Raw genomic sequence first — 71,114 nt, 5'->3', positions numbered from 1 at the left:
GCGGTTGTTAATCCGATAAAGCTTTGGATATGGCCCTGTGTGACTAGCTATGGTTTCGAGTTGGTAGAACCGAAGGAGTAAACCCTGGAAGCATCTAATCTGGCTGGAACAAGGCAATGACATGAAATCCTCCAACTTGGTCGAGGTATTTAGGGGTTGACATTCCCCTTGGACGGTACATTCGCGCACTCTTTCTCTCTTCGCTTTTGTTCTTAATGCTATGAAGGCATAGCATCGCTTTAAGTTGGGGGAGGGGTTAGCTTATGTGCTATTTGTTTGATTTTGCGAAAACTTGAAAATTTCAAAAACATTTGAAAATTGAAAATCCAAAAAAAAATGAGAAAATTCAGAAAATTTCAAAAATAAATAAAAGGGTTTTTACTTGCAATCCTTCCTTTTTTCATAGTTTTTGTTCTTTTTCATGACTTGTTGCATGCTCAATAATTGTTAGTTGGCAAGAGTTTGTAGCAGTCCTAAGAAATTTTGTGTTTCTCAATTTGCATGCTTAGTTGACAATTGAACAGTTTTAGGTGTTGAGTTAAGTTTTTGAGCAAGTTTTGGCCCATATCGCCATCTTTCAATAAAAATGCTTGTAGTTAGGAGAATAATCGCATGTCCATCTCTAATTGTGTTTGAATGTCGATTTTCAATCATTTTGAAATCCAAAGCGCACTTAGGAAAGGATACAAGGCATTCTTTGCATGATCATACCACATATGTATCACCTCGTCCTACTTTACATCCTGTTTTTTTTCCGTTCTTTGCTTTAACCTAGGTAACTGGATGTTTGAAGGGTTGCGTGAAAATGATTTTCAATGATTCAAGGAGATTTGGGGGTGGTGTGAATGTGATAAAAGTGATTGGAATGCGAAAAGGCACAGAATTGATACATGATTCCCTATCTTTCCTATCTCACTACAAAAATTAAAGCTCCAAATTTTCATCTCCCTCTCCAAAAAGTCCCAAAATTGGCTCTTCAATCTCTCTCACTACAAATTTCACCTCAAATGACCCTATTCCTCAAAGAAAGGAGATCAAAGAAATGTTATGAAAGAGCAAAAGTGAATTCGAAAGAGGGTTGAATATTTTGATAAAAGAATTGGTTGACTTATGGGCTAGCATTCATTCTGGATGAGGAAGAGTTTGATGGAAAGGGGGAGCTCGAGGCTTAATATCATGAGAAGCCGGATGAGGATAGCGACTAGGTGTGATGGAGTCGGTGGTAGTAGTTTTAGTAGGCCTTTTCTCATAGTAGTTTTCTTTATTTTTTCTTCGTAACTTTGTTTGGTGTTTGGCCTGCGTGTGGTCATGTCTTGGGTAGTTTAGGGTCGGTAGTGGCCAAAGGTAGATGAACCATGCTAGCATATGGCCACTACACTATTTTGTAGTCCCTTCCCTTTGTAACCAAGGTCATTACAAGCTTAAAAAGACCTTAATTGATCCTATCCGCGCATGGATTCCATTTTGATTGATTGTTTGATAGTTGCATAATTAGTTGCATGGCATGCTTTCCTTTCGTTATCCAAATATCATCTGCTAGTTTTCAATTCTGTTGAATAAGTGCTTTCGTTGTTTGAGGCATAGTATTTCTTGTTCACTGTTGCCTGTTTGTCAAGCACTTGTTCGGTGGATATGGTTTAGTTTGAATTCACAAGTTTTGTGTCCCGTATCCTCCCATTGTAGTTGAATCGCCAAACAGGGGAGTTTTCGAGGCTTAAGGCATGTCATGACCTGAAAATGGCCCAATTGCCCGAGCAGAAGCAGATTTGCCCGAGCAGAAGCAGAATTGCCCGAGCAAGAGGCAGGCAGCCAAGGCAGAAGATGACGGCCAAACATCGAGCTACTGAGCTCGGCATCGATGTCAAGGGAGAAGGTCCATCGATGCCGAGCCCCTTAGTGGTCCAGTCCCTTAACCATCTCGGCATCGATGGGATGTATTTTGTTACATCGATGCCGAGCCCCATAGTAGAGCACTTTAAGGCCGTTGCCATCGATGCCGAGGGGCTTATAGGTGGATTTTCTGAGCATCTTGGGAATATTCCAGGCGCGGATCCCCGGAGTATAAAAGCTTGTGACATCATTTTGTACAAACAAGTAGATAGATTCAAGTAGTGCAATTTCTAGATCTAGATTAGATTTCATTGCAATTTAAATTGTTCTTGAGTGTTCTTCATTTTCAGTTTTAAAAATATTTTAATTTCTGTCTTTATTTGTTAGTTTTTGATATTGTCGCCTTAATTAAAGTTGTTGCTTTACTCCCGATCTATCTTAATCTCTAGTTTATTTCAAGTCTTGTTATTTCATTATGTTAAGTAGATTTTTGCTTGCTCTTATCTCTCTAGATATGGGTAAGTAGTTTTAAGGGTTAGGTCATGGGGTAATTAGCACCTCATGGCTCGGGCAAAAATTGCATTTTGCACCCAATAGAGCTTTAAACTTTGATTTGAAAATTGATGTGGGGTTCGGGTTTGTTTGACGAATTACCGAGGTGTTAACCTCTTTGATCATGTGTAGGTGGGAGCATCGCCTACCCACCACACATGATGTTTAGAGCTCTGTCGCTCGAGGTATTTGCCAAATGAATTCTAGAGCTAGCTTGGTTCTCAAATCATTTCATCTTCCAATTTGAGAACTTTAATCAAGTATCTTAAATTGTGTAATTTGGTGAAGAGTGTGATTTAGCTTGAGTCTTGAGTGTTAATAATTCCTAAACCTAGCCTATCTTTTCTCTAGTTAATTCGTTTTTAATTTAGCCTTTTATTTCCACCGTTTAAAGTAAAACAAAGTTGGCTGTCTAAAGGTTGAAAACCCGAGCTTACTTGCATCTACAAATCCTACCAAGCCATATAATTATTCCCTTGGGTACGATCCCGGTCTTCCGGATTATTATGCTTCAACAGACATATTAAACCCTACGCTTGGGGTATTATTCCACATTATCTTGGAGAACGAAGCAACTTACACGACTCACGACCTCCCCCTTCACAAGAGAGATCGACTCGGTTACCCCTCCCAAGGGATTCACCCAACCCAAGTTTGCCAAATACGACGGCAAGACCGAGGCATACACTCATTTGGTTCAGTACAAGCTCGTCATGTCTCTGTTCCTTCGGAACGAACCCTCGAACGACGCCTTCTTGTGCAAAGTGTTTTCTGCAAGCCTCGGCAACCTGGGCCTCACCTGGTTCAATCAACTCCCGGCTCGATCAATTTCCTCATTCGATTCCCTCTGCGATGCCTTCACGGCCCGGTTCGTAACTAGCAATAAGCACGAGAAGGAGATCGACTCCCTTTTGGCCCTCCGTAAGAAAAACGACGAAACGCTCCGGCAGTACGCCGGACGTTACTGGGAACTGTTCAATGAGATAGAGGGTTGCGATGGCGTCATCTCAGCCCGAGGATTCAAGCTCGGTCTCACCTCCCAGGACGAGCAAGTCTATGACGACCTCGCTCGCCATAAGCCAAATTCTATGAAGGACCTTATGACTCGTATTGAGGGTTGGTGTCAGCTCATCGAGTCCAAGGCGGAAAGAGGCATCGGGAAGCCTACGAGTTCGAAGACACTAAACACCTCAGTATCCACACCGATTCCCGCACCTGTCCCAACACTAAAGAAACAGGTCAACACCATCAAGCAGTCGCAGAGGAGGGGACCGAAGCCAAATGATTTCAACGCCGAGAAAACCATCTTCACCATTCCTATCTACCGGATCATCGATCAAGTGAAGGATCAGCCTTTTTTCTCCTTCCCAAATCAAAAGCTAGGAACCGAAAATGGGAAAATCAAGAATCCCATCGTCCGATGCAGTTACCACAACGAGTAAGGTCACTTCACCACAGCCTGCAAGCCCTTCAAGGCCTACTTGGAGCAGCTTGTTGCGGGTGGCCACCTCGGCAACTTCATCGATCACGAGAAGACAACGGCTCGGGCACAACGTACTGAAACCAACACCGAGGAAGAGGTCCAGACGATCCATGTCATTCATGGCCCTCTAAACTTTGAGGCCGCTCGCATCATCCGGGACGAGCTGAACGAGGCCTCCTCCTCCAAGCAGGTCATGTTGGTCGGTCCCGAACCAAAACACCCCAGAACTGACGACGGTTCCAAATGGACGATAACATTCACCGAGAAGGATCTCGACCGCATCCAGCTTCCCCACAATGACGCCCTCGTAGTCACGCTACGCATCGAAACTTTCAACGTTCGTCGCGTCCTCGTGGACCAGGGCAGCTCGACCGAAGTCATGTACTACTCTCTGTTTAGGGATCTGAAGCTTCCAGACACCGACATCCGTCCCTCCGAAGTTCCTCTTATCGGCTTCAATGGAGCTCCGGTCTGGCCCATCGGCATGATCACTCTTCCAGTTCGTGCCGGCTCGGTGACTCTTGAAATGGAATTTATGGTAGTCGACGTCCCTAGCCCTTACAACGCAATTGTTGGGCGCACCTGGCTGCACAAGCTTAAGGCGATTGCCTCCACCTATCACCAAGTGGTTCGTTTCATTGGTATTCATGGGCACCAGGAAGACTTGTACGGAGATCAAACTGCAGCAAAGAAGTGCTACGTCAACGCCGTCCGAAATAATAAACAGACCTCCCGGATTAATCTTATTGAAGTCCCCGAGGCCCCAGTTTTGGAGGACGTCGGTAGACCCGCTGACGACAAGACCATAGAAGACGTGGCCACCATCCCAATAACCAAAGACGGTTCCCGCTTCTTCCATGTCAGTTCCTCACTTAGTGATACTGATCGGAATGAGACGGTTGCTTTTCTCAACCGGAACATCGAAGTGTTCGCTTGGACCCCATATGAGATGCCCGGGGTCGACCCCTCCTTCATTTGCCACGAACTCAACATCGACCGAGCCAAGCGCCCGGTCGTACAAAAGGCACGACGGTCCTCTTTTGTTCATTCCGAGGCCGTTATTGAAGAAGTCAACCGACTCTTGAACGCAGGGGCAATTAGAGAAGTTCAGTACCCTAGGTGGCTGGCCAACACTGTCGTAGTCAAGAAAAAGAATGGCAAATGGCGGGTCTGTGTCGATTACTCAAACCTCAACGACGCCTACCCAAAGGACTTCTTTCCCCTTCCTCGTATTGACCAGCTCGTCGACGCCACCTCCGGACACGAGCGACTCAGCTTCTTAGATGCCTATAGGGGCTATCACCAGATTGCCATGAGCGAAGGCGATGTCAAGAACACGGCCTTCATCACCCCCCACGGCATCTTCGGGTACCTTGTTATGCCCTTTGGTTTAAAGAATGCCGGGGCCACTTTTCAGCGAATGGTAACCAAGATGTTTGAACGGTTACTAGGCGACACTATGCTGGCTTACATCGACGACATGGTAGTCAAAAGCATGTGCGCCACCAATCATCTAGCTCACCTCGCCGAAGTCTTCGAGATACTCAAGAAACACAAGCTCCGCCTCAATGCCGAGAAGTGTGTCTTCGGTGTCAGCTCCGGCAAATTTCTTGGCCACCTCGTCTCTCGACGCAGTATTGAAGCCGATCCTTCCCAGATTCTTGCTATTGATCAACTCTCGGCTCCCCACAACAAGCACGACGTTCAGCGTTTGACTAGCATGGCCGCAGCCCTGAATCGGTTTATAAGCCGTTCTTTGGACAAATGCCAGCCATTCTTCGCACTTTTAAAGGGCAGTCGACGGAGCTTCAATTGGACAGAAGACTGTGACCGAGCCCTCCAGCGACTAAAGGAATATCTTTCCAAGGCTTCACTCCTTGTCACCCCTCGGGACCAGGAAGACTTGTTCCTCTACCTTGCTGTCTCTCCGCACGCTGTAAGCTCGGTGCTTGTCCGCCAGGAAGGTCGAGAGCACCAACCAATCTATTACTCCAGCAAAACTATGACCCCCGCCGAGACACGTTACCTCCCCCTGGAAAAGCTCGTGCTCGCCCTCATCTCAGCCTCCCGAAAACTTGCCCCGTACTTCTAGTCGCATCGCATCATCGTCTTAACCGAGTATCCTCTCAAATCTCTTCTCCGGAAGGCCGACCTCTCCAACCGAATCTCTCAGTGGACTGTCGAGCTTGCAAACTTTGAGACCCACTTCCAACCTCGGACAGCGATCAAAGCTCAAATCCTCGCCGACTTCATCGCCGAGCTCACTCCAACCGACGCTCTCACTTCGATCCCGTCCCCGCGCCCCGAAGCGGCCCTCCAGACAAATCCAAGCTCTGCTTGGAAGCTCTTCCACGGCGATATCTGGAAAATGTACGTCGATGGCCCCTCCAACAGCCGAGGCGCAGGAGCTGGGATCGTACTCCTCTCCCCCTCCGGCGTTTTGCACGAAAGCTCCCTTTCTATCACTTTCCCAGCCTCCAACAACGAGGTCGAGACAAAGCTTTGATCTCCGGGCTCAAGACCGCCCAAGCACTGGGCATCGAGGAACTTGTGGTCTATAGCAACTCCCAACTTATTGTCAACCAGCTGTCAGAAGAGTACGAAGCCCGAGACGACCGAATGCGAACCTACCTTAGTTCTGCCGTCCAGCTCATCAAAACTTTTAAGGCTATCCGCGTCGAGCATATCGCCTGAGAGCAGAATGCCCACGCCGAAGCACTCGCAAGGCTCGCCTCGGCCTGCTCCTCCTCAGAACATCGATCTATTTCCTTCAGCGCCATTGATAAGCCCAGTTTCGAGCTTGACATATTAAGCCACGAGGTCCTCAACATAGACCTCGGCCCAAGTTGGATGGATGAAATCATTGGTTACCTGCGCGATGACACCCTGCCTATCGACAAGAAAGACGCTCACCGACTCCGAAACAAAGCCTCTCTCTTCTGGCTCAACCCCAACGGCAAGCTTTACCGAAGATCATTTACCGGACCATACTTATTGGTTGTGCACCCACATCAAGTTCCGGGCATCATTGAAGAGGTTCATGCCGTCGACAGCGGTTGTCACTCCGGTGGACGGTCCCTCGCCCACCGAGCCATCACTCAGGGATATTGGTGGCCGACAATGAAGAAGGATTCTGAAGAGTTCGTCAAGCGTTGCAAGAGGTGTCAGATGTTCGCTCCCATTATCCATCAGCCAGCCCGGGACCTTAGCCCTCTCACCAGCCCTTGGCCCTTCTCCCAATGGGGCATGGATATCGTTGGTAAGCTCTCAGTCGCTCCGGGTGGATTCAAGTTTCTCTTAACCGCAATCGATTATTTCTCGAAATGGGTAGAGGCCGAGCCCCTGGTCACCATTGAAGAAACAGACATCATCCGCTTCGTTTGGCGAAACATCATCTCCCGCTTCGGTGTGCCGTTCGCCATAATTACAGACAATGGAAAGCTGTTTACAGGGCAGAAGTATCGGGCCCTGCTTGATGAATATGGTATCAAATGGGACACATCTACCCCGGCCTATCCCCAGGGCAATGGACAAGCCGAAGCTGCCAACAAGGCGATTTCGTCTGGACTCAAGCGCCGACTCGAATCTCGCCCGGGCAAATGGGCCGAAGAGTTACCCAGAGTGCTTTGGGGCTATCGCACCACACCTCGGCGATCTACCGGTCGCACTCCCTTCTCCTTGGCATTCAGCATGGAAGCCGTCATCCCCATCCAAGTCGGACTTCCTACCATCCGTACTGAAAACTTCGATGAATCGGTCAATAACGACAGCATTGCTGCAGACCTCGACCTGGCCGAAGAAGAACGTAAGAATGCAAGGATAAAGCTCGCATCATACCAGCAAGAAATTGCAAAGGGTTATAACCGAAGCGTTCGTCTTCGGTCATTTAAGCCTGATGACCTTGTCTGGAAGAAGGTTGTGGAGAAATCAAAGAAGCGAAAACTCATGCCCAATTGGGAGGGCCCTTACCGAGTCATCAAACACCTCGGGTCAGGAAATTACAAGTTGGATAAATTAGATGGTTCCCCCATTGCTAAAACATGGAACGCAAACAACCTGAAGAAGTTCTATGGATAAGCACTTGGCTACCAAGGCCCATTTTCACTCTTTTAATTGTATTTCCTTTCCTTTTAAGTTCTAAAGGCAACTTGCCTATGTAATGGCAGCACCCCAACAAGTATGAGTATTTTGTTTTCTCAGCACCGTGTGCTTGTTTTCGCTGTTTAAATTACTTACACTCCGTTCGTCCTCACCAGGACCGTTTTACGCCGACTTCAGGGATATTGTTCTATCATGGGTGAAACCCTTGGACAACATTCCCACTAAGTCGCCCAGACCTTTTCGGTCGCTTGGACCTTTGGTCACTCGCCTGAAGGATACTCGGCTTTCCCCCAAACCCCTTATAGCGACCCACCAAAGTCTCTCACTACTCGGACTCGCTGCGTCCCGAACCTATGGCCGAAGCCATACCCCTTCGTGACTGCAGCCCAAGTCCCCAAGTAGTACCACCGTCTCACAAACCTACGCCTCCGACTATTTTCGTTAGTAGCGCTAGCAGGACGCCTTAGTCCGAGGCAGGGGCATGGACAACTTAAAATCGCTCCTCACTTGCTTCGGACTAGGTCACCCGGTTCTCCTGGATTTTGCTTCGGATCGTGCTTCAGACTACTGTTCAGTATAAACTTTTTCCAGAAACACAACCGAAGCAGGGGCATCGATACACCCTAGCAACAGTCCAGCAAGTATAACGATTCAGAAAAGGAAAAGCATTCATTCATAGCACAATGAATAAAGTCAAAATCCTACCAAGAATCTGGCTTAGGCCAATTGTTCGGCGCCAATCCTACTTAACTATTACAACTTCGGAACGACAAGACTCCAAGTGTCTGGAGCCGTCCATGACAAAAAAATAAGGAAAACAAAACTACAAATTTCTTTGTTCTTCCAAACATAAAAAATATAATAACATAGAAGGGGGTGGAGCCATGCCCTTCCCGTCATCCTTCGGTTGGAGTCGCAGCGTCGAGACCGGTCTTGTTCTCAGGGGCTCGGAGCTCCTCAGGATTTGGCACAACCTCGTCTTCTTCCTCGGGCAAAAGGAGCTCTTCAGGAGGCACCTGGGGCACTGCTTGAAATTCTGAGTCTGCAGGGAGATCGAGCTTGCTTAACAGAGTTTCGTGGCCGAAGCGCACTCCATCCAAAAAGCAATCCCTGTGCAGTCGGCCTCGATCTCCCAAACCTGCTTTTTGTATTCCACCCCGGCCGCGTCCCAGCCCTCGTCGTAACCTTTGTTCCATGCGGCTTCAGCCTCGCGAGCTCGGGTGGCATGCAAAGTAGTGGCGTCCTCCTCGGCTTTGTCAGCTCGAGCTTCGGCAAGTACCCTCTCCTTGTCACATCTTTGGAAATCCGCAAGGTAAAGGTCACAAGCCTCCCGAGCAATCTTCAGATCCTCCTCCTTTTGCCCGAGGGCTCACTTCAGTTCCTCAATCTTTCTCTCCTGCGCCTGGCACCGGTCGTTGACCACCAGTGCTCCAGAGCCAGCCTGTGAACAAAAACCGGGGTGTTCACCGAGTTAAAATAAATAGATTGAAAGGAACAAGGTATAAGAGGTAATGATGATGGCAACTTACAGTGAAGAGGGCCTGCGCTATTTCGGCGGTTATGTCCTCGGTCAAGCCTGTGACAGCCCGTGCATCCCTGGGAAGAATGCTTCCCTTCAGCATCCCGAACGCCACCCCGAGGTTCTTAACACTGTCGGCATGGTGTATCTGCCGACCAGCGAAGTGGCGAAACTCCGGAGCCCAGGGAAGCTCCCTCAGGTTGACCCATTCGCCACCCTCTTCCCCAGGATTCCCTGGTCCGCCAGCCTGCTCCTCCTCCTCAGGGATCTCAATAGTCTCCTGGCCTTCTCCTCGGCCATCCCCTCCGTCCTCGAACCGTGGCCTCTTCTCCGGGGGCTCATGGGGGGAAGCGGGAGGTGCCCTTGATGTCCTTGCACCGGGCGTGCTGATAACGGAGCCGTGGCCTCACCCCCTCGGCCTTCGGCATCTCAAGTCCAACACCTCACGAGTACCTCAGCCCGACATTTCAGCGCTCAACCCGGTTCTCTCCGGCGTCTCTCGGTCAATCTCCTCGCGAATGACGCCCCGAGGTGCGGACGTGCTTCCCTCGGCTTCGAGTTCTCCGCCTGCTCTCCTTTCCCCTCTTCCCGCTCTTCCTTCACCTCTACCGGCTCTCCCTCTTCGGCCCCGTCCCCCGGCCTGCCCTTGGAACGCCTTGTTCCCTCGGCTTCTTCTTCAAAAAGCTGGTATAGGAGGCAACGTAACCGAGCAGGTCAGGAGCGTAGCGGCTTGTTATTGGGATTGCATAGGCGGCTGTGATTCGCGCCCGAACGGCTCTCTCCCAAAGCGCCTGCACGACGCCCTCAGCTGCATGAATAAAACGCCAGTCAGTACGTGCAAAATACTGCAAAGTATATGAAAAATGTACCGAAGATAAGTTTTTACCGACCAGGGGACCCGTTTTCGAACCGAACCGTGGTGGTAGTGTCCACTCTCTCCCCGGGTCCGAACATGAAGTTCCCGGTCACCGAGACGTATATACTCGCCCACTCCTCTGAGTCGGGTTGACGATCGATCAAGAACGTATCGTACCCTGTTCGGCAGGACAGGTAGTACCTCTCATGTTCACAGTTGACTCCTAGTAGGTAGACCCCAAAGAGCTCTTCCAACCCGAAGGTCAAATTATACTGCCTTCTCAGCTCTATGATGCTGGTTATGATTCGGTACAAATTTACCGTGAGCTAGGAGGAAGTAAGGTTGAGGGTTCGGAGAACTCGCTGGACGAATTGGTGGAGGGGAAATCTAACTCCCCCCTCAGTTATTGCCATCAAGGGAAAGATCAGCGCCCCTTCTCGATGTGGGAGATCTCTGGGGTCGTTGTTCGGAAGAAGGCGAACCTCAACGTCGGGAGGGACGCTATAGACCCGTTTGAATTCCGCATAGGCGGCCGGTGTGCCATCGAAATACTGATTCCGGTAGGGACAGGGCCTCATTGGCCTCCTTCGTCCCTGAACCTCTTCTAGGGCGTCGGCAAATGGCCCTGGCTCGCGGTCCGAAGTGCTGGGGGCCTCTGTCATACTCGGGTCAATGAAGTCGATCGGAGTTCGGTTTAAGGCTTGGGAGCGGATTTCCTCAAAGATTTCCTCGAAACTGGTGGAAGAAATCGAGCTACTGGAACTGTCCGAGGAGAGTTCAATGACCATTCGCTCCTACCTAGCAAAGAAAAGAATGTGTAAAAACCCGTTAGCTATGTGCTCAGGGAAAATCATTGACAAAGACGGTCATCTCTCCTCGGAGCTCGTTCTCTTCGCCTCTCACCAGGACTTTCTTCCTCGGTTAGGGCCCTAAAGGTTTGGAGCTATTCCTATAGTCTCGGGTTGAACATAGGCCTCGGGAAGAATTTAGGCCTCGGAAAGAATATGGACCTCGGGCGAAACAAGAACAGCGCTGGAGATTCCCCGCGCCGCCGCGGACCAGAGGCGGCGGGAAGTGGTCCGATGGTAATGCAAGATTAAAATGGCGAGAAACTTCTAAAAAATGATCAAAACATGAAGTTTCAGGAGAAAAGATCAACATACCACAATCTCGCGATGAAATCTGTGGCTAAACTGCTTGAAATCTCGATTGAAAGCTGGAAGCGGACGGCGACGGCGGTTCGTCTTCAGAAGCGGAGGAAAAGTAACCGCCCCACCTTTGTCTCTCCTATTTATAATGGGAGAAGTGGAAGGCAGCGCGGGAAACGAAGCGTCGTGCACTGAGCCGTCAGATCTTCGACGCGTGTCATCATCGGACGGCCAGTATCATGGGGCTCTGTACCGAGGTCAGGCGCCGGATATTCAAACCACAGGCGTGACGACGCGTGTCACCGAAGCGACGTTTCGTACCAATCAACTGACGGGGCACGTGCCGAGGCAGCTTTCCTCTTCTGAGACCTCGGCAACTGTTGACACGTGGTTCTCGCTGCTGGGACAGGTTGGACAGAATCTACCGAGGCAAATATACTCTACGGTAGCCCTCTGGAAAAAAGATCAAGGCATGATGTCTCACGTAGTGAGGTCGAGACCCTGAAGCAGGGACGTAAAGCTCCAGGGCCTTGAGGGGCTATTGTGGTGGCCTCGATTGTTGTGTCGGTAACGGGCCAAGGCTTGTCGAGTCTATGCCTTGTGAGTTTCGGTTGGCAGGTTGGTGAATGATTACGGACTGGACCTTGTGCTCGGTGTAACGCTCGGTGCATTGCTTGGAAGCATGCTTCGGCCACGAAACTCCCGGTAGTGCTCCGGGTGTGGTGGTTACATCAGCTTGATCCCCCTTGAACCACGGGTCAACAGCAATCATTTGGATCAGGGTGTGCTCCGTGGCCGTCCCCCTCCCGCGTCATGAATGACGTCACCTGAGGCGGTTACCCGAGCGTACGCCCCACGCATTGGCTTGAAGGCCAAGGAACCCTAGGTCTAGAAATATGAAAGGATGCTCATTGTGAGAGGTATGCTTTTGGCCCTAACTCTAGACCTAATTTCTACCCCTGAGATCTAACTTAATCATCGGAGGGTCACTGGGCTAATTCGACTCTAGTGACCTGCTGCAGATCACGTCGCAGGAGCAGCGGAGCTGAGGGAGAAGGACCCCAGCCTGGATCTTGGCCTAAGTCCCATAAAACCCGAACCCCTACACCAGGGGTAGCTGATCCCGAACCATCCAGTTATGAAGAGGAAAAGAGAGATTATTTCTGGATATTTATTTAGTGGGACAGAGAACTAACATAATTAAAGGGTTACTTATGCTTCTGGGGTTATCTTTGACAGCACAATTTAGATATCTTTACTGAAAGAAATTTGTTAGTTGGGGGCGTATCCAAGGTTTGATCTAATTACTTACAAAAGCCTGTATGTTGCGATCAGAAGCAAAGGCAAAGCTGATCCCTTTAAACTGGAATTCAATGGATGAGGTTTCTGCATGGGTGAAACATCACTAACTCGACATGGCGAAACAAAAAGGGGGAAAAAGTACAAAATGACTTGCAGATGAATGAGAGAATCATTGGAGAGTGATAGTAAAAATTGCGCAAATGTTTGGCATGTCATGGGAGCTGCATTGAGTTGTGGAAGCCAAAATGCCGTACCCGCTGTTGGCTGGAAGAGTCAGAAATCTATACTTAAAAAACTGATGCCAATTGTAAGAGTCAGAAATCTCTACTTCAGAAACTGAACACAATAGGCATTCTGACACGTTTAGGTTTGAAGGTGCATATCAAAAGTCTCCTATAATTTACAATGAACGACCGGCAAATTAACAGAACAAGAAGAATGCTGAATGGACATGATGAAGCTATTATGGACTACAGAAGCAGCAACACTAGCAATGACAAACAGCACCAGTTCAACGACCAGATGAAAAAGCTAAGTAAAAACCAAAAAAATTCGGCAACATCACAAGGTCATATAACAACTTTATAGCTAAATCTTCCAAACCAAGCAGTGTCCATAGTGCACAAATTTGTGCTCGCAGTTAACGCCAGGAGTATATAACAATATACACTATTATGGAAACCCAAGAACTCACTCATATGGACATGTACAATACAGGATTTCCAATCCTAGAATAATTTGAACTGAGCAAAGTCAGCAAAAAGAACTCTATACTCGACCTCATAGAAACATAGAATTCTATGGAGAGCCATATTCGATAAAAGTCGTATGTCCGGCTTGGAGGGAGATCTTTCATATCTTTCCAATCCACCCATATTACAATGTTAAAGAGTTACATGTTGGAGACAAGATAGCAGAAGAAAATAAGCTGGGAATGAATCTTTGAATTCAATAAGCAGTATTAAAAACCTGAGGGAATTAAGGAAGACCACATAAAGAAAAAAAAATTTAGAGCTTTTTTCTCTTCGGACTTTACGGGAACATAAAGGCAAAGATTTCATCTTTCCAGTCACAACGAGGTTCCCAGATTTTGGATGCTGAATGCAAAGCAATGATGACGATGGTACATTCACAAAAAGTTCCCTGCATCAAAGCATTAAAATCCTATTCGAAAGATCCAGTCCAGAGAATACTGGCCCAACAAGAAGAGTCCAACTGAATCCTGCATCGTGCCTTGATAATATCCAGAAAGAGTTTCCACAAAATAGAGAAACAGGCAGCAGAAAGGAATTTTTTCTTAGTGTATTTTGTTCTCTTCGACCAATGCAATTAAGCATTTCATGAAACTCTAGTCCACAGAGATTATGTCAGTTAAAGCAAATTGAAATCTCTCAAAGCCCTTCATTTACTTAATTAAAACAAAGAAAGGTTCCATGGCTGCTTTATTTCCGCAAGACATACTTGGCTGGCACTACAAGATAAAATTATAATTGATGGGTGAGGTTACAATTGTTAATGGGAAAATTGGGGATACTCTGTAACAAAAATTTAGAAGCTATGAATAGGAATGGAGATAAAAAAAAAATCTATCAGAATCAGGAACTACATGATCAATCTCCCGACATGTTAGACAGAGTTATCTGTTTATCTTAGATAAAATGATGGGTTGGATATTCATGCTCATATCCGTTATAGTCATAATACAGCCTCTCCCCCTTGGCAATGTCCCGAGTAGCGACCAAAAGGACCTGGCATTCACCATTTACATTGTATCTCACGCACTTAAGATTCTGCTTCTTCCTCCCATCCCTGCAAAGGTTTCAACAACGGTTGTAGATATTCTTGATTCTCAAAATATCTTGACGGAACCAAACAAAGAAGTTTGTAATGTTGCATCATTGGATGACAAGATTTGTAGCTAGAATAATGGAGTACGGATATCAAATTTAGATCAAATGGATTAAGTTACCATGGAATGAAGAGCAGGGTACTATTTGTTAAGTCTCAAACATAAATAATAGGTAGGATGCTTACGGAGTATGGTTGTTAATTCCATTAATAAAGCGAGCAATGTTTCCACGTTTATCAGGACAGATTACAAGGCTTTTAGATGGATCCTTTGCTAGAAGAAGGGTCATCATGCTGTCACAATCGTCATTTTCCCGATTCACAATGTAGTCCACATCCCCAGTATATTCTGCGATAAGTGTCATGTCCTTTATAGGGCCGTCAGCCTCTACAGTATAGCTGCGTTGGAAAAATACAACAAAAACAGATTCAATTTGCATTTCCTGATATTATAGCTACCCTAATAAGAGTTACAAGAACCAAATAAATTCGAAAGAAAAAACAATACCCTTCACATGAATCAAAAACGACAAGAAGAGGAGGGCATTCGCCTCTTTTGTACATAGTTCTACACTGTTCCAATGTTTCAGTATCTTCTTTGGAGAGAACCTAGTGGAGATACAACACATAATGACAGAAATTGAAAACTATCACATCAACCTGAATTGAAACTTCATGGAGGAAAATTGGAAGCATATTGAAAACATTCCCGTCCAAACCTGCATGCCACCATTTTCAAACTCTGCTTGATTGGCAGATCTAGGAGTCATCCCTTGCATGTAAGTGAGCTGATCACTGAATTCCATTCGCAATGCTGTTAAAGCTGAAGCAAGTGAACCCATTTGTTCAAGCCTTCGGGCAGGCTCTTCCGTTGGAGAAAATGGTAATATTCGTCTCCTCCTTTTCTTGTGCAAAACCAACGTACCGGAACGTCTGCGACGTTTTCTAGTATCTAGAAGAGTCAATTGAAAGGCATCAAGTGAAAACTACATTAAGTCAAATAACATGTGTAAAGAATAAAGTCCAATTTGATAGGCATTGTAAGACAGTCTATATAAAGCTTGTCTACCCAGCTGTTAAAGCTAAATTAGAATGTACACATGGAACAATAGCAGCAGGGTTTTAAATCGCGGCAGTGTATGTGATACAGCCATACATCGGTCGATATCAGACCGTATCCACCGATATGTAAGTAAATAACGATATCGGAGGTCCAAAACCCCGTTATGTAACGACCGATACAATACGTAATGGTGTTTTAAGATTTACAAACAAGTATAATAGTTTGTTAGAACTTGTCCCACTCAGAGCTAGGGTTTCGGAGGCTTTTGGACAAGACTCCCGCTTTTTGTGTCTTAAGTGCAACTTGTTTCATTGTTTGTTGTGGTCCCTATGTTATGGATCCACTGTTTACCTCTCCATGTGCGGGTTACAGGTCGCAAGTGCGGTGGTTTGTTACAGCTTGTTAAGTGCAACTTGTTTCATTGTTTGTTGTGGTCCCTATGTTATGGATCCACTATTTACCTTTTCGCGTGCGGGTTAGGGGTCGCCAGTGTGGGGGATTGTTACAGCTTGTCCCACATGGTTAATTATAACCTCCAAAACAAGTATATGAACCTGGGCGGCCTCTCACGATTGCAAAATCACAACCTAAACCTGCAACATTAATGGTTGCAGTAGATGTACAAGGAAATGAGACTGAGAGTAGGAGAGTCAATGGGTGGTGGAACTGGAACCTTTAATGAGAATAACATATATTTAAAGAGCGCAAACGTGACTCAAGGCTAAAGAGAGATTACAACAGTCAAAAAACTCTAGGTGGATAAAAAACAAGCAATAAAAAATGAAAAGAAGAGGGACTTAACTAAAGGGATTTTTAGCTTCAATAGAGGATTCCATTTTCTTCATTAATTCAATTAAGATAATCACAAAATTTCTCCTCATTCCTGCCTCTATTCACAAAAACTTCAGCTAAATCATGCATTAAGGGTAATCCACTGAAAAACAAAGGGGTTTATTTATCCCAAGCATCTCTATGTTCAAGAAGGGGAAGGATCGAATCACTGGCAATCTATCCCGTAAAACATGTGATGAATGTTAACCATCATCTCATATATAAGCTTAAGTTGTTATGAAACGTGCCAAGAATGTGTGCCAGTATCTCCAACACTCCTCTCATGTTCAACCCTTAATTGCACCAAGCAGTAGCGGGAAGGGGGAGCTAGAGCGGGAAGGGGAAGCGGGAGCCTATAGAAGATCCTACATTTTTACAGACAGAATATTTTCTTTTCTATAGTTGTAATACTGGAAGCTGCGTTGAAATATAAATAAATATCTGAAATTGACATATTGGTGTCCGTTGCAAATTAACTCTTTAAATACAAGTCAATATCATGAAAATATGAAGTGCTACAGTAAATTTGAGTTAATTCTTATTGTAGTACGGCTACTAGTGCCTTATGGATGCAAGTCAATATCATATTGGCAGCTCTTCTTTAGTTGCTTTGGCATTCATAGGCTTTCGTACTCTGTAGGAGCAAACTTCTTATGACGAGATTCTTACATTGGAGCGCGGAAGTAAGGTCCTGGGACAAATTTGTCACCCTAATGGGAGGATCATGACCGCATATTGCACATACAAATGCTAACATCTACACTTAAAGAGTAACATCTGAAAGGAGGACACAAAGATCAAATGCTCACAAAGAGAGTTGAACCAACAATTCTACTAATTTGAGCTTTGATAACATGATATATTGTCAAGCACCATCTGAAAATTTAAGTTGTTACGAAATGGCACAGTAAAGTACATCAAGCTCTCCCACAACCGAGGTTGCGAACAAGCCGATCCAAGAGTTTGGAAGTGTTCAAGTTGGACTTGGTATAAATCTAAAGCGTTCAAGCCCGGCTTATTTAAGCTTGAAGCAAGCCACAACATTTAAACTCAAGGTCGGCTCGTAGGAGGCAGGACATAAGATAGGCACACATAGAACTCCCTTAACACATGGCCCTTTGAAAAACTTGACTCTTCGAAAATTGAAAATCCAGAATAGGTTAGTCTATTGAAATCATAGCAGATGGAAAGCACGCATCTTAAATTTCAATTGCCAAGCTCGCGAGCTGACTCGAACTGAGCAATTTTAGCTTCGGCTCAGCTCGTTTAATCAATGAGCCCAAGTATGTGGCTCGAGCTCGTTCATGTACACGTCAATAATATTAAATATGTCATGCTTTGAGATCTCTATGAACAGCTCGGCTCATATGTTAGGTCTAGTATCTCGATGGCTTCCAAACTATTATACTACCAACCATGAGCATAATATTTGGTACCGGATTTGAAGGAAGAGGAAAACAAATCCGCACTCAAAGTAAAAGGGATAAGCTGATCAACAATGGGCACAGCACCCACGGGATCCAACATATTACCATCAAAGGAGTCCAACAAGGACCAGAGGGCTCAGTAATGCTACCATTCTATGGAATCCACCACGAGAAGAACAATAATGAACTCACCACCTATCCGAAATCCACTTAATGACCATATTCACAAGACAAAATCCTTACTATAAATAAGCCAAAGGTTCTTTAAATGTAGAAAGACCCAATACTTTCCCTTACTCATGGCCAAAGGGCATGTGGTAGGTACAGAAACAGGACTGACTCTTGCAATACTCCAAATAAATTCTAGATACCTTCCATCAAAATGTTTCAAAAACCTACATGAATACATTTGCAACCTTTCGTCTAGACAAAGGCTCTTCGCAAATGACTCTTTAGCCACACAGATGAATAGTACTCGGTGTAGTTGCATATAGATGTTCCATTTATACACACACACATTGAAGAGGCGTATTCAACGTGGCACTACCTCTTTTATGCAAGGAAAAAAAAAAAAAACTCATACAAAATCCACATCATTTTCTCCACTTCTCAACTCAGTTTCTTTTCGTACTCCACCCCTCCATGTTTATGTGTGTGTGTATATATGTGGGTGTGTGTGTACACTAAAGAGGTGTAATCCACATGGTGTTACCTTATTTTTTTAAGAAAACGAAAAAATCACACAAAAAACAACATCCCCCTCTCAACTTTTCTCGTCTCACTCTCTCTTCATCCTCCACCATCCCCTTCCCCAAGTCACTCATTTATTACCCACCACCCCTCATCTCAATTCTTTTTCTTCATCCACACTTCTACTTTCCTAAGTCACTCATTTATTAGCCATTATATCATTCTAATAATTGATCCTTTAACTTTTATTCCATATTTGTTGGGGATTCCATATTTTATCTTTGCAATTAATCAGGTTTTAAAACTTTTTACAATTCTATATTTGCAAGTGATTTGAAAATTTTATGTAGATAAGTGTAGGTAGGTTAAATCATAAAGTAATTCTTCCCATACTCTGTTGTATAGCATGGGTACTGCACTTGTATATATATACACAATACGATAACCCTAAATACATAAATTAGAAATTAAAAGACGCCTAAATTCTTGGATAATGACAAATTTTGCTCCACGTTCCCATTGGCACGCTCGAGTTGAGACCTATAAATTCAAAGTATTTGCCAAACTAACACTTGATAGATTATCACAAGAAAGAACAAACTCCACACATCATATTTGGCAGGATAACAAAAAACAACCAGTTTTGAACTCATAAAAAATTGGTGGTAGACTACAGTGAACACGATTCTTCCGTTTCTGCTCCACATCCATGGATTAGCTCTCTTCAATTTGATTGGCCTTGATCATCTTCACAACTAAAGTTGTTAGTTGCTGACTTTGTTCTGGTATATTTCCATCTTGATTATCGTCATTGACTTGGAACAAATCATCAATCTCTTCACCTCCATCATCAAAAACTACTATATTGTTCTTGACGTTCTCATCAAGCAAAATCAAGTATCCATCTTCCGTACTGGTATTTATTGGAGGTGATTTCAATTCACTTTATGTTTATCCGAAAAAAAATCCTTGAACACTAATCTTCACATATTCCAAGTTTAGAACTATGCTTCAAAAGAATATCATTTCATGCATGATCTTTCCTCGCTTTTTCACTCAATTGCAGCACTTTATCTTTACGTGCCAAGGAATGAAAACTCGGCAGAATAAGAATGCTGCTTTGATAACAATTGGATACCGGATTCCAGAGAAAGAAACGAGTTCACCTCCTAGGAGTCGAACACCAAGGGATATAAAATATCACCCACACAAGGAGTTCAAGAAAGGATAAGAGGCTCAGGAATGCTCACCACCACTCCGAGGGATCCACCAAAGAACAAATAACAAGGAAATCACCACTTACCGAATAATCCACTTGAGGAACTATTTCATTGTTAACCACCAAATCATCTAAAAGCTTTAGCCGTTCGAGTGAGGGGTATCTTTACAATTGATATCCTCAACACGCCCCTTTCATGTGTAGCTAGGCTCTCCTCAATAAGCGGGTTAAACATGTGCAAGTATTGTAATTATCAGGTAGGCAGTGAGGTTCGAAGTTCAAACACAGTATGTATTACCTACTCTAATACCATATCAGATTATTAACCACCAACTCATAAGCTTAAGCTCTTAGAGAAAGGGTTAACGGTATAGTTATATTCTCAACAGGAACTAAGAAGAAATCCTTTATTGTCCTCAAACCAAGGGTTACTTAAATGTAGAAAACAACACCTTTTTTCCATCACTTATAACTAAAGAGCATGTGGTATTTATTGGCATTACAAACTTCTTTTTTCTAGACTCCGACTAAATTCTAGATAACATCCAATAAAACTTTAAAATACTTAGCCGAAGACATTCACAACTTTTCATCTACACCTAGACTTTCACAAGTGAACCTCTTTAGCTACATGTATGAATATATTCTTAACACAAATAGGCATTACAAGACAGTATTCTGTAGAGACACCCAATACATTCTAGATGTCTTCCAATAAACCTATAAAGAACATAGACAAATACATTGACAACTGTCCATCTACACCTAGACTTTTCACAAATGACTCTTTAGCTGAGTGCCTAAATAATTCTAGACTTTTCACAAATGATTTTGTAGCTGAGAGGCCTTTGGCCCAATGGCATCAGAGTGCACTTAGGTACTTAGAGCATCCACATTGTAATAAGCAAATTGGTATGGATAAGCAAACTTAACAACAATGCTAAAAAAATACCTCACATTGTAATAAGCAAAGTTACAAGTCTTTTAGCAAATAACTAAATTCCACCCATTCCATAACCAAACTTAACAAGTTTTACCAATAACCAAAACTCAATAATCAAACCCAATAACCAAATTCAAAACTAAAAAACTAAAAAACACCACACATTAGAATCGTCTCATCGAGAAGAATAATTTGGTGTGGTCGGGTGCGTGATTAGAACTCGTATGTAATTGGATATAGGTGCATTGCGTATTGTGGGGGTTTTTTTTATAGGGATGCAAAAATAACCAATGTGGAGGTAAAGTTTGTTAAGTTTGATTATGAACTAAATGGATAATCAAATGCTGACGTGGCACATTTTGGTTATTGATTTTGATTATCCCCATTGCGGATGCTCTTAGGTGCTAGGAGAAATGAGATCAGGAGTTCAACTCCTCCTTCAATGAGCTAATCTAACTATCCTATTCCTTTCCCTATTCCAGTACCATGGAAAAATTGCCGCAGGTGATAGATAGATAAAAAAAGGCCTACAATTTTCCACAGATTACATAATTTAAAAATCAAAATTGTGAAAGATGAAACCGAAATTAAACTCACCTTGAGGGGATATGCACTTCTCAGAATTAGCACATTTCTGAATCCGGAAAAAATCGATCACCTTCGTCTGGGAAAAACCTTAGAAAACAAAAACACACATTTTTACATATGCACACACCTACTTGCATCAGTTGCATGTACGTATCATTGTACATATAATATGCCACATTTGTGTAATCAGATATGAGTATCAGACATGTCAGTTACTGATAGCATTATCGCTCACTATTGGTCCTGTGCTAGAAAGGATAGGAATCCATACGTTCTACGGGGCGATTTCTCGTTCAGTATCAGTCAAGTGAAACAAAATGTCTAATCAGTCCCGTCAAACAAAAATGTCTAATCAGACAATCGCCCCGTGGAACAAAAATGTCTCAAGTAAAAGGATGGGAATCCATACGTTTGACGGGGCGATTTCGGGAGCAGCTAGGGCAGTACCACGACCCAATGGGGACGCGGACCACGATCGGCCGGAGGCACAGCATGTGGTACCCATCGTCGCACCGGTCGCACAGGAGTATCTCGTCCGAATCCTCGCCGGACCCGCATTTACAGCAGACGACCCGGCTGTAGTCGTCGCGCTCGGTCACGGCGTACTTGGCTGTCCTCATGATGTCCTCCATCGACCTGAACTTCCTGTGCGGCGGCGGCGGCGACGGGCGGCGGCGGGGAGGGAAAACCTTCCGCGCCGCCGCCGGCGAGCTGGACAACGGTGCCATTGGGGCCGGCGGGGGGCAGAACGGGAATTCAGTGGATTGGCCGAGGGCTGATCGGGAATTTAAGTGTTTTTTGACAGTGTGATTGTTGAAGAGAGTGGAGAAGAAGGGGGGAAAAAACAATGGGGGAAGGGAGTCGCGGGGAATTGGACAGGAGGCAGGTGGCTACGTTGCGCCGAGTGATGTGGCTGGAGATCGTTAGTGGGGCTACTGTGCGCTTCAGGTGCGCACGGAATTCGCATGTGCGCACCTCGGAAATGAGCTCCGCGATTTTGGCTTGCCCCTTTCTATTAGCCGTTTGGATTTGTATTTTTCGAACCGTGGTTGTCTTTTTTTTGCTAATCAACAGTGGATTGGTTTAAGTTTTAATGGTCAGATTCTGGTTCTAAAAGAATAAAAACCGATACATTTGACACTGATTTTTTTTACAAACGTGATTCGAAGCTAACCGGAACCGATTTACTAGTAATATATACATGTATTTATATATACCTCCATTAATATGTGTCATAATATTTCCATGTGTGTTTTGAAACAACACACTTGACTCTCTCTCTAGTTTCTCTCTCTATATTCCAGTAAATCCCTTGGATTTCTCCGCCTGGGGGAGGTGCCGCCTCCTTCCCTCCTCCCCCGGGCTCTCTCTTTCCTCATCCCTTTATCTCTATTGGGCATCTCTTTCCCTGTTGTTGCTCTTTCTCCCATCGCATCCCGCCCTCGGCTCCGATCAACCGCCGGCTTTCACACTTGGTGTATCAGGTTTCTGTCTAATGGCGAGGTTGGGTCGTGGGCTTTGGGGGGCGTGGATCGTGTTGTTTCCAGCCGTATCACTACTGAGTGATTCCGGAAAGCCTAACGGCGTGGGAGGCTCCCGTTTTGTGCAGTGGGAGGTCACTGGATGTTGCGGCCCTTCTCTCCGGCGATGCCGTCTCTGCTCCGATCTGTGGCTTTGTTTGGAAGATCTGCCCATGGGAGATCAAGGGAAGCGGGGGTTGTTTGTGGAGTGGTGGTTGCTGGTGGCTACGGCTGAGCCCCGTTGAAGCTCTCGGTTGTTGATGACTGTTTGGGTTTGGGGGGTCAGCGGCAGTGGAGCAAGGAGTGATGGTTGTGGTGGAGGTGTGGTGATCTGTGGTTGGTTCTCTGTTTTGTTTGTTTTGCAGGTTTTTCAAAAAAGAATGGCGAATCTGTTGGGTTTTGGTGGTCGGGGTGGTGGTGCGGCGGCGGCGGTTATGGCGGTGATGCTGGTGGTTGATTGCGGAGGTGGTCGGATCCCCTATGGATGGTGCTTAGGCTGTCAAGTGTTTGCCCGTTTCGGATCTTGGCTGCTATTTTGCTCCCTCTGGCACGAGGATCTCATTTCTGTTTATGATCACTAACGTTATTACTGTTTGTTTGCTGCTGTCTGTGTTTCGCTTGGTGGTGGTTTGCCCGAGCCTGGTTTCTCCGTTCCCTCGTTTTCATAGGCCGGAGCCCTCCGCCCCGGCTGCTACATCTTGGAGTCGCCGGCGTGGCTTAACAGCGAGGTGCGGCTTCAGTGTTTTGTACAGCAATGGCGGGTTTTGGAGATTCTTGGGTTAGAGTTTGGTTAGGGCGGGCCGGCCTATGGTTTGGGCCAGATTGGGAGATGGGCTTATTGTATATCTGGGTTGTAATTTGGGCTCCTGCAATTTGTTTATTGGGGAAATTCCTGGCCGGTCCCAAATTTTACATAGGATTCCATGCAAACCCTTTTTTAAAGTTCTATCCCATCTAGACCCTTTTTAAAGATGCTTTTACTATTTCGCCCCTATCACTTTTCATACCTCAAGAATTCACACCTCCGAAAATTCACACCCCCAAGAAGTCACACCTCCCAGAATTCACACCCTCAAGAACTCACACCTCCGAGAATTCACACCCCCCAGAATTTACACACCTCCAAGAATTTACACCTCTCAGAATTCATACCCCCAATAATTCACAACTCCGAGAATTCACACCCCCAGAATTCACACCCCTTCGAGAATTTACACCTCTCAGAATTCACACCCCCAATAATTCACACATCCGAGAATTCACACCCTCTAGAATTCACACACCTTCGAGAATTCACACCTCTCAGAATTCACACCCCCAATAATTCACACCTTCGAGAATTCACACCCCTCCGAGAATTCACACCCTCAAGAATTCACACCTTCCAGAATTCACACCCCCAAGAATTCGTACATTTCAGAATTCACATATCTTTGTAAAATTCACACCTTTACGGAATTCAAACCCCCAAAATTCACATATTTTTTTGTAGAATTCACGCCCCATCTGCACTATTCGCACCCGAGAATTCATACCTCTCAGAATTTACACCCATTCGCAAGAATTCACATTTCCAAAAATTCACACCCATTCGCACTATTCGCACTCCCGAAATTCGCTTCTTTAAAAAAAGACGCAATTTACACTTAAATAAATAATTCACATGTTCGTAAAAGACACAATTCACATCTTAAAAAAGACAAAATTAGCATCCCATCTATACTTTTCACATCCTCGAAAAATGTGATATCAATTGAGAGACTCGTGATATTTACAGAACAAATCAATTGAATCCCAATCATGCAAAAATTCAACAAATCAATTCACACCAAATGAAGTACAACAATCTACTGTATAACAATACAAGAACGAAACGATTACTAGAGAAATCAATTGAGTGACTCATGATCATTACTGCAACGATCTCGAACGTATCGACGAGCGTAGCTGCAAAATAAAATTAAAAAAACACAACAACAATCACAATCAGATTAATTAAGAAAAAGAAACAAATAAACGTATATATTTATATCTATTTACGAATAAGAACTTACCGAGGTGGATTTCTCCGAATGATCCGCTACCGATCTTTTGCTTGAGCTTGTGTTTGCCGCCGACGATCCCGGCAAATACAAGTTTTCAGTTGCCGGATTTTCCATTATGAGTTCATCAACCAGATCTACAAACACGTGGTCAGTTCCTAATGCACAGATCGAGTTTTCAGTTGATTATTCAGATGTTTCCACAGAAATAATAGCTCACTGTAAACAGTGGTGTTCGAAATCGAGGAGAGGGACGAGAATGGCGTCGTTAGTGAAATGAGACGATTGGCGGCGGCGGGGAAGAGGGGGGGCGGCGGTTGCAGTTTCCGGTGGGGAGTTGTTCGGAGGGTTGGATCGGATTATGTCGCCATATTACGGGAGAGGTGGATGCGTATTATGACGACGAGAGTCCCAGCAAGAGGGATATTTTTGGTAGTTTACCTAGAACAGGGGTTAGGCGGAATAGTGTTGACAGGAGGTGGGCTTAGACGGGAAGCGGGTGACGAAAAGGGGCCGGCAAGTAAGAACCCCTTGTTTATTTGATTGTAACTACATAGACCTCAGGAGTTAGGGCTTTGTCCTTGCCATGTACTATTTTCAACCTTTGGTTGGATTCCCCTCCCCTATTCCCGTTTTAATAAATTTTTCGCTGTTAAAAAAAAAATTTCCATGTGTACTATACATATTTTATTGGTTTATATAATTTCTTTTGGTGAGTCATTTTAATGATGATAGTCTACGAACTATTTTTATTAATTTTGGTTCAAGACCTTTGTTAAGGAGGAAGAAGCCCTGATTGCGTGGAGGAGGAAGAAACCCAAGTGAGGGCCAAGAGTCATTTGGAAGGATCCTAGGTAAGGCGATCTACAGTGATATAATAAAAAATAGATAACTAAAAGTTAACACATCAGTTTTTTATTATTCATTTAAAAGTTTGCTAAGAGCATCCGTAATAATAATAATCAAAACCAATAACCAAAATATGTCACGCCAGCATTTGATTATCCTTAGTCTATAATCAAACTTAATAACATCTACCTCCACATTGGTTATTTTTGCATCCATAACCAAAAAAACCCCCCACAATACACAATACACATTTGTCCAATTGCAAACGAGTTTCAATTACGCACCCAACCACATCAAATTATTCATCCCGATGAGACGATTCCAATGTGGGGTATTTTTTGAGTTATTGAATTTTGAGTTTGGTTATTGAGTTTTGGTTATTGGTAAAAATTGTTAAGTTTGGTTATGGAATAGATAGAATTTAGTTATTTACTAAAAGACTTGTAACATTGCTTGTTACAATGTGAGGTGTTTTTTTGAGCATTATTGTTAAATTTGCTTATCCACACCCATTTGCTTATTACAATGAGGATGCTCTAAGTTTAACAATGTTAAGATGGACAATAATCACTTCTAGTCCATAACCAAAAAAGGGGGTCCACTACAATTTCACTCACTCACTCTCCCTCTTTGTTTTCCGTCATTCCCTCCATTACTTTTCTTTTTCTATTCCTGTACCCTATTTAACCAAACTAATATCACAAATCGACCACTCTTTTAATCTTCTAAAAAAAATCAAATGTGTTCTTGAATTTGGAAAAGAATGCAAGGTTCTTCATGTACTCAACCATATGGGAGGAACGAAAAACGAATAAAATAGAAACAGGAAAGAAGAGTGTAATACCTAAATCCGGCGACGATGGGTTGAATTTTAGATGATCGAAAGATATGAGCATCACTTTTGGAGAAAAAGAAAGAGAAATAGTTTGTGGGTGAAGTGAAGAAGATATAAAGCGTTTACCAAAAAAAAGAAGAAGATATAGAGCAAGCGAAGAAGAAAATAAGAAATATCAGTTGAAACACGCGTGTATACAAATTTTGGAACCAATTAACTTATGTAGTGTGGGGTCCACAAATTTTGATTATTGAAAAAATTTGCAAGTTTTGGTTATCTAAAGCTCAAAATTTGATTATTTCTACGAATGTTGCTAAGTTTGATTATACTATTGTAAGTCATCTTTTGTACCAACATTGTTAACTTTAAAAACAAGAAATTTGATTTTGGCACTCCAGTTTTAGCCACTGGCACTCCACTTTGTGTCTTAATCATATGAGATTATAAAACAAAAGGTGGAATGCCACTAGCTAAAAATGGAGTGCTAAAATCACATCCCAAAAAATAATTGACTTTTTATTATACCACTGTGGATGGCCTAATAAAGAGGGAGATGCGGTATACCCTAAACATGAGTGGTGGCACACTACAAGCTCCCAAGAAATACTTCGTGTATGTATGTGTGTGTGTTTGTGTGTGTGTGTGTATGTGTGTGTGTATATATGGGACCGATTTCGCTCACAAAACATTCGACATAATATTTGACACAAGTTTTGCGTAGGACCCCACACAAATGATCGAGCCGTTCAATTAAAACAAATGATTACTAACAAATGTTACGAGATAAAAGTGAATGAACCGATCAAGTCATTACCGATATTCAAATGAGTTGATTTTTCACAACAACTATTAAAATAAACTTTAAACAAATTGAATGGCTCCGATTATTCGCATAGAACTCCGATTAGTTTTGTGTCAAATATTCCGCTTCCGTTGACAAAAACATATAACACAACATTTGACACTCAATCTCAGTCATTGCTTTGGACGGTTGAGATTATAACCCAAAAGAACACACACACACACACACACACACACACTCTCTCTCTCTCTCTCTCTCTCTCTCTCTCTCTCTCTCTCTCTCTCTCTCTCTCTCTCTCTCTCTCTCTCTCTCTCTCTCTCTCGTCTGCTTTCTCCCTACCCACCCCACCCCGACGACCACATCCTCAGCAACCCCATATCCGGCTTTATCTCCGGTGACACCCTCCCCAGGGTTTTGTAAAAAGTTGCATTTTTGTTCTGCTTTGTTTTTGTTCTATTTAAAGAAAAATTTGCTTCTTTTTGTTCTCCTCTTAATTGCCTTGTACATGGGAGTGGATAATAAAAATTTACAAACTTTGAATCAATTTGTTTACTTAGAAAATATGATATAGAACTTCAGAATTGTAAGAACAATAAATTTTAGAAATGGTCCCTCTAATTTCAACCAAGTCTTAGTTAAGTCCCCCTAATATCAATTGCAATGCTTTTAACCTGGAAGTTTGGTTAACTTACCTATTAGGTCCAATAAATAACGTTCGCTTCCGAAATTAATGAAAAAGTGACTAATTAAGGAGTTGAATTAAGAGACATTGTTAAGCAATTGAGTTGAGAGATATGGGAAAAGCCTTTGAAATGTCAAAATTGCTTTTCATTAGGCACTTTTCCATTTGTTTGGGAAACATATGTTATCTATTGGGCCTAATAGATACATTAACCAAATGTCCGGGTTAAAAGCGTTGCAATTGATATTGGGGGGATGAAACTGAGATTTTTTAAAACTAGAGGGACTATTTCTAAAATTTGTCCTTGTAGGAATTATCCTTTTTGAATCGGATTTTCCATACATGGTTTGTTTGGCATGGACAATATGTTGACGACTACAATCAGGGCTTGGATTGGGTGAGAGAGAGAGAATGAATCGGATTTTCCATACATGGTTTGTTTGGCTATGGATAATATGTTGACAACCACAATCAGGGCTTGGATTGTGTGAGAGCGAGAGAGAGAGTTAATGAAAACCGAGAGCATTCAAGAGGATTCTTTTGGTCTCTGGTGGGGGAGGACCAAATGCTCGTCGGCGGCGATAGTGTTTCTCTTTGGATGGGCAGCATGAGGGAGGTGAGGGGAGAGAGAGATAGAGAGGGAGAGAAAGTATACACTAAATGAGAGGAGATTATTAAACAAAACTAAAGCCAAATAAATCTCAATCATAGGCACGAGGCTAGGGCCCAAACTACTTGAGTCTGAGCTCGTGTTCGTTCGTTAAAAGCTTGTTCAAGATTGGTTTGAAGCTTGAACATTTTTTCGAAACTCGTTAAGATTTTAAGCCAAGTTTGAATGATTTACTGCTCGGTTCATTCGGCTTATTATGGATAAAAAAATTTAAGCTACTTGAAATCGTCTCGTGTGTGGCTTGATTAATGCTTGTTTGCGATTGGCTTGTCTTTCAAAAAAGCTATCTCAAACATATTTTTGAAGATCGTTACGTTATTAATTAAACCAAGCTTGATCAACTACCTGATTGGTTCGTTTATTACCCTTACACATGGCACAACCATCCCATGAACCAACCAATAAAAACTTTACTAACAACAATAACAAGAATCCAATTTATACCGAAAAGGTTATACAAAGTGCGGAAGCAATGATTAAAATCCTAATACTAAAATGCAACATTCCATGTAGGTCAAAAACAAGAATTTCCAAGATGCCGCTAGAGTCCACACTTTACACAACTCGCCTAAAAAAAGATGATGGGAATTAGTCAGTTGGTCGACGCTCAATGAATGAATGACAAATCACGTATATTAAATAAAGTCTAAAACAAGGATTAAAACAAATTACCATGTTACCATAACTCGGCATACAAAGACAATGGAGAATCACAACCAAGCAGTACCAAGGCCAACAAATAAATAGCTCAAAATTGGATCTAATATCGAACTTGGAGTTACCAGAGGTTGGGAGCCCGTGGAAATTTCCTTTAAACGATCCACCGAAAGATAACCGTTGACCATTAAGATTACCAATCTAATCCAGGTCTCTTCCCTAATGACTAGGGTCACCAACACAAAGAGGCATAAATTCCCTGGACTTCAAAAAAATAACTGTTCCAAATAATATCCATAAAGATCTCACCAAAAAGAACATTTTAGACCAATAATTAAATATTTACCGTATGCCAATTTATAGTAGAATCAAATACAACAATTAAGAGTGCCAGCACTTGCGAATTTTTATAAGAAAAAAAATAGTTTAAAGTACACGAAAAAAGTTCAAAAGTAGGTAACTGGGGCTCAGCTATGAAAAAAAATAAAAATAAATTCACCCTTGTAGTTCGAGTAATATATAATGCGACCCTACTGCTACAAGTAGAATAAATTCCTAAGATCAACCCTCAAACCCAAACAAAAACCCTAATTTGCCAACTACAATGAAAGGGCCGATTATGAAGCAGGCAACTTCTACACCCTTCAAGTTCTTGAATTTTTTCTGGATCTCCACAATTCGTTGTCTCCGTCGATTGTATAGTTTTCTCCTATTTAATTAGTAATTATTTCTCCCATTTAATTAATTGTTATTGTTACTCCAAGAATGAAAGGCTTTTTTTTACGAATGGTCCTCAATGTATTAGCGAAATGTCAATTTGGTCCTCAATATATAAATCGTGTCTATTTAGTCCCCAATATTCACAATATGTGTTTAAATGGCCCCTCAGTCTAATTCCATCTGTGTTCACTGTCAACTGCAAGTGTATTTTTGAAACTTCATTAAAATGTCTACAATGGAGGAAGAATGAATTCTATTCACACCCCCTTAATTTCTCATACCCATACAAACACTTTTATTCCTCTTAAGCCTTTCTAGTTCTTCAAAATCGACAGCCATAACAATTTATTACTTCATGACTGACGAGAACCCCGAATCCAATAAATCCAAACAAGGTTTCTCGGTCAAAACACTACCAAATCAGGTTCGTGAAGATATGATGACACTACCTAGGAAATTTTTACTAGAATTGGTTGAAGTCACCATGAGCAGGAACTGGTTGAAGGCACATTAGAGCTCGACAATGGCTCCATCTTCGTCTATAGCATCATGTTGGCTTCGAATCCTATTCCACCCGCCGGAGAAGAAACAACCACCACGGCGACGGCTTGTTTGCGAGGAGTCTTTCAGTTTCGTCTGCAAGAAATTGTCATGGCGTGATCAGTCGACGCGCTGATGCCGGTGTCCGATCTTGATGCTTGAAGAATAAAACCCAAACTCAATCAGATGAGTTTGAGTGCTTAGAGGACTCTCAAGGGACTCAGATTCATCAGCAAAATGACGGAAAAGGCGGATGCAAATAAGATCTGGTGTACAGCGAAAATTTGGGAAAACAATAATACAAGAAGAGATAGGGTTTCCAAAGTGAATATTTCACCTTTTCTTAGGCAGATTAACTCAAGTTTTCTACTTGTGTAACATTGGCTTTGGAGAGGGAGAGAGAGGGAATTTGGTATAGAAGCAGTAGTGCGGTGGTCGGTCGGAGGATGTAGCGGTGGGTGACGAGGTGGTGCTTTGGAAAGATAAGAAATTTGATTTGGATAATTTTTTTTTTCACGGATTTGGATAATTTGGGGTTCAACAAATTAGAAGGATGCTTATAAAAAAAAAAACAAATTAGAAGGATTTGATGTCGGTGGTGGCGTTTGGGCATTTAAAGAGAAGGCCCCAAATTGAAAACATGCTAGAGGAATTTCTGGGTTGACCAATTTGAGAGATTTGGGTTCGATAGGGGGCTAGGGTTATGAGGGTTTTTTTGTTTTTTTGTTTTGTTTTGCTGTTTAGGGTTTTGAGATTGAAAGATGAAGTTATGTTGGTGATGGTTGTTTAAAGACAAAAATACCCTTGCACTTGATGGTGACACAGACGGAGTTAGACTCAGGGACTATTTAAACACATGTTGTGAATATTGGGGACTAAATAGACACGATTTATATATTGGGGACCAAATTGATATTTCACTAATACATTGGGGACCATTTGTACAAAAAAAGCCAAGAATGAAATACCGACTTTTTGAATATTGCCCTAATTTCTTCTTTCTTTGTTTGTTTGCAACTTGTCCTGCTAAGACGATTAAGAAATCACTATTTATCGCCCAAAAACTCTCAAATTTTGCCCTAATTTGTGGTTATGGTTTTTATTTGCAACAGTGATTCCTATAATTTGTGTTTGGGGGGAGGGACAACAACATCGAGTGGGTCTTTTGGCCAGGCAATTGAGAAGGAATCAGCAGCAGCCGCAGAAGTTGGACTCTTACCAGAAATAAAAGGATCTGGTGGCGGCATTACTATGTCTCTCTATGTCATCGCCACTGATTTGCATAGGAAGGACGAGGATATGAATGACAAAAGGAGTCGTCCTTGCGATTTACATGAGGGGCTCGTTGGTGTTTGGTTGCAATGTTACCTCGTCCACGACTTCGGGTGGTTGTCTGAGGAGGAGCTGGAGAAAGCAACCCAAGCTGTCGCCTGTGAGCACGAAGAAGAATGCGGTAGCATGCTCGTTCCGCTTGCGGAGGATAAATGTGACCGTATGGTATCCAGCTTTGTTGCTCTCAACAGTGGGGGTGTCTCATTTTGTTTACTGTCTAGGTGGTGGTCAGGGTTCTTTTCTCGTCCCCGTAGATTGTCAATGTGCTTTGTACCGATAACAACACCTAGACTCCCGGTCCTAGCATGCTGCGTGCTAGAATTACTCCCGCCTCCGTGGTTGTAGACGACAAGATATATGTCTTTGGCGGTGTAAATCCCGATACATGCCACCCTGGCCTCTGGGCCGAGGTCCTGGACACCAAGGCTTTGGTTCCTGTGTGGAGTCGTTTGCCACGTCCGTCGTCCTCCTATGCTTTTTGAAGATATTGGCATATTTGCCGTAGTAGTCAATGATGGCGAGGATCTCATTTTTGGAACAAGGCATGAGAACGAGCAAGAGGATGCTGGAAGTTATAGCGTCTCTTCAGCTCAGGGAGGCAAAACTATTTTGCTGGGCTCAAGGTTTGACTCTGTTCTCCTTCTCTATATCCTAGAAAAGCGTACATGGCGAGTCATCCCCGCAGAGTGTGGTCTCCCGGGATGGCCTGGTCCCAAACCCGTGGCAGTCGGACATATGTTGTTTTGGCCTGGTGATTATTTCTACGCATATGATCTCCGGCAGCACTTACTGTACGGAGGTGTCATTAGAGGTCTCGGCATTCAGCTTCAAAGTTTCCTGTTGCTCGATCATCCTTGTGAACAACAACTTAATCATTTAGATTTTGAAGATTTCTGCTTGACGTGGTGTGACTGGTTTGGAGATTTCACCTTCCGATATCAACGGCTTCACACCAGCGCAGTTCGGGTTCATCTCTATACAGAATGGTCCCCCGATGTGGTGAACCACTTGATGTTGGATGCTTTTGTCGTGTCTTCCCGATCTCATATCGTACCGCACCACTTTGGGTTCGAGAGTAGCTTTCTCTTGTAAGTATCTTAATTGTTATTCTCCAATCTTGTTTTCGCATGTATTCGCACTAAAAATGCATTGGTTGACCTTGGTTGGGATGTGCATGTTAGCAGCCCTGCATGTTCAGTTTGGTGTATGAGATCTGTCTCCAAATGGTATGCTGACAGATACCCTTGGCCGCTTGCGCGAGGGATCGGGGACTAATGTACTCTAGTTGTTCCCTCCCTCATTTTTGAAGACTTAGTCCTTTAGCAGCATAAGAGGGTGTAACTTCGAGTTCTTAGTTGAAAGAGAAAATAGACTTGATCCTGTGGAAGTCTATTTTCTCGTCGGCCACCTCATATTGGGCGAGTGATGGCAGTACAAAGGTTTCACACCTTGAGCTTCGTCGTCCACCACCCCCTCTTTTCCCCTTCCCTTCCGTTTTGCTCAGTGGCGGACCCAGAATTTATTGACAGTGGGGTCAATTACCTACCCTAAACATTATATCAACATACAAAAAAGATTTAAGCAGACATCTATTGATCTTATATAGTTCATTTACAATATACTTACAAAAATTACTTGCACTGAAATGCCATACAAGAAGTGGTTAAGTGAATTATCTATCTATAAAATTTCTCAAAACAAAAAGGATATCTATTTATACCTTAAAATTAAAATTCCAAATGAGTAATGATTTTTGCACTCATATTTTTATTTATTTATATGTCCACTCCTTTTATTGTCTTTTAATGAAAACTACACAAAGTTCACACTAAAAGATAAAAAATAAAAAAATGGGGTGCCTTTATAAAAAAAGAGAGGATGATATTCATTTTCTTCCAAAAATACATACACGAGAAAAAGAAATTAATTAATGCCCCTGGAACATGACTGAGCACAAACTTAGATCACGCAAATGTATGAGGTCCACTCTCAAGTGTGTAAAATCCACCTAAATATGTGGTTCAGATTCGTGCTCAACCTAACTCAGGAGCAAGGAATAACTTCTCCTAAAAGAAGTTATACACAATCCTTTTGCCCCAGTCGATCTTTCTTGTTGACAGAGAGATACCTAAAAAATCTGGACAATTATTTTACTTATAGGACAAGAACCAAAGGATATAGAACTTATGGGGCAATTCTATTATCTTTGGGGCAACAACTATAAGTTCAAAAGCCTATGGGGCAAAATTATCAAAAATGTCCGAAAATTTAAGTATTCCTCTGCTGGGTTTCCCAACTCAGGGGGGTCACTTGACTTCCCTTGCCCATTAATGGGTCCGCCCCTGGTTTTGCTTGATATCTTTAAATTGCTTACATGCAAAATTTCTACCGTTGCTTTGCAGTATCTACTAATGGACTGTACTGCATTTGGAAGGATTTATGTCTGGTTGAAAAATTGTTAAAGAAAATTTTCCTTCTATGATGTGATTTATGTAGCTATTAATTCCTTCCCTTTGCGATTTATCATGCCCTTCCTTGTAGTGTGCACCGCCAATTCACCATGGTGCACGTTCTCTCTTCATCATATGCCCATTTAACATGTGTATCCTCATTTTCCTTCTTTGCATCTGCTTATGGTCATTACGTTCCAGGGATAGATCGCCAAGCGAGGGAGAAAATCTTGGAGTATTGTTTGACCCGGGGAACAAAATTGCAGAAGAGAATGCTTTGACTTCTTAGGGTGAAGTATTTTTAATCAGGTCCTCTGTGTACAATTGCCCTTTTTCTTTTTTTGGACAGAGCTGCGGATCGTTGCAGGGGCTTCTGAGCTTTGCCGCCCACTGTTGCCGGAGCGCCTGAGTTTTGTTTGATGGAAGATTTTGGGGTGGTTCTGATTCTGGTATTGCACTTAACAAAGGGATGTTCTGGTTTGACCCTACTTGATATGGTTATTGTTGCTTGCAAATCCTGAATAAGCTTTTGGGCTCTTTGAGTTGCCTCTTGCTTGAAACATCTCATATTTCCAGCGTCTTTTATTGTGAAGTATGGATTTTGATCAATTTTCAGTGATTTCTTCTTCTTCTTCTTTTTTCGTGTTTCAAATTGTCTTACTTTGTCCTATTTGGTCAATGTAGAACCATTTTCCGGGATGATAAGTCCACAAGAAACACAATGTACAAGTTTTTATAAAACCCGAAGTAAAAAATCTCAAGAACTAGAAGGAAAAAAAGGGTGTGTTATAATGATTAACAAATTTCTTTGAAAATCTTAAGCCGCCCTTATTTTTAAAATAATTCAAAAACTTAGATTATAAGAATCAGTTCTCCACCAATTGACACATTCTATTGTATTTAGGTTTTGTGGGTATACTGGAACTTTTGAAGTGAAGAACCTTACAGGATTTTTTTTTGAATGGCGAAGAACCTTACAGGTAATATAGCTCCATCTTATCATAGTAAGAACTATGTACTGTGCATGCCCATTAAATGAGAAATCAAGAATATATAAAAGAAGTTGAATGACGTGCTTCTAAGTTCAATTAGCATTGTCACTAGGAATGGCAACGGGGCGGGTTTTTTCTTGCTTACCCCGACCCGAAATTTATTACCCGGCACTGACCCGACCCCCCCACCGGGTATTTTTTGGGTACCCCCATTCCCGCCCTGATCGGACAACAGGATTACCCGTCGCTCTCCGTAAAAAATTAAAAAAAATTCTAATCTAAAAGCAAAATAAAAGAAAATAAGTATAAATAAAGTGTTAGTTTAGTATAATGGTGAAAATATAAAGGTAGGAATATAAGGGTTTTTTAGTATAATGATAATAATATTAGGGTAAAAATATAAAATTTGAAGTATTAATGATAATTAGATTAGGATAAAAGAATTCTTTTATAAATAAATACATTTCGGGGCGGGGTACTATCACCCCGAACCCTACCCAAATCCGGCCGGATTTTAGTATTTTTACCCTTACCCGATACCCAAAAAGGAGGTGAAAAACCCGCTCGCAGCAGAGCTGGTCCGATTGCCATCTCTAATTGTCACTTGTCGGTGTTATGTAGTTCACATTCGTGATGAATCTTGTGATTACTTTCCAGTAACCACTGAAAGGACATATGTATCTTATAAAGGAGCTTCAGCTTTTAAATTCTTCGTAATGGTTACTCTTTTAGTAGTAAATTCCCTGGTACTCTTCCTACACTTTCGATATTATTGCCATACATGGTTTGATTAGATAGGTATCAGGCTTCAACTAATCAGCCAAGAAAGTTACTTTTTTATTTTACTAGAATCGAGCTTTAAGCATTACTGAAACATGATCCTCATATTTTTTGGTTCAAAGACATTACTCGAGCATATCTTGATTCAATGATTAATTAGTACACGAAGATGTAAAAATATTTTAGCGCTATTTGTGTCTGCCCTTTTCAAAATTTATACGGTTATTATGGTGTAATTTCCGTCAGGAAGTTGGATATTTCGATTTTTCTTTAGTCTACTACGTCTCTGTATCTTTGATTGTACTTTTGCGAGTGATTGGTTTTTTTTTTAGAACAGTGCCTACACGTCTTCGTCTGCTAATTCATGCAAACAAAACTTCTTGCATAAATTTCAGGCTTTTCTTGTGCAGATCTGTTCTTGGTTTGTTATTATGTGCCAGCAATGATGCAAGTGAAGCCCTTGATAAGTTGAGATTTTTAAGTGTTAATGACCCTTCTTTTCTTGGGGATGCTGGCGAACTAGCGATTCGTATCAAACCGGACCCCAACAATGGGACCATCACTATCATAGTATCATGTATGTTAATACTATTCAATGGTATGAAATCTTGTTTTACGATAAATTTCTCTGTAATGGATTTATCTAGTATTGCGGGGAAGATACTGGTATAGGAATGGCCAAAGATGAGCTCATAGAAACTATTGCTCAGCGCATACTTCAAAGTTACTGAAGGCTCTCAAGGTAATTATTTCTTTTTACTTTGGTCTACTAATTATCAGTTTCTGGCTTATGAATCAAACCATTGCTATGGAAACTAAGTGGAGTCTCTCTGTGTAGGAAAATTCAGAGCAGGGAGCAGACAATGGTTTAATAGCTCAATTTGGTGTTGGATTCTATTCAGCATCTTTGGTTTCCGAAAAGGTGTGGTACAGGTTCATATAGTTGTGGTTCCATTCCAGGTTTTAGATGTAAGAGATTTTGTTTCTTGTTTGCCATATTAATGAGAGCGGTTCAAATATTTTTTGCAATTAGGTGATAGTGTCAACAAAGAGTCCACAGTCAGATAAGTATTATGTATAAACTACAGATATGACACTAATTTACACATTCTAATAACAAATGTTAAAGATACTTACGGTAGCAGCATGAAAACCCACGATCACTATGTAATAATTGTAGCAATTGCTGATGTTCGAACAATGTAGATTTGGATTCCGAACGCACTGAGTAGTAAAAAAGAGGGTGGTAGAGAGATAATAGAGAAAGAGATGTTTGTTTGATCATTTTTCCAAACGAACTGAGGAAGGGTCCTTCTGAGGGGGTCCAAGTATCAAAAAATGAAGTTGTATGAGGTGTAAGATAAAATTCTACTATGAAAAAATCATATGGCATATTAGTTTGTAAGGTACTCCATTAGTATATTTAGTACCCCTGTAAAACATACCTATCTTATCTATATTTCTTCTTTACGGCTCAAAATCTTTACCAGTACTCTCTTTTCTTTGTCCACTCAAAATCTTTACCCAGTTTACTTCTTTGTACACTCAAAATCTTAACTTTTTTTCTACCTTTATTCTTTGTCCACCCAAAACCTTATCCGTTTGGTTATGGAGGAAATTAACTCTTTGTAGATTGAAGTTAGATTCTTGTTATACGATCCAATCCGGTTCCAGCAACTGGTTCGATGGAGAGCTAGCCTCCAATGTGCTGGATTTGACAACAAAATGTTTCATTTCTAGTATTTGGGAGAGAAGATATGCTAAACGAGCTGCTCAAAACTACACCTGTACTAGAGTGAACATATTTGGTTTTTACGAGTTAGAGGGTTATCTGATCATAGTGTCTCGAATACCAAGAAAGAGCTTGAAGTAGTTGCTGCCCATGTACAGGATGCAGTTATTTGACCAAGATTGGAACGGGATCCCAACAGGGTGTCCCAAGGCTTACAGGGTACTCTCAGGTAAGCAATTTCGATAGTTTTGATTGGGACACAATTCGGGTTAGATCACGGTGTTCCAATGGAAACTATCGAAATTGTTTACCTGAGAGTATCTTGAAAGCCTTGGGACACCTCGGTTGGGAACCCGTTTCAATCTTGGTCAAAAAACTGCATCCTATACATGGGTAGCAACTCCTTCAAGTGTTCTTTCTTGGTATTCGAGGCACTATCAGCAGATACCTACCCCTCCAACTCATAAAACCCAAATATGTTCACTTCACTACTCGTATAATATTGAGCAGCCCGTTTAGCATCCTCTCTTCCCCCAAACACTAGAAATGAAACTTTTTTTTTGTCAAATTCCGATACATTGGAGGCCATCGAACCAGTCGGTGGATGTGGATTGTATTGGATAATAAGAATCTAGCTTCAATCTACGAAGAGTAGTCTTAATTTCCTCCATAACCAAACGGATAAGGTTTTTGGTGGACAAAGAATAAAGGTAGAAAAAGTTGAGATTTTGACTAAGGAAAGAAGAAGTAAATTAGATAAAGATTTTGAGTGGACAAAGAAAATAGTAAACTGGGTAAAGATTTTGAGCCGTAAGAAAAAAAGGTAGATAAGATAGGTATGCATTACTGGTGGACTGAATATGCTAATGGAGTATTTTACAAACTATTACACCTTATGTTTTTTTTCCTAAGGAGAATGTTGACTTACACCCCCTTCAACTACAATTTTTGATACTCGCACCTCCTCAACTTTCAACCGAATTGACAGAAAGACCCTTCCTCAGTTTGTTTGAGAAACGATGGAAGAAACATCTTTTTCTCTATACTCTCTCTACGACTTCCTCTTCGACTATTGCGCTCGAAGTCTAGATCTACGTTGTTCGAACACAATTACTTCATAGTGATCGTGGGTTTTCATGCACTGCTACTGTAAGTATCTTTAACATCTGTTAGTAGTATGTGTAAATTAGTACTATATTTCCTTGCCTACCATGCTTTGTACCGTGTCGTGCCGGTCCATTTAATAATTTTGCTGCGCAACCATAATGCAAAATGGGGCTCAGCTGTTACCAAAAAAAAAATTTCACACCTGTAATATAATGTTACCCTACTGCTACAAGTAAAATTCCCAAGATCAACCCTCAAACCCAAACCAATTGATCCCACGCACAACTCCCCATTGAACCCACCAAGAGAGATTTTACCGCCTCTCTCTCTCTCTCTCATCCCTCTCTCTCTCTCTCATCCCGCAAGAACAACCTCTGCATCTATCTCCCCCTCTCTCCGTGTCGAAAATCGTGAGTCTGTTGACGTCGACTGCAGCAATTCATCGACAGTTAGATCTGCATCCAATTCAAGAATGAGTTTCATATCTTGCCGCTTGCCGGTTGCCACACTTTGGAGAATGGAAGATCTACGTTATTTTCTAATTGAAGTAATTATAGCTGGAACTGTTTTTTCTTTTTATTGAAGGACTTTACTGTGTTTTTTTTTAATGGGACTGGAAGTGGAATGGGAACTATTGAATCATGTATTGAAGTGCTGGAACTATTTTTTCATTGAGGTACTTTTACATGGAAGATTACAGAGAATATGAAATGTTTGGTTGTTAGTTGATGCAATCCGTAGACAAAACCGGGACCAAACTGTGACATTGGAACCGAACCGTGGGACTTTTGGTTTGGACACGGATTTTATTTTTAAAAAACCATGACTCGCGGGTTAAGATTGATTTCATAAGAATCCGATCCGATCCGATCCGGACCGTGTGCAGCCCTATTCTGGACATTCGAAACTCTTTATTTGCCGACTACAATGAAAGGGCCAATTATGAAGCAGACAACCTCTACACCCTTCAGGTTCTTGAATTTTTTTCTGGATCTCCACAATTTGTCATCGATAGTATAGTTTTCTCCTGTTTAATTAATTATTCCTCCCATTTAATAATTGTTATTGTTCCTCCAAGAATGAAAGCGTGATCCTTTTGAATATTGCCCTAATTTCTTCCTTGTTTGTTTGCAACTTTTCCTGCTAAGACGATAAAGAAATCACTATTAATCGCCCAACCAACTTTCGAATTTTGCCCTAATTTGTGGTTATGCTTTTTATTTGCAACAGGGATTTAATCTGTGTTTGGGGGGAGGGACAACAACATCGAGTGGGTTTTTTGGCCAGCCAATTGAGAAGGAAGCAGCAGCCGTAGAAGTTGGACTCTTCCCTAAAATTAAGATCTGGTGGCGGCATTAATAAGTCTCTCTACGTCATCGCCACTGATTTGCATAGGAAGGACAAGCTGTCGCCTGTGAGCACGAAGAAGAATGCGGTCGCATGCCCGTTTTGCTTGCGGAGGATAAATGTGACCGTATGGTATCCAGCTTTGTTGCTTTTGGGGGGGGGGGGGGTGGGCGTGTTTCTCTTTTTGTTTACCGTCTAGGTGGTGGTCATGGTGGTTCACTTGGAACCCTTCTCGTCCCCGTAGATATGTCAATAATGTGCTGATAACAACACTTATTAGACTCCCAGTCCTAACATGCTGCATGCTAGAATTGCTCCTGCGCCTCCGTGGCTGTAGACGACAAGATACATGTCTTTGGCAGTGTAAACCCCGATACATGCCTCCTAGCCTCTGGGCCGAGGTCCTTGACACCAAGGCTTTGATTCTTGCATTGAGTCGTTTGCCACGTCCTCCTATGCTTGTTCACAATACACTTATTCGCCATAGTAGTTGATGATGGTGAGGATCTCATTTTTGGAAAAAGGCATGAGAACGAGCAAGAGGATGTTGGAAGTTATAGCATCTCTTCCGCACAGGGTGGCAAAACTGTCACGACCCAATTCTTATAAACCGATTGTCATTTTAAACTCAATAAAAAAAGTATTATTGCCAAATAAATAAAAACAATTTCCTTTCATTCCATTTTATAAGTCTAACCAAAATTAAAAGAATAGCAACAAGTGATCCACTTCCAAATGTTTCAAAGTTTTCAATTTGCCATCAAGGCACCAAAACCTGTTTTCAAGCTACGTCCAAATATGACGAGATTTTATAATAATAAAAAAATTTCAAAAGGAGGAGATGCCTGTTTCTTTTCTAAGTGGAAAATTGAAAACTTATATGTGTGCCATAGATACATTAAACGATATAATTACACCATGTAGTAGCTCACACTTAATTACAAACTCCTTAACAAAATAGGAATCTTCAACTACAAAAGAAAGTACAAGCTTTCCTTTCCATTTGAAAAAAGACGTAGCAAAACATTTCTTCAGTAGAGTACTTTTACCATTTTCCATTACAAAAGGAATATATATACATGCAGTCAAAAGATAGCCTTCCAAGCCCAACAAAACAACACTTGGATAAACTCGTCAAAGAACAAAAGTTATCTCCACCATAGTGTCTGTCAATGCTAATTCTTGCCGGCCTCAATACATGGCTCACTAGCTCAAATAACTAGCATCAAATCCAAATCCAACATGTAACTGCTATCAATATCAAATTCTTAACATACACCATAGAAATCAAGAAAATCCAAACCTCCAAAAATCAAATTTTATAGACTTACATAGAATTCATCATTTTTATTCACTTAAACAACTCAACTCTTTAACTGCTTTCCACTTTTGCCAAACTAAGATAAACACGTATCTAAAAATCTCCAAACATGCTCTTCATAAAACACCAAGAAAGAAAAACACATCGAGCAATCATATAGGGCTTTGAAATACCACTAGTATGAAAAGGTGAAACATAATCCTCATGTTAAGAACCACAAATACTCTGAGGCAAAATATTTTTATCGCATTAGACAACACATTAAACCCATAAATTGCAATTCATACGTAAAATTTTAAACTTGTACCATAGAACTCAAATTAGGGCTTTTTTTCTTATCATGCTTGAACTCTCAACAGTAATTATTTTCATACATGGTAACTTGCATTTTAAAGAGACTAGTAGAAAACCCTACCTCAAGAGGAGAAAAGCCCCAATTCGCTAGGGATCCCAAAGTTGTCTGATGGCAACTTTGTTTGGATCGATGCGTAGCTCTCTTTCCGTAGATCAATGTTTCCTCTTCACCCTTTGTGAAATTCGCGAGCCTTGGTCTTCAATTTTGGGGTTGAAGTCTAGGGTTTATGGTGTTGGAGAGAGAGCAACGGGAAAAAAAAAAAAAGAAAAAGAAAGAAGAGAAATGGCATTGAGTTCTCTGATGTCTCCAACATATATACATGTAAAAATTGCACTAGTCCCCTCCAAGTAATTCCTTCACCAATTGATATGTTTACAAGTCAATACACTTTGGTCCCTTAAAGCTAACAATCAATAATAATGAACTCTAAAAATTTTATTAAAAAAGGTCCATAACATGTGGGTCCCAACAACTCGTCCATGGTGCAAAAAAATTGAGTCTGATCAATCATACATACTGACACTGTAAATATATGTGGTGGCCGGGTTCGGACAAGGACCAAAGGGTTCAGCCACGTCACCTAGGCAACGGGTCAACCACAGAGGTCCACGGGTTGACCGATGACTTGAGTGCTGCTGACATGGAATATCGTCAGGAGCTTGCTGCCGGGCGCACCGCCAGACATGAGGATCGCAGAGCTCGTTCATCAGGGGTGGACTGGTCCTTCACCCCGAGTGTCCGAAGGGTGCATGCCGGACCAAGGCTACTTGATACTTGGGGATCTCTGCCGAACTATTGTTGTCGAGACGACTCGCCGAACTGGGCTCGTCCCGTCCGATACTAAGAACAAGAGGTCCAAGAGTTTAACCATGTCTGATAGGCTCAGCGATCTCCTATTGCCCGGCGTGCTCTCGCCGGACCGGCGTGCTCTCGCCGGACCAAGGTTACTTGGCATAATGGGGTGTCCCAGCCATGCTGCCAGACGTACGTGTCCAGACATATAACCTGATGTCGAGCTACCGCAGTCCCTTGAGGAAGCCAGGAAGAGTTGTACAGGTGGGAGGGTTAGGTGTCGTGACAGCTAAAGGCCAACAGGTGGATGGAAGCTACCGTGACACCGCCCAACTTGGCAAATGAGTGGAGGGCAGAGCTCGTGACAGGCTTTTGGATAAGAATAGGCCTGTCTAAGCATCTCAACTTAGCCCCAACCACCGAGCGTGTGGTGCTCACACGTGGGTTAGGCTCCAAGTTACCTCTGCCTATAAAAGGAGTGCTCCTCTTTCAGAAGGAGGTAAGCTTTTCTCTCCCCAAAAACTCTCATACCTACTCTGACCTTTCCCCTTTCTCTCCTCTGTACTGACTTGATCGTCAGAGTGCCTTTCCTGGACTCCCAACGATCCGGGCTCGGCACCAACACGGGTGCTAAGTGTGCAGGACTTCCATTTCCACACTCGAAGACTCCATCATCCTAACCACATTCCGAGAAGACTCATAACTAGAGAAAGCGCTTCCTACAATATACATATAAAAAAATCCATGGCTTTCAAATTATTAATATAGTTACACATATCCACATTACAAAATTAAATAAATTCAAATTAGGAACGGGTCTCTACAAAAACTATTTTGGTGGGCTCAAGCTTTGACTCTGTTCTCTTCTCTATAACCTAGAAAAGCGTAAGTGGCGAGTCATCCCCAAAGAGTGTGAGTGGTATCCTGGGAAGGCTTGGTCCCAAACTCGTGGCAGTCGGACATATGTTGTTTTGGCTTGGTGATTATTTCTACGCATATGATTTCCGACAGAGCTTAATGTACGGAGGGGTCATTAAAGGTACACTTAAAGTAACCCCCATGGTATTATTGAATAGACACATATTCAGTCATCCTAAATAAAACCTTTAAACATTCAAAACGAGGGACCACTATTCATAGAATGTGCAACCATTTATTTAGTGTAAAAAAAAGGCAAATCTGCTAAACCCAATTTTTCTGTTGTAAATTCACTAAACCTAATCTACTTGTAGTGTAGGGTCCGTTATCTTAGCAAATCCATGGTCCACTACACAAAAAAGGTCATCAACAAACGTATAAACTACAAACATAGCACTAATTTACAAATACGACAAACAAATATTAAAGATACTTACAATAGCAATGCATGAAAAAATCACAAGGCATGTTAGTTTGTAAAATACTCCATTAGTATATTCAGTTCCACGGTAACTTATATCTTATCTTTCTTTCTGCTCAAAATATTTACCCACTTTACTTTTTTGTCCACTCAAAATCTTTACCCACTTTACTTCTTTGTCCGCTCAAAATCTTAACCTTTTTCTACATTTCTTCTTTGTCCACTTAAAACCTTAACCATTTGGTTATGGAGGAAATTAAGCCTACTCTTTGTAGATTGAAGTTAGATTCTTGTTATACGGTCCAATCCGCATCCAGCGACTGGTTCGATGGCCTACAATGTGCCGGAATTTGACAAAAAAGAAGGTTTCATTTCTAGTATTTGGGGAGAAGATGATGCTAAACGGGCTGCTCAATACTACACCAATATTAGAGTTAACATATTTGGGTTGTACGATTTGGAGGGTCGTTACCTGTTGATAGTGCCTCGAATACAAAGAAGCAACTTGAAGGAGCTACTACCCAATGTATAGGATGCAGATATTTGACCATTAAAATAATGGGGTAGCAGCTCCTTCCTTCTTGATATTCAAGGCACTATCAGCAGATAACGACCCTCCAACTCGTAAAACCCAAATATGTTCACTCCAGTATTGGTGTAGTATTGAGCAGCCTGTTTAGCATCCTCTTCTCCCCAAATGGTAGAAATGAAACCCCTTTTTTTGTCAAATCTCAGCACATTAGAGGCCATCTCTCCATCGAACCAGTTGCTAGATGCGGATGACCCTATAACAAGAATCTTACTTCCTACAAAGAGTAGTTTGAATTTCCCCCATAACCAAACAGATAAAGTTTTGGGTGGAGAAAGAAAGGTAGAAAAAGATTAAGATTTTGAATGGAGAAAGAAAAAGTAAACTGGGTAAAGATTTTGAGTGGACAAAGAAAAGAGTAAACTGTGTGAAGATGTAAGGAAGAAAGGTAGGTATACGTTTTAGGGGGACTGAATATAATAATGAAGTATTTTACAAACTAACACACCTTATGATTTTTCCTGAGGAAAATTTTGACTTACACCCCCTCAAATACCAAATTGACAGGAGGACTCTTCCTCGGTTCATTTGAGAAACAATCGAAGAATCATCTCTACGACTCTCTCTTCAACTACTCAATGCGCTTAGATATTACCACAAGAAACACTAGGACTGATGTTTGTTTTGCTATTCAAAAAAAAATAAAGGTGCGAAGGATGGTCTGATTGCCGACATACATCAATTGCAAGCATTGGTCCACTCGTTCATTGACCGGTATCAGCTCCAGACTAATATAATGAACATTTCACCGGATCTTGATTGCTTCTTTTTCCTTCACGGTCTGACACTTGACCCCACAAAGGCGGCAAATGGAGTTAGCTTTTTTCGGTAATGATAATTGCTTTATTGTTTTGCAAAAGTTACAAATACGAGATTTTAATAGCATGTAAATTTTGTTATTTCAGGAAAATGTATTAAGTTATCCTGCATTCCCTTCTATTTATGGATGATAAGGATTTGCAATCCTTCTCCCTCAGGTTGAATAACTTTAAAGGGATTAACTCAAATGCTTTTGATAAGATGCTAACGAGATATACAATACGCAATTGGAAGAACTAATTCAACAATCACCCAATTATTTCTCAAGTTATTTCTCATCAGTCAAATAATCTTAACCCCTCCCAGACAGTTGTTGCTGACTCTACCTCCCAGCTACGTGCTCTTCCCCTCGTCTCCCAGCCTTGGGCTCCTACCCATACCTCCCAGTCGGGTGCTAGTGCCTCTGTCTCCCAACCGCGTGCTAGTCCCTCTGCCACTGCCTTCCAGCCGCGTGCTAGTGCCTCTGCCTCCCAGCCGAGTGCTCGTCCCCTCCTCCCAGCTGTGTACTAGTGCCTCCGCCTTCTAGAGACGTATCCCTTCCAGTCCCATGCTCTTGCCCCCGCCTCCTAGTCGCGTACTCTTGCCCCTACCTTCCAGGCGCGTAGTCCTGCTTCTACCTCCCAGTCATGTGCTACTGTTCATGTCTCCTAACAAAGTGCTACTGTTCCTATCTCCCAGGCTCCTGCCTCTACCTCCACCTCCCAGGTGCAACGACTTGATTCCACATCTCAAAAAACTTATCTTACATAATTATGGCAATGGACGATAGCATTTTGACTTTTTATTGCATAGTGAGATCCGGAATCAACTCGTTGCACCTGGGAGGTGGAGGTAGAGGCAGGAGCCTGGGAGATAGGAACAATAGCACTTTGTTAGGAGACATGAATAGTAGCACATGACTGGGAGGTAGAAGCAGGACTACGCGCCTGGAAGGTAGGGGCAAGAGTACGCGACTAGGAGGCGGGGGCAAGAGCATGGGACTGGAAGGGATACGTCTCTAGAAGGCGGAGGCACTAGTACACAGCTGGGAGGAGGGGACGAGCACTCGGCTGGGAGGCAGAGGCACTAGCACGCGGCTGGAAGGGCAGTGGCAGAGGGACTAGCACGCGGTTGGGAGACAGAGGCACTAACACCCAACTGGGAGGTATGGGCAGGAGCCCAAGGCTGGGAGACGAGGGGAAGAGCACGTAGCTGGAAGGTAGAGTCAGCAACAACTGTCTGGGAAGGGTTAAGGTTATTATTTGACTGATGAGAAATAACTTGGGAAATAATTGGGTGATTGTTGAATTAGTTCTTCCAATTGCGTATTGTATATCTCGTTAGCATCTTATCAAAAACATTTGAGTTAATCCCTTTAAAGTTATTCAACCTGACGGATAAAGATTGCAAATCCTTATCATCCATAAATAGAAGGGAATGCAGGATAACTTAATACATTTTCCTGAAATAACAAAGTTTACATGCTATTAAAAAAATTTATTTGCAACTTTAGCAAAATAATAAAGCAATTATCATTACCAAAAAAAGCTAGCTCCATTTGCTGCCTTTGTGAGGTCAAGTGCTAGACCGCAAAGAAAAACAAGCAATCAAGATCCGATGAAATGTCCCTTATATCAGTCCGTAGCCAATATCGATCAACAAACGTCTGGAACAATGTTTGTAATTGACGTATATTGGCAATCAGACCATCCTTTGCACTTTTTTTTTTTTTTTTGACAAAAAAACAAACATCAATCCTAGTGTTTCTAATGGTTATATTGATGAGACGAACCAATTGGTGGGATACATAAATCAATAATGTTGAGAATCTATATAATATGGAACAACATTTTTTGAATTTCCTATATTTGGGACCATTGGATTTGTACACATTTTTTCTACGGCTGAGATTTACGGGTTGTAGGGCTAGAAATATATTTGAAAAGAATGAATATTTAGAAGAATGATGAAAGGAAATCTAAAATTGTTGTTTCTTAATCTTATTCTGATTCCTTATTTCAGAATTTTAGAAGGGAAATCAAAAGTAAATAGAAAGGAAACAATATATGGCTCCTAATATGGTAGATTTACATATTTCCTTTCTACTTTAGAAGGCAAAGCAAAGAAAAAAAACGAGATCTATTCTCTGACCTTATATATAATGAGTAAGAACTGTTTTTGTATCCCTTGTAAATCTAGACCATTCATTGATAGTAATCCTATCATTCTCATATATTGTAATTTGGAGTTTTTGAGAACATGTAAATAATCAAATTTAATGATTGATTGAGTATTAGTTTGCAAGGTACATGAGGTTGTAAAAATCATTTCAATTATTATTTAACCACAAACACTTACACACACTCACATCTTTTGGTGGGGTCCCACACACTGGAGGGGTAGTGTGTGTGAGCCCCAATGTAAAATTGTGAATGTGAATGGGTTTGTGTAAATGTTTGTGGTTGTAGAATGATTGAAATCAATTTTTATGTTAAATAAAAGAAATAAACGTCTGAATGATTGAAAGTATAAATTAAAATTTAATTGTTTAGTGTGTTATGATTTTCATGCATAGCACAGGTTTTGGTGGCCTAATTAATAAGTTTGTGTTGGGATCAAGTTATGTGGGTGTGTCTTTAGGTACGGGCAGTTACCCACACCTTGCTAAAGAGTAAAAACGCTCAAAGTCAATTATAATGATGCATTCTTCGAGCCATGTCTTCAAGCACGGGCATGCGCTAGTATAGTCATAAATTGCAATCAATGAATAGCCAACTTAAACACATCTTCCTAAAGTAACAAGACCCCTGACATGCACAAATACTTTTTCAGTGCAAAAATTGATGGAAGTATCAGTGGCATAGCTATACTTTTCGAACGGTGTCATACATCAAGCTATCCTCAATGTCCATACATTATACTTCTACTTTCTACAAACCTAGTAAGACAAATTTCCACGAGTTCAACAACCAATACAACGCCAACATCAATAGGTAGAGCACAACTCAAAAAGAGCCCCAAAATGAACGAATTAATCAAATTTAACATAATTGATGCCATAACCTTTATGTTTTGGGTGTGCATGAGTGGTTGGATAAACACTGATAAACAATATTATATTTTCTAGCAATTCTAGCGGTGTCATTTCATAACTGCCTCTCAAAATTTTAAAGAATAGTATATTTACTGAAAGGAAATTTAAAATCAAGTGGGTTCAAATGAACACACCAAGTAAAACGCCCTTGAAAGTAGGTAAAGAAAGGACAACAGAGGTGATTATTGAAAGCCTAGGGTTTACGAAGTCAAAGATATGTATTCCTGCAATTAAACTGTATTTCCTGTATTTGTATTACTTCACTGAGCACGAGAATCCCTGACAATCAATCAGTTGGACTACATCAAAGTCATCTCCCCATGCCTTGTTAAATACTTGAGAGCCATTGTCCGCAATGCAACCCAATCTCATGGCTCAACTAAGCGACCCTCCACTTAGTTCTCACTCCAAAGTTCCCTCACTCGTGATACCCTACTCCAAAGTAGCACTGCCTCCTCATCCCCGTTGAAGGATGTTCCCTCCAAAACAGTCAACCACTCTATGAACTACTAACGACGAGTTCAATGGCATCCTAGGCTAGGAGCATGGCCTTGGTTTCTTTGACTTGGAACCAAAGGAAGCATGTGGCTTGGAAGGTAGTGCAGGAGGTCTATCAAGGAAACTAAGTCCGCCCTCCACAAGGAGGACTCCACCTTGACAAGACAAAGAGAGAGGGGGCATTGACCAAGACATCCAACACCTCAAAGGACACATGGCACTAACCACCTGACACTTAGGAAGATGTATCATACCCACCTAACAAGTCCCATGATATCATCCCTTGCCTATCATACCTACCACGTCACAGCCACATCCACATCCATTGCCCACTATAGATGCACATGGGTCGAATTGGTTCGAGCTACTACTAAAACCTAAACTGAAGCAATCATCCATTGAACGAACCCAATCCATGTAATCTCATGTTGGTTTGGGTAGAATACATGCACAAGTAGCATTTATCAAAGATATCATAAAGTTACTCACTTGTCCAAGTCTTCGGTAGGGATAGTTTGACATGAACAAGCTGTCAGACCTCAAGCCATCCAAGATTTTCCCATGGTAGTACTCAGTCGTCCTCCCGTGCACGACATGTAGCACATCGCGAATTTTCCTGATATCAATAAGATATTGTCATGAGAAAAACAAGATACACTATATCTACTACTTTAAAAAGAAGGAAGAGGTCAGTTGTTTTCCAATTTCCACACTTTTTATCCAAAAAAATTCCCTTAACGGGAATAATAAATCACAACCAACACGGCCATTTTAAAAGGCATGGGATAAGTGGATTGTGTCCTTTTGGAAGGGCACCACTAATGCAACATAAGATGAATTGGTGTGAGTGTAATATAAATGCATACTAGCCCTCAAAAGTTCCTGTGACAAATTTTGCACTAATTCAGTTCCTCACACTACCTTCTCTCTAGGTATAAGCACCCATAGGCCAGTGTTCTAAAAGAAGGATTTAATCACCTATTAATCGGCGATTAATCGGAAATTTGGCCTAACCGATTAGATTAATGCCTAGAAGGTTGAATTAGTAGGTCAGGAAGTTAATCGGAGTTAGTCGGCGATTAACCGGCGATTAGTCAGTCGGCGTCTAGCGGCGATAAGTCGATTAATCGGTTAATGGGCGATTAGTCGGCTATCGGCGATTAATAGGGGTAAAATCTACAATTTTGGAAAATCAAGGAGTGTAACTGTTATATACTCATACCAGTTTAAGGGCTTTGAATCACAGTTTTTAGGGCTTGTTCAACACCCAGTCATCGATTGATCGATCTCGGAGTCACCTGTCATATCTCTGTGTAAAACACGAGATCTCCGAGCCGCCTATTGCCTCTCTCTCTCTCAAATTCGAGATCTCCTCACTCCACACCTCCACCGACCTCGAACATTATTGTTTTTTTTTTTAAAAGCCCATACCCATATCGACACGTTAGTGATTCTGGAAACAAAGTGTAGTAATATTTTTTATTAAATCTTAACACGAAGTGTAGTATTGTTTGGTGTATATAAATAAAGTTATTATAATCGGTGAGTGACTAATAAATGAACGGCCCATACCCAGTACCAGCTGGTGTTATAATCATGTTAATAGTTTTCTGTAAATGAGAGATTTCTGTCATATTTGAAAAACAATTGATGTTGTTAGATTGATAGATGAATGTTCAATTTTTAATGAGAGTTGTCATTGGGGAGTATTTATATATAAATAAATAAAAACCCGAATAATTGCTACAAGCCGATTAATCGGCGATTAATAGGTCTCGAAGCTCGAAGGTGGTCGACCGAAAGACAAACGCCAAGCGACTTTTAGAACATTGCCATAGGCCATAGCTACGTTAATGCCAGATTCATCTCACTCAAGCCTTTTAAGTGGCCAATTGTTTGCGTTTCTCTCCCTCAATTGTTAAAGGCAATTAGTGCCCTGAGATACCAAAGATCTCTAGAGTCTAAGTGTGGGTGTCTCAGTGAGGGGCAAGAAATGAGGCATGGTCTTCATTGAAGCAAGGGGCACGTTGTCCGCAAAATAGCAAATATAATATAGACAAATCATTCAAGGTTCAAACTCAGGGTAGTTGAAATTCACAACTCACAAACACTAAGACAAAGAAATTCAAAAAACATCTACCATTTCAAGAGCCATAAAACCATCCATCAAATGGTAACCAGTACACTTTTCCTTTAGATAAGTACCAAATAATCATATTCAGCAAAGCACAAAACAAAATGAAAGGCAAATTAAAGCAACCAAGGACCTAAAAATATCCACAATATCAACAGAAAGCAAATCATTCATCTCCTCCTTCATTAGTGGATTTGACTTCCTCCACCTATTCCTCTCTATCTCATCAGTAACTTCTTCATTTCCTTATTATTCCAATTAGGGCTCTAAAAGTTTGATTTTGTAAGACATATTTCAGGGGCTTCGGTTATGTGCAGATGATGTAACAAATAATCAATGTCCTTAATCCAACCAGTAGCTAGTGTTAAAGGAATATCCAATCTAAAGTTAAATAAAATGCAGTGCCTTGCTTCAAAAAAAGTGCTCGTTTTCTGTGCCTCTATTGCACTTTGTTCAAGTTGATTGAAACCTCAGTTTACCATTACTGCCAAATCAACCCTTACCTTTTCATTTCATTTCATTTCTTTTTTTTTTTCCCATTTCAATAACCTAAAGATTAATCTGAGTTCTTTAATGAAAAGCATCCTTTTTTCTTGTCTCAAATAACTAGCCAACCTCTCACCAAAAATATACACACTACGCATGTAGAGTTAGAATATGAAGTAACAATGACACATCGAACAATACTGCATCTCGACAATAAGGAAACTCACCCGTAAACCCCAAATCAAATTCCAAATCTCAAGTTAACTTCAAGCCAAAAACCCTTCACCTTAAGATTTCCTTTATAAGTCTAACGTGCAAATACCCTATATGTAACTCTCACAATGCATCACACCACAAGGTACCAAATATACACTCACACAGAATAAGTTGCCCACTGCATATCAGGAAAACAAGCCACAATGATTTGGAGGTCTAAAAGAAGAAATATAAAACACGTATTGACATACTAGATGATCCAAGGTGGCAACTCAAGTTCAAGTTCTGTGTTTATCATACGCATATTCCATTTTGCCTCAAATTCACATCATCGATTTTCAAAACCAATTTCCCTTTCTTTTCTTTTCTTTTTTGAAAACATCAATAACCCAGCCATTAGAAACATACCACCAAAGCAAAACCATAATTTGCCTTCAGATAGGAATTTGCAAATTGCCGTACACTTTAAAACTTAACATCTTGATGCAAAAGGATTCATAGCATAACGTAACAAATAAACGACGAATTCCCAATCACATATGTCATGTGATTAATCTCATTCATTCACTTCATGTGCGTTAAATCTTATAAGCATGTTTCTGGGCATTGGGACCCCGTTCACCCACTAGTCACCAAAACTACCGCATCATTCACATTATTAGTCACCGCGGCTTTCCCCGGGTCTTTTCCCTAAGTTGATCCGGAAAAGAGTCACCATGGCTTCACCCAGGTCTATTCTCAAATCCGCAGAGCAGTAGGTCACCGCGGCTTTCCCCGGGTCTATTCCCACTTTCACAGAGTAACAGGGTCACCATGGCTTTACCTGGGTCTATTCCCACATTCATAGGGCTCTTGGTTCACCACGGCTTTACCCGGGTCTATTCTCATAATCAACATACACTCATGATGTAAACTTGCCGATACAACTTCATAACAAGGTCTAATATACTAAAACCATTAAGAGGGCAACACCCACATGCCAAAATACGCATACTAAACCAACCCATGGATACAGCACATAAAGAGGAAAAACAGTTTATTTTTCTCTAAGTATCAAACAACATCAATGTCAATACACCAACAATGCATATCCCTTATACACCACAAGTTCTCTTTAATCCAACACCTAGTCATCCAGATCAATCCATCGTATCCCCACATGTCAAATTGGTGAAGTTAATCATTTACATTTGACTCTATCCAATTAAACAACGTGAATTCAAGGACGAAACTTAAACCATTGAAAAGCATACTTCTTTTTCTTTGATCCATAGGTCATACATCAAAAACGGAGTTCGGGTAACCTTACTACGGCCTTGCGATTATAGCTCAATGTAACAGTGAAACTGGTGCAAAGGACTTTGGATGCAAATCTGTTATCGCTCGGACCTACCCATGATGCATGAGATGCATCGATAGAAAGCTCTATGTGTCTAGTTTCTAACAAAACAAACGGTGTGTCATTTCGAGTCCCGAGCCAGGAGTTATGGCCATTTTACCAAAGTCCACCAGTGTTGTCGTATCCTACGCGGGAATAAGTAAAATTGATTGAAAAATCATAACTCTATCCTCTTAAACCCAAAAATATTGAAACCAATGCCAAAAGTTGCACCACTACAAGCCCTACATTCAGTAAAAATCCCGGGTTTAGGAACGAGAGGAAATTAACCCAACCATCCAGAGAAAAACATGTTTGCAACCATTTTCGCACTAGTTAACCAACCCTACTTTAGAAATTCACCAAAAATTGTATACTTAACCGAATCACTTGATTCCAACGCCAATCCCTTCTTAACTTAAATGTATAGCTCCTGTAAAAGACCCAAAGCGTGTTCAACATGCCCAGGACGTTAAAAGAAGGCAGCCACGCACAGATTCGCACATCCAGGAAACAGCCGGTATTCAAAAATTCATAACTAATTGTGTGTTTATCGGTTTTTCATGATCTTGGTACCGAAATCTTCGTATTAAAACGTACTTTAACAGTTATGAAGCACCAAAAATTGATTCCTAGCAGAAGGGCCCCAAAATGACAGATTACCAGAACCCACGAAATTCTCAGTATTCACTAAATTTGTTCAACACTTACACATATAAAGAAGGCAGGAGATCCCTACCTCGAAGGTTAGAAGCAAGCCCGAACATGGAGGAAACCTCAAAGTGCTCCGATCATGATTCTTCTTGGATCGATAGGAAGATCTCGTCGCGTAGAACAACTTTAATACTTGAGATTTTGAAAAAATCTCTTTCTATGAAGATGAAATCAAAGAGAGAAGTTTGGAGGAGAGAGAGAGGCGTGGGAGAGATAAGAGAGCGGCCGGCGGGGGTGAGTTGTGTTACTGTAAAAGGCAGGAGAGAATTATAACTGAGAATATAACTGAGGAAATTATCCCCTGCACCCACACATACATCTATCATGTGCCACACAGTCGAGTTGGGGTTCGGCTCCAGTCCAGTACGTTAATATCCATTTTGGTCCATTGAATGGCTGGGATCAACTCTGTTGCATCCAAAGCTCCACAACTTGCCATGTCATGTTCTCACATTTGCCTCTCAAAAGAAACGGAAAATAGTTAACGGAAAGTTCAGCCAAAATAACTTTGCAAAATCCAAAGCAAACTCCACTCCACGTGTCTCCTCAGATTTTACTTGGCACTTGCCCTCATTAATGCAAAAGTGGGTTCATATTTTTAAGCTGTTGATTTTACTACTACTTTTTTTGTTAATTCCACGCTCCTGCAAGTGTATTTTTGGTATGGGAGTGACGTTAACAAAAAAGAGAGTGACAAAATCATTTCCCTATTTTTAACGCTTGTGCCATTATTCAGCAGATATTTCTTGCAATAAAACTATGAGTACATTATATTTTGATGTACAACAAATATGAACAGAATTGTGTCATACTTATTACTCACTTTTCTCACGCTAATGATCGAGCCACTTAATTTGTGCCTCTATAACTCTCATAATTAAGTATTTGTTCATTATTTGGGACTTTATAGAGCATATATTTAATTATGAGACAATTTAATTATAACTTTTTAAGATAAAATGATCATAAAAATAAGATCTTCGCACCAGTTCAAATGCATTGAAAATTGGAGCACTTAAATTTTTTTAGACTATTCATATATTAAAAATATAGTGAAAAAATTAAGTGCTCCAATTTTCAATCCATTTGAATTGGCGCGAAGATCTTATTTTTCTGATTATTTTATCTTAAAAAATTATAATTAATTTTTATCTCTAGAACTCTTATAATTAAGTATCTACTCATTTATTTGAGACCATGTAAAGCAGATACTTTATTATGAAAGCCCGAGAGATAAAAATTAATTATGACGATTTAGAATAAAATGATCAGTGTTTAGAATAAAATGATCAGAAAAATAAGATTTTCGCACTAGTTCAAACCAATTAAAAATTAAAGCACTTAATTTTTTCATCATGTTTTTAATATAAATCTAAAAAATTAAAATCAATTGCTTAGCTGAACGTCTGGAAAAAAAGTAAAAAGAGTTCTTGAAGTAGACAAACTTTTCTCGTTGACAATTGAAGTTTTATGGTAACAAAAACATTGATTTTTTTATTAAATATTAGTTTAGCTAGCTGGAGTAGTGGGTTTTTTTTTTAATCTAAACTGGGGTGGAGTTTGATTTGGATTTTGCAGAGTTACTTTGGCTGGACTTTCCGTTAACCAATCTCCGTTTCTTTTAAGAGGCAAATGTGAGAACATGACATGGCATGCTGTGGAGCTTTGGATGCAACAGAGTTGATCTCAGCCATTCAATGGACCAAAATGGATATTAACGTACTGGACTGGAGCCGAACCCGTCGAGTTGAGTTTTTTGAACATTACTCTCCTTTCTATTGATTGAAATGGTATGGATTTCATCACAAATTGATGTTATACTTATCAAAAAGTGTATTACATGGCAAGCATGACATCACTTTGTTATGAGATCTACATCATTTTTTTTTCAACTAATAAGAGATAGGGTAATGTTCACCACCTGAGGGTGAACAAAATTACACTCCACACAGTCACGTATTTTACAATTGCACCGAACTTTCAACTTCTTGCACATCAATCCCCAATTCATTATCCACCATAATAATCAATTCTTTTATAAAGGGTCCTCTAATATCCCAACATTAAAAATAAAAAGATTTTTAATACGGATCTCTGCACTTTTTTCCATGCGTACCTTCTTTGGTCTCGCATTTTTTGGTGGTTAAGTCCGTTGCACAACGAATAGTAACGATTGCCTTCTTCTGGTGTTTTTGTGTTCTTCTACAAAGCTTGTCACTCATACTCATTTTACAGGGTTAGCACTTTCATACTTGCTTTTTATACATATGTTAAAATATGTATAAAAGAAAATGTACAATTTCCTTGTCAAATTTTTAGACAAATGCTTTGCGCACAAATGCTATGTACTCTTCTGTTGACGATCACTAAGTAGATTTTCAATATCTTCAATAACCAATTGCTTCACATGTAATTTCTTTTCCCCTTAATTGCATAAGAATTTCCTTTTGTTCGTTCTTAGATACATATATCACTCCACTGCATAATCTCCCCAAACATTATCCAATTACCAAATATGTAGGCGTTGGCCACTTGAAGGCCAAAAAATAACTATTTCATCTGGTCTTATTCGCAAATCTTGCTTGTGTTTTCAATCATATCCAGGCACTTCGCTACTGTAGAGCACATACTACCATATTAGTGCTTCTAAAAGGTTCAACCATTTGCCGCTCTTAAAATAAGTTTTTAAGTGATAATCTCAATAATTTTATTTTAATTAACTAATGTCCTTTTTAGGTATAAGTACCATTCTATCTACCACCAGACATAAACTATAATCTTCTAAACAAGATGTAAGGTCGCAGGCTGCAACCACGATTGTGATGAGAAGCAAAACCCACAACAGCCAACTTTCCATCCCTTTGTGACTAACTGCACCATTAACCTAGTGCATTGGAGATGGCCTAATGCAAGTTGATTAATGGTCCGAAGACCATTCAAATACTCCTCCCTTTAATAAAATGCACTAGTCGGCTGACAACCCACTGCCTAGTGCCTAGCTCGCCTAGGTGCCGCCTAGCAATTTTGATTTTTTTTTAAGGCAATCAGGAGAAAATGAAACATCAAAATGCCAAATCGTTTTAGTCAATCACTAAACTATGGACTGAAATTAAAAAGAAAAAAGAAAAAGAAGAGCCGAGACCAGTCCAGACCCAATGCCACATTAATCTATCAACATACACGAAATTCAGTCCAGACCCAATATCCAAACTTAAACAAGATGATCACAAACACGAAATCCACCCATTAGCAGCTTAGGTCGAAAGCCGTATGAAACATTATTACATTACTTCACCAACTTCGAATTCCATACATCAAATACCTAAAGACACATCAACATACATACATTGATACACATACACACATGCACATATATATATATATATATATAGAGAGAGAGAGAGAGAGAGAGAGAGAGAGAGAGAGAGAGACGACGTGATCGGCTCCTTGTTGTCGTTGTCGATGTCTGAGCTTGCCACTTGCAACTGGGTTGGCATTATATGCTTTGTTTGGAACTTTAAAGATAATAATGGGAGAAAAGAAGAGAAAGGAAAATAGAAGAAAAATGAAAAACAAATTGTACTATGAATAATTCTCAAAAAATGTATTTTCTTTCTTCTCTCCAAACTAAATAATGGTAAAAAAAGTTTATTCTTTTATCTTCCTTCCTACATCTTCCAAACAAAGTATTGCGACTGGAAATCATATCTATTTAGAAAGGAAAATAGGAGAAAAATGAAAAAAAAAATGTACTATGAACAATTGTAGAATTTTTTATTTTCTTTCAATTCCAAACCAAACAATGGTAGAAAAAAATTTCTTCTTTTCTCTTCCTTTCTACATCTTCCAAACAAAGTAATATGACTAGAAATTGTATATACTTTAATAAAATTACACCAAAGGCCCTTTTATTTTGTTTTACCACAACACCAAGGTCCTTAGCCGTCTGTCTCTGCTTAGTCTCCCTAAGCGCCTAATAAACCGCCTATGGGTATAACGTGCCGACAGCCCGTCACCTATAGCCTAGGTCGCCATTTTATGTATCTTGCATTTTAATCTGATCACTACTGTTATTTAGAAGTTGCTTCTCTAACCAAGATTGAATTAAGAACTCAATTTTGACTATCGATTCTTTCTAGTCAATAAATAAAAAAGGAGTGTGATAATTATTTATTTCTTTTTACTACTAGCTTTTATTCTTACACATAAGTCCCATCAAATGCAAAAATAAATGTCAGTAATTAAGAGGGGGTTATTCCCAATTAGTCGTAGTAATTAAGAGGGGGTTATTCCCAATTAGTCGTACCAGAGTGGATTGTGTCCCATTAGGTCTCAATTACTTTTCCACTAGGTCATATCCCTATGCTCACTACTCTTTCCCTCACTTTCTTTCACCTCTCTCTTCCCCTCACACACATGCACGCGTAGTGTCCCCTCCTCCCCCCCCCCCCCCCCCCCCCCCCTCCCTCTCTAACCTCTAAGAGCATTCACAGTGGACTAATCAAAATTTGCCACATCACCTTTTGATTATCCATTTAAGGGGGCTAAGGTTAGCAATGTAGATGTCCACAATGACATAATCGAATATTGAATAATCAAAACTTGCCACATCACATTTTCAACCTATACAAATTTTAAAATTGTTGCCATATAAAACATTTTTTTTTAAAAAGTTTTCAAACTAATAAAAACATGTTATTAGACATAGAAAATAATTTTTTGAAAACTTTTATTTTGAAAAACACTTTTCCAAAATTTTTTTTTGAAAAAAAGATGGTTTTTTTAAAAAAATAACAGTTTTTGTAAAAAAAAAATACTTCTTTTAAAAATATTTTTCTTAGAAACATTGTTGAGAGAGAGAGAAAATGTTTTGGTTATTGGAAAAATGTTGCTAATTTTAATTATCCAAGAGCCAAAATTTGATGAGTTACTAATAGATTGTTAAGTTTGGTTATGCCACTGTAAGCACTTTTTCGAGGGCACATTGCTAACTTTAACAATTTTATGATTTTGGTTATTCCACTGTGGATGCTTTAACTCTCTCCTCTCTCTCCTGTATTTTTCACCATTTCTCCTATCTCTTTCATTACTTTCTCTTCTCTCTCTTCTTTTTACTTTCAAAGCTTTAGAAATATTATAATGTTTAACTATTTATTTGTACATATCCATTTTTTTATAAAATTTATATTTTTAAAATTAATAATTAGCAGTATCTAAATTCACAATTAATAATGTAAAATTAATAATTAGCAGTGTTAATTTCTATCTAAATTCAAAATCAATAGTGTAAATTCATAATATTTATTTTGTTCCAAATAAAAAAATTATAGGGTTTATATTGAGAAAAATTAAAAAATGGAAGTCTGCATCTAAGTAAATTTTTTTAAAACATAATTTTACATTAAATATTGAATTTGTTTTATAGATTTCGATGACTAGGTTTCGGAGAAAAAAAATAATTTAGAATCACGGATACCCCAACTTACATAGAGACTTATTATTCATGAGTTTGGGCTCCAAATAGCCCAATCCAGGATCACATCCTCCACGGCCTTTACGCTTCATTTCTTCTTCTCCGCTCTGTCGACCAGAAAGGCTTTAGGGTTTATCAGCTTACTCTCTCTCTCTCTCTCTCTCTCTCTCTCTCTCTCGTGTGCACGATCACCATGACGAAGATGAGGAAGCTCAACCGTCCAACTGGGCATCGGCTTTCGATGCTCAGGTTCGCAATCCTTCTTTACGAATTCCATTTCTTGCTCTGCATTATAACGTTTAAACCTCAATACGTATGCGTTTTGTTGATGTTGATTTGTTACTGCAGAACAATGGTTTCGCAATTGGTGAAGCACGAGAGGATCGAAACTACTGTGGCTAAGGTTGCACGACTTCCAATCTTTTGGTTTCTCTTCCAATTTTTGGCAATTTGGCTATCGTTTTAGCTGATTCTAGTAATTGTAAGATTTTTGAACTTATCATATATAGGATGAGTTTACGCTATTGTCTAAACGGCATTTCCCCCCGAAATTACCCACTATTCAAGACAACTCATTTCCCTTAACTTTGTTGTCTAAATGGTATTTTTGGTATTTTTAGAGGAAACAAGTTGTATTTTGGCGAATAATTTGAAGACAAAAAAATAGCATGAACGCACCTATATTTTGACTAGGTTGTAATCAAAACATTTGTCACCCCTTCTGATCCCTGTAAATTTGGTCCCTTTTTTTGTGTTTATTTTTCTTGGAGGGTTATGAGTAATTTGGCTGTATGGCTAGCTTCCTTTTTCTGATAGGTTTTGCTCATTTTGTTCCCATGCTCAATCTATGGATATTTCTTTATGGAAGCCAGATTTACATGTCGTATTTGCTTTACCTACTTCTCAATTGAATGGTTTGAGATATTAATTTATTGAAACTTTGCAAATGAAGGTATACTCGGTGCATATTGATTTTTTGGACCTTGCTAGTTTGTTGTGAAATTTTGATATTAATTTGTACTTGCATTCCTTAATCCATTTTAGGCAAAAGAAGTCCGTCGGCTTGCTGATAACATGGTAAACCTTGGAAAAGAGGTATGTTGTATGTCATGATCTTATATATGTCTGACCTGTAGACCCAAGTTTATTTTGCACATATATATAGGAGGGCGGAACTAGAACTAATGTGTTTATGTTATAGCAATGCGTTCAAATTCAGTGCTTATATCTCTTGGGAAAGTAATTTCTGAATCTCTTAGCATGTTTCACATTTATATGTAGTTATCATACAGTTAGTGCACGAAGGTTCTTCCACTTTTGCTTCTTTACTTTGAAGACGATAGATATGACTGTCTGCCACCAGTATAGTTATCAGTGGTGCACTCGCGCCACACGCAACTGAGGCTGTTCCTCAAAACCCTTGAGATGAGGCGATTGCAGTGAAGCACAGCCAAGACGCTAGGTGTGGAGAGGCGTTCACCTCTTTCTATTGTGTCTGATTTGTTAATGATGGGAATGGGATAATGGACTCCATTGTCGGAGCACCCTGTTTCTAGAGAGCATCAACTCTAATCACAAATTGAAGATGCATACCTCAGATCTTATTTAGGATTCGATGCCTCTTGTCTTGTTGAATATTTTTCCCTCTGAGCAGAGCAAATTGTCAAATAGTGATTTTCCATTATATCCTCCAATCTTTGGACTTGGACCCATTCTCAATTTTAATATGGACCAATTCTCAAATTGTATCTTGGCAGTGTTCATCTAGTTTCTTTTCTATGATTTCTTTTTTCTTCTTTTGGATAGAACGATTGGTGATTGGCGCTAATATTTAATCACAACCACGTGAACGTGGCCCTTCTTTTGTCATGATACATTGTGGAGAAGTTTCACTCTAGATTCTTCATTTTGCTCCTCTCAAAGAAGCAGCAAAAAAGATCGTATCCTGTTGGTGGTACCTGCAACAAGCGAAAGTATGAAATTTTTTTTGTTAAGCCTCTTGAGTTTTGGATACCCTATTCCTTGTAAGCTTTTTCCCTCCTGTAGTCTTTTCTAGGCAGTGGCAAACCGGGAAATTTTAATTGATGGTGCGGATATTGAGTACTAAATGAGTACTGTCGGTTGCTAGAGGAGAGGAAAGGCATCCAGCGTGTTCTGGTCGGCATTATCTGGATCCCGAGTTTGGGGTGGTGGTGACGTTGTCAATTCTTGCTTTGATAGAGGAAAATAAGCAGAAATGGCACATTAGCTATGGCTAAAGTTCTTGGTTTAGATATACCCTTGTGCCAATTAACTATTCGAGCACCACTTTTGGAGCTTCGTGCTAGGTTATAGCAATCTCAACCCAAATAAGAGTAAGTTGGAGAAGCTCTAAGTGTTTATAGTGTGACAACTTAATTTTCTAATGTGGTTATTTACTGTCTGCCTTTGTTATCTATTGAACCCGTTGATAATTCCTGTACTTAATTTCGTTAATTGTTAGATTGTATGATTATTACAGTACTTTTAATGGTTATGAGACTTCAAAGAGAAACATACTGGAAACAATACGACCGTAAACCTGGGAGTGTTGTCAGTTCAAAGCTACAGGTTTTCAAAAAAACTATGATAGAAGAAAACAGACCCATGTTCAAAGAAGCCCAACATAGTTCAAACATGGTAGTTACTGTTTTGAACTTTATTCTTTTGAAAGCAAGTTGAAACAAAACAAGACACCCATTCATGAGTCAACTAGTACTGTGAAACCTATTTTTGTAAGCCAGTACTATTATGTTCTCCTCAATTCATTACAGGGCACTCTTTGTGCTGCAAGGCGTGCTGGTGCCTTTGTGCGAGGAGATGATGTCCTCCACAAGCTATTTACAGAACTGGCTTACCGATACAGGTGAATCTAATGCATCTCATCACTTACAGTTACAGATCGATATTTAGTTCCATATGCTGGAGCAGATACTCAAGGGACTGTAGATTATTTTGATCCTGATCCAGATTATTCTGTGACAAATCGAGACCCAGAAGCAGGAGTTGATTGTTTGGTGTTTCAGTTTTTATCGGCTTGGCTGTAACATTTGGTTGACATTTGGTTGTTACAGAGAGAGAGCAGGTGGATTCACAAGACTACTTCGAACACGAATACGAGTTGGTGATGCAGCACCCATGGCATATATTGAGTAAGATTCTTGTTTTATGTTTTTGCAGTCATTCAATTGAGAGGTTTTGTCTGCCTTGTTTCATACGTTGAGTTATATATTTGGGTAGTTTATGAATTTCCTTATTTGTGGGATGCACAAAGTCTCAAGGGAAAGTGATATGGGAAATTTTTTTTTTTTACAAGTGCTGAGTACTTTGCAGTTGTTTGGATCAATCTTTACTAGCAATACTAGCAAATTTTCTTGTATGGGATGGTTGTCATGAAAAACTTAAAGGGAACCCAAAGATAAGGCCATTCTCCTTGGAAGATCTAATGGGGAATGGGCGGTCAAATGCATCTTCTGTAATCCCCAAACTATGTTTAATCATCTGCATCTTTGGTGTCATATTGGAATTGTAGTGCCAAATCCAACCCAACAACCCTTCCTATGGTGTTTATTGGACTTGTTAATGGATGTGGCAGTTGCGATAGGAATTATAGTCCCTTGGCCAGAACCTATTATGCGGGACGATTTTATGTAGGGAAGATGATACGGACCAACTCATGATAAGAAATGATTATTTCATGTATCTTCTATTCCTAGCTGTTATATTGGTCCATTTCTATAAAGGTTATGTTCCATTGTTGTCTATTTGATATTTGAACTGTCGTGGTCCTCGTGGATCTGTCCTGCTTCAAGAATTTTGGCCAGTGCTTTGCTCAAGTTTCGTGCAAGTATTGAAGCTGGATTCTGTTCAAGTCTTTAGATTAGGATTTTGTTGGTTAATTCGTGAAACGCCCTTGTTTTGCACTACGAGTTGTCTACTAAGCATTTGACAATTTCTGAACCAGTACTCTGTTGTTGCCCACCCATTGATCTTTCATGGGGATAGCAGACAAAGTGAAAGATTTTGCTGCATCAACAATCCTCGTTTCTCTCATATTTGGTCCATATGTTAATCCATTTGCTTTGATGTTTGTTGAGTCTTTTCTTGTGATTGAACTATGCCTTCCATAACAGATTTATAGATAGAGAGAATGAGCTGAGGCAGTCAAAGCCACCGGTCCCCCAACCACCGCAGAGAGCCCCTTTGGATCCCTGGACGAAATCCAGGCTTAGCAGGCAGTTTGCACCCCCTAAAGAAGACAAAAGTTCTGAATCAGATGCTTGAAGTATGTTGTTAAAATTTTCATCTAAAGATTTTGTTTCCATTGTTTGTTGGTGTGTAATATATTGAAGTTCCTCAAAGTTTACAAAATATGCAGCACCGGGCAAAATAAGGTCGATGTTATGAGTTCAGTGCACTGTACTCAGAATTTTCAAACGCCAGGTTTAGCATTTTATGGACTTTCTTCTGAACTTCCAAACTGAAATTGCTCGGTATGTCTCACGACTTGGGGGGGATTCGTAAAAGGGAAAGAAATGGGTAAAGCTACGAACAACTTTAGACCTCTGCAATTCTGTTTTTCATGTACATTTTAGTAGCTGTATGTTCTAATTTCCAATCAAACTGTCATTGTGTAAGTTTCTCGAGTTTAGTTCAGTGTTTCTACTTCAAACTGGGAAGATTGGGGCTAATAGAGCCAGTTTGGTTTTGATCTTGATATGAGAAATTACTACCACGCTCCTCCATGTGCTCGAATCCCCAATCTCCACCTTGAAACCAAGGGTGCAGACCACTTGAACGAACCTCAAGGAATAAGAAGTTTCACTAATTTTCCTGCCATGCATCGTGTGATCCCAAAACTCAAAAAAAAAGAAAAAAAAGAGAGAACTTTTTCCCTAAAGATGCTCCCTCCGTCACCTATAAAAGTTTCGTATTCTATTTTGGGCTGCGTGTTAATAAGTGTTCATTTTGAAAAGTTAATGGATAAAAATTTGTACAATTATCATTTTTTTCTTTTTGAAAAGTTAAAGGCTAAAAGTGGAGAATAATTTTGAAAATTGGAGGTAAAAGTTGATATAAAAGATGTTATGATTGTCTTCTTAATAAGTTAAAATTACAAAGCTGGATACGTAAAAAGGGACGGAGAGAGTAGTGCTCACAAGTTCCATGCTTGCAATAAGAGTCCATGACATGATTCATTGATTTTACTTGAAGGGATAGACAACATTGGACAGGATAACTTACCCAAAAAAAAAAACATTTACCAAAAAAACATTGGACGGACACTTGTCGTTGCGCATAACATCAGTCAAATATCACTTACTGTACAATGTCTTCCGAATTGCTAATCAGTTCTAGTCTTCTAGATGTGTGCGTGTGTTTAATTTTGTTTTCATATGTATAGTTTCAAAATGTTTAACTACTTTACCTACCCAAAAGAAAGTGGGGTGCTTAACTTTTCCGCAAATCAAGGATGAGTTAACTGAGTAACTACCATGACAACTGGATATCGACAAGTAGCATGCGCGGCTCCGGCACCTGATCGTCTGATCAATTTATTGCTGGACTAGAATCCTTCATTTGATTTCGACGTGTTATGTGTCTTCCTATGTGTGATAGGTCTTTGTTACGATTGTATTAGTTGTACACGGTAGTTGTAATCATCGTATTCATCAAATGAATTTCTTGCTCTTTCACTAAAAAAAAAAAATAAAGAAGGATGAGTCAAGTATTCTGATGTCATTGTTGTAAAGCAGCCGTGCTAGCCTTACTGCATGGTACCGCGTGGTAAAACCATATGGTAAGGCTAGACTTTTTGGTAGTAAAGTATGGTCTCAAAAGTCACAAATAGAAGCTTTTAAGAGGTCCAAAAGGCTGGATGGTTCGCCATTGACATGGAAAATCCAAGTTTGTTATCTCATGGCATGGCAATATTTTGGGAAAATGACGGCCCATAACATGTTTTGATAATTAATACTCGCAAAGAAATGCTAAAAACATTTGTTAATGCTGAAAAATGTATTAGCAGGTATTAATTATCAAAACACGTCATTGACCATCATTTTTCCCAATATTTTATATGCGTTTTTCTATTGAGTCTTGAGACAGCCAACAAAAGAGAATCGAACAGGCCTGCAGGCCTTTGTGGGTTGCTTTGCTTCAAAAACAAAAGACATAACGAGCTCACGTTTCCATCTTCTGTATCGCTTTCTTTTCTCATACTAGTATTCTTTTGGAAGAGTACGTACTTGACGTGGTACTCCTTATAAATCACGTAGCGATTTTTGTTGTTATGACATTATCGCACAATTAACGGAGTCAAATCACATCTACCGCAGGTTTGGTGGAAAGATACTTTTATGTGATTTTTTTTTTTATCTTCAAAAACGCCTCATGGGCACTTTTACGCGATTCTGCTGCTGAAATTACAAGGGAACAGAGGTATAGATTGATTTTGGTATAAATGACTTGGGTCCACATTTAATTGGGTTGTTGAGAGACAATAAATCACTCACGAAAGGTGTGCTGCAATAACTCATTAACTGAAATATCACGTGTCAACGATGCCTCATGATAGTACTCTAAAGTACGCATTAATTCATGTAATTGGAAAAAGGTTTTCTAGCCTTGTATCCTATCCAAAGTAAATATTGTAAGAACATAGTACATGTTTTTTTTTTTTTTTAACAAACAAGATAATCGTGTTTATATTGTTAAAAAAATAAAGTACAAAGGACAGGAACTCCATCGATCTGAAAATACAAAAAAACAACAAAAAACCAAAAAAACAACAAACCAACAAATACAACGGCAGTGTCAAACCCAGAAGTAGGGTGGAGAGCCCATAGAATCCAGAGTGATAAGCGTATTCCCGCCTCATAGGCCAGATGAGGACAAACAAAATTCATGTTATGACACATTGGAATTGAATATATAATTGGGAGATATGTAGCGATAGGTGCAAGGCTTCCCTCGTATATAAATGTCCCTAGCTCCTATATACATATATCCAATATATATATATATATATCACTCGGGATCCAATGAGGGATCCTGCAGGGCTTACCGTGCGAGACTCCCCTTTCCCGATCGAATTGCGACTATCCGAGCCGCTCAAAGTGTGCAGAACGTGATTTTAAGGGTACTCGCGAGAAATCGGCAAAAAAAATGATCGGGAAGGGCTTGATTCGAACAGTTTTTTACTGAACCGTTCAATAAAAAACTGTTCGGATGAAGCTTTTTCCGATCATTTTTTTTGCTGATTTCTCGCGGGTACACTTAAAATCACGTTCTGATCACTTTGAGCGGCTCGGATCGTTGTAATTCGATCAGGAAAGGGGAGTCCCGCACGGTAAGGCCGTGCGGGATCCCTTAGGAGATCCGGACTGATATATATATATATATATATATATATATATATATATATATATATATATATATATAGACACACACACACACACACACAGAGTCCGTCTTCCGTAAGGACCACCTCATTTTAATAAAATGCAGACCTTTTTTTCCCGATTGAATTTCGATGATCCGCTCAATGTGTTCAGAACGTGATTTTAAGCGTACCCGCGAGAAATCAGCAAAAAAAATGACCGGGAAGGGCTTCATCCGAGCAGTTTTTGTTTGTTTTTTATCGAACGGTTCAAACAAAAACTGCTCGGATGAAGCCCTTCCCGGTCATTTTTTTTGCTGATTTCTCGCCAGTCCCCTTAAAATCACGTTCTGAACACATTGAGCGGCTCGGATCATTGAAATTCGATCGGAAAATGGGGAGAAATGAGGAGGTCCTTATATATATAGTCATTTTTAAATGAGGAGGTCTTTATTTTAGTTAAAATAAGGACCTCTCAATTTCTCCCATTTTCCGATCGAATTTCAATGATCCGAGCCGCTCAATGTGTTTAGAACGTGATTTTAAGAGGATTCGCGAGAAATCGGCAAAAAAAATGACCGGGAAGGGCTTCATCCGTGCAGTTTTTGTTTGAACCGTTTGATAAAAATATGACAAAAACTGCTCAGATGAAGCCCTTCCCAATTTTTTTTTGTGCTGATTTCTCATGAGTACTCTTAAAATCATGTTCTGAATACATTGAGCGGCTCGGATCATCAAAATTCGATCGGAAAATTGAGGTCCTTATTTTATTAAAATGAGGTGGTCCTTAGGAGAAGGTAGGAGAAGGGAACTATATATATATATACATATAGACACACACACACGGGGCAGTTCAAGAGACACCCAAAAAAATACTTCAAATCTCAATCTCATAATTTTCGATCAAATTTTTATGATTTGAACAGTTCAATTGTACAGAATGTGATTTTAAGGATGTCCGCAAGAAATTAGCAAAAAAAGAGAGACCTGGAAGTGCTTATTTTGAGCGGTTCGAATCATCAAAATTTGATCGGGAACTACGAGGTGTTTTTTCAGGTGTCTAATTAGTTGTCCCCGGAACCGTCCCTATAGATGTGTGTGTGTAATTATCATACGAAAAAAAGATACCATTAGGTGGAGCTTATGCAATTATTTGTGAGCTCTACTTTGGGTTTGATATTAGAGAAATAGAAGTAGGTGCCCTAACATGGCGTTACGTTTTGTACTGTGATCCTAAGGCCTTTTTAATTTTCGTTACAAAATAAAAAACTAATCAGACTTTGTCAATGAATCCAACTTATTAGAGGTCCGCTATAAACCACTCCAAACCTGTCGTTTCCTCATATGCAGTGGGACCTACAAATACAAAGGACCTACCCTATATAAGAGGGCGTTGTGCACATATAACAGTTGTGTCCAAATGTTTTTTTGACTCTAACAAATTTGTGCCCTAAGGATATCTCCAATAACATAACCAAAATTAGATAATTAAAATTTGTCATATTATCTTTTGATTATCCATTTAAGGAGTTGTTAATATTAATAATATGAAGTTCCACAATAGTCCATAGTCAAAAACTCATTTTTCAATTTTCAGTAGAGAAGGAGAGAAAGAGAGTTAGGAATATTTTAGACCAACCTTGCTAACTTTAAAAATCTATTAATTTTCATTCTGTCATTGAAGACACTCTAAAGCGATACTTCTAATTTCTAAATGGTATCTTTCTATTTTGCTACACCCACAAAAAAATGTTAAGACTACGTGAAAGAACCGAAACAATAATTAAATAAGCCACTGCATGCATGTCTAAAACTAAAACATTGAATAAATGAAAGAAAAATATTTTATTGCCATTTAAACACACATGAGAACAAAGGATAACTCAAATGGTAAGGTGCTCTCTTTATCAGGACAAGGTTTTGGGTTTGAGGCTCACCGTAGGGTCCTATTCCCCTACCCCTTAGAAAGTTAGACTAGGCTAGAGTAAGATAGGTTTCTTGCTCGTAGAGAGAGAGAGAGAGAGAGAGAGAGAGATTGAGTTCATTTAACTTTTTGCAGAGAGAGAGAGAGAGAGAGAGAGAGAGAGAGAGAGAGATTGAGTTCATTTAACTTTTTGCTTGGTTATTGAGTACGCATTACTTAAAATGGCATGATTATATGTTCGACCACTTTGACTGCATGCGCAAGGAGAGCAATAGAATAAAAAGAGGGCAAAAGGCTATAGGATAATCTACACTTATTTCGTCCTAAATATTCACCAGTTTCAATTTCGTCTCTGAACTTCCAATTGGATCAAATTAGTCCTAGTATTAATGGTTTTACCTCAATGCCCTCTCCTTCTTTATTTCGGTTGTAAGCCACGTCTAAAAATCCATTTCTGCTTCCGTCAAACATGTCAAACAATATAATTTCTTTCTATATGTCCCCTCTCCCTCTTTATTTATGCCATAAATAACGTCAAATCCAGTTCAGCTTCAATAATAATTTTTCAGGAGCAATGATTTAAAGTCGAGATAGCAAATTAAAAAAAACTCAACTGATGATAATGAAATTCTTATTTGATACCCCCAAAACATACGCATGTTTCTATGGTTAGTCATCCATAATACCATATGTGTTTTAACTTTAATTATTCATTAGGATAGAACACATACATTATATAAAGCAATCTATCAAAATGGAACTCGGCCTTCTTTTAAATTCAGTAAATCAACTAAGATTGATTCTAAACCAAATATTAAAGTAGTTTTCCTTTCATTGTAAAATGCCATATTGGTGAAGCGTCTGAGAGCAAATCATATTCCATTTTGGTTCCAAAAGAGCCTAGTTTTGATAACTTCATCACTCAAAATGATCGCTCTAGGTGAGTGTGGTGTCGTTGAACTCGAAGACGGAAGGCTGATGTATGTGGGTATCAATGAGAGGATTGTAACAAAAAAGTTTCGGTGGGGAGGCAAATTCCAAAACCTCTTGATAGCTCCGCATTTGCGCGCGATATGTGGTTTGCATTGAGTTGATATCCTCAATATTTGGACTTGTATGATCCAATTAAAATGCCAGGGATGAAATTGAAACTTGTGAATTATAGCCAAGATATGGGGCGACATATATTGATAAAACGTAGCAAAATATTAAAAGAGAAAGATATATAGATGAGATGTTTTTATCAAATGTCATTTTGTTTGACCCCAAGATCTTAAACCTAGCTACCTAGAACGAATAATAAGTGTTCTTTCCCTGTTTAGTTAGTAAGACGTTTTCATCAAATGTCATTTTGTTAAACCGGAAGTTCTAAAACTAAGCAGAAGGAATAAGTGTTTTTCCCTATTTAGTAGTAAGTGAGATGAGACTTTCAACCTGCATCCCGCCATGCATCAGTTGTTTTCATTAACCTAATTTATCAATCTACCAACTACGAGCTAGTAGTACTAGTACTATCTGTTTTTTAATCGAAATATGAAAACAAGCCTGGATATATAATTAAATTAGTATGTACATGTTAATGAAGGAAATAACTTCGATCATGTATGAGTTAATAAATGTCCATTTAACTTTTAAGGTTGCTTTTCTAGAGAAGCTAATCATAATACTCCATCCGTCCCCATTCTGTTGTCCCCGTTCTACCCCAACCGGATAAAAAATTAATTATAACTTTTAATTGGTAATACTATTTATATTCAATATGGATCTTGTTTGATAGATCTCAATAAGCTCTTTTAAACAATATTTTCAAAATCACGTAAAAAAATTATAAATTGCAAGATATAATCAATTGAAAAATGGCTCGGATTCCCAAAAAGGACTAAAGAATGGGGACGAAGGGAGTAGGTGCTAGGGGTACATCACCTAAAAAGCAAAAACTACACGTCAACCACACCCCTCTTATATACAAGTGGATCCCATTGAAACATACATGTAGGTTCCATTGAAATAGGACCTACCTGTATGTTAGAGGGTGTGGTGGAGGTGATGTGCCTTTAGCATTTATGAATTCTTAACTAATGGGGTATCAACTATTTTCTTCACAAGAGTCACATATTAGCAGAGACGGAGCTAGAATTTTTGTGTAG

At 40.4% G+C, this 71,114-nt stretch overlaps 4 protein-coding genes across 19 annotated transcripts; 2 read left to right on the top strand and 2 right to left on the bottom strand.

The window, feature by feature from the left end:
- Window positions 1–14,162: 14,162 nt before the first annotated feature.
- LOC131303803 (probable Histone-lysine N-methyltransferase ATXR5) lies at window positions 14,163–22,432 on the bottom strand. Of its 2 annotated transcripts, XM_058330835.1 has the most exons (7): window positions 21,810–22,432; window positions 21,445–21,487; window positions 18,605–18,618; window positions 15,359–15,618; window positions 15,148–15,248; window positions 14,826–15,038; window positions 14,163–14,600 (listed from the first exon to the last, which is right to left on the bottom strand). In XM_058330835.1, the coding sequence occupies exons 1-7, from the start codon at window positions 22,126–22,128 to the stop codon at window positions 14,441–14,443; spliced, it is 1,110 nt and encodes a 369-aa protein (XP_058186818.1). In that variant the 5' UTR covers window positions 22,129–22,432; the 3' UTR covers window positions 14,163–14,440. The 2 variants fall into 2 exon arrangements, with proteins under 2 accessions (XP_058186818.1, XP_058186817.1); XM_058330834.1 differs by lacking the exon at window positions 18,605–18,618 and having other exon boundaries at window positions 15,359–15,591; window positions 21,410–21,487; window positions 21,810–22,431.
- Window positions 22,433–30,008: 7,576 nt separating this feature from the next.
- Window positions 30,009–37,304, top strand: LOC131303801 (uncharacterized). 3 transcript variants are annotated; one of them, XM_058330832.1, is made up of 5 exons: window positions 30,009–30,105; window positions 31,830–33,137; window positions 34,701–34,948; window positions 36,919–37,013; window positions 37,110–37,304. In XM_058330832.1, exons 2-3 carry the CDS (start codon window positions 32,521–32,523, stop codon window positions 34,786–34,788), a joined length of 705 nt encoding a protein of 234 aa, XP_058186815.1. In that variant the 5' UTR covers window positions 30,009–30,105; window positions 31,830–32,520; the 3' UTR covers window positions 34,789–34,948; window positions 36,919–37,013; window positions 37,110–37,304. The 3 variants fall into 3 exon arrangements, with proteins under 3 accessions (XP_058186815.1, XP_058186814.1, XP_058186816.1); XM_058330831.1 differs by having other exon boundaries at window positions 36,682–37,013; XM_058330833.1 differs by lacking the exons at window positions 36,919–37,013; window positions 37,110–37,304 and having other exon boundaries at window positions 34,849–35,615.
- A 3,265-nt stretch (window positions 37,305–40,569) lies between these two features.
- On the bottom strand, window positions 40,570–54,422 carry LOC131303800 (uncharacterized). Of its 13 annotated transcripts, none has more exons than XR_009192201.1 (4): window positions 54,197–54,409; window positions 49,733–49,859; window positions 42,194–43,601; window positions 40,570–41,043 (listed from the first exon to the last, which is right to left on the bottom strand). XR_009192201.1 is itself a non-coding variant. In XM_058330830.1 (3 exons), the coding sequence occupies exons 1-3, from the start codon at window positions 54,222–54,224 to the stop codon at window positions 41,503–41,505; spliced, it is 357 nt and encodes a 118-aa protein (XP_058186813.1). In that variant the 5' UTR covers window positions 54,225–54,301; the 3' UTR covers window positions 41,306–41,502. The 13 variants fall into 13 exon arrangements, 2 of the variants coding, with proteins under 2 accessions (XP_058186813.1, XP_058186812.1); XR_009192206.1 differs by lacking the exon at window positions 40,570–41,043 and adding an exon at window positions 41,306–41,705 and having other exon boundaries at window positions 42,194–42,350; window positions 54,197–54,422; XR_009192205.1 differs by lacking the exon at window positions 40,570–41,043 and adding an exon at window positions 41,306–41,676 and having other exon boundaries at window positions 42,194–42,350; window positions 54,197–54,422.
- A 5,243-nt stretch (window positions 54,423–59,665) lies between these two features.
- LOC131303799 (uncharacterized) lies at window positions 59,666–64,148 on the top strand. Its single transcript, XM_058330828.1, has 6 exons — window positions 59,666–59,893; window positions 59,993–60,047; window positions 60,689–60,739; window positions 62,437–62,528; window positions 62,737–62,814; window positions 63,796–64,148. The coding sequence occupies exons 1-6, from the start codon at window positions 59,838–59,840 to the stop codon at window positions 63,944–63,946; spliced, it is 483 nt and encodes a 160-aa protein (XP_058186811.1). The 5' UTR covers window positions 59,666–59,837; the 3' UTR covers window positions 63,947–64,148.
- Window positions 64,149–71,114: the final 6,966 nt, after the last annotated feature.

Source organism: Rhododendron vialii, chromosome 10a (assembly GCF_030253575.1).
Source record: "Rhododendron vialii isolate Sample 1 chromosome 10a, ASM3025357v1".
In the NCBI taxonomy this organism is placed as follows: Eukaryota; Viridiplantae; Streptophyta; class Magnoliopsida; order Ericales; family Ericaceae; genus Rhododendron; species Rhododendron vialii.
This window is presented reverse-complemented; position numbering and strand designations above follow the sequence as displayed.

What these genes read in the sequence shown, in the direction of transcription:
- LOC131303803 (XM_058330835.1), bottom strand. Translation starts at nt 22,128, where the DNA reads ATGGCACCGTTGTCCAGCTCGCCGGCGGCGGCGCGGAAGGTTTTCCCT. An exon ending in TTGAAAATGGTGGCATGCAG is followed by an intron (nt 15,249 to 15,358) that starts GTTTGGACGGGA and finishes TATCTCCACTAG; the next exon opens with GTTCTCTCCAAAGAAGATAC. An exon ending in GTTTTTGATTCATGTGAAGG is followed by an intron (nt 15,039 to 15,147) that starts GTATTGTTTTTT and finishes TTTCCAACGCAG; the next exon opens with CTATACTGTAGAGGCTGACG.
- LOC131303801 (XM_058330832.1), top strand. Translation starts at nt 32,521, where the DNA reads ATGCTTTTTGAAGATATTGGCATATTTGCCGTAGTAGTCAATGATGGC. An exon ending in TTCGAGAGTAGCTTTCTCTT is followed by an intron (nt 33,138 to 34,700) that starts GTAAGTATCTTA and finishes ATTACGTTCCAG; the next exon opens with GGATAGATCGCCAAGCGAGG.
- LOC131303800 (XM_058330829.1), bottom strand. Translation starts at nt 54,224, where the DNA reads ATGTTCGGGCTTGCTTCTAACCTTCGAGGTAGGGATCTCCTGCCTTCT. An exon ending in CTCCTGCCTTCTTTATATGT is followed by an intron (nt 49,860 to 54,168) that starts GTAAGTGTTGAA and finishes TATTGATATCAG; the next exon opens with GAAAATTCGCGATGTGCTAC. An exon ending in CCTACCGAAGACTTGGACAA is followed by an intron (nt 43,602 to 49,732) that starts GTGAGTAACTTT and finishes GAATGTGGTTAG; the next exon opens with GATGATGGAGTCTTCGAGTG.
- LOC131303799 (XM_058330828.1), top strand. Translation starts at nt 59,838, where the DNA reads ATGACGAAGATGAGGAAGCTCAACCGTCCAACTGGGCATCGGCTTTCG. An exon ending in TCGAAACTACTGTGGCTAAG is followed by an intron (nt 60,048 to 60,688) that starts GTTGCACGACTT and finishes AATCCATTTTAG; the next exon opens with GCAAAAGAAGTCCGTCGGCT. An exon ending in GAACTGGCTTACCGATACAG is followed by an intron (nt 62,529 to 62,736) that starts GTGAATCTAATG and finishes TGGTTGTTACAG; the next exon opens with AGAGAGAGCAGGTGGATTCA.